Source organism: Epinephelus fuscoguttatus, linkage group LG22 (assembly GCF_011397635.1).
Source record: "Epinephelus fuscoguttatus linkage group LG22, E.fuscoguttatus.final_Chr_v1".
NCBI classification, from domain to species: domain Eukaryota; kingdom Metazoa; phylum Chordata; class Actinopteri; order Perciformes; family Serranidae; genus Epinephelus; species Epinephelus fuscoguttatus.
The window spans coordinates 2,674,834-2,735,781 of record NC_064773.1 but is presented as its reverse complement, the minus strand read 5'-3'; the positions used below and the strand labels follow the sequence as shown (position 1 = coordinate 2,735,781).

Sequence of the window (60,948 nt, the reverse complement as noted above, 5' to 3'; positions counted from 1 at the left end):
ACAACAACAACACGTTTGTGTTTTGTTTTAGGTATTCAAGAATATTTTATTGATCGCCTGGCCTCTGATGACCAGAAAAACGGCAATTACAGGTCTCTGATTGAGGGTCAAAATTACTTGAGCTCTGGATGGGTCGAGCAAATTTCACACCGCCTTTTAGACGACCATCACATCATATATTGAAGGCGATCAATATTGATCGCCTTCAATATATGATTAATAAGAAACTTGCACTGTAGGTGAACAGGCAGTCTAATCTTGTCCACTTTACAGGAGTACCAGGGAAACAGTTTCTTGAGTTTTACATTGCTTTTAATTTTATTTCCTCTTAGTATGTTTACGTAACAAACACCTAGGCAAATCCCTGTATATGAAAACCCTGCTTACTAATACACGCCATTCTGATTCTGATGACACTGTGGGGACCTCTGACATCTGACACCATTGTGGAGACTCATCTGCATTATGGGGACTAAAGAGTCTTTCGTAACACGTTTTGAATGTTTAATTTGGGGTTCAGACCTCAGGGTTAAGGTTAGAATTAGGTTTACATTAAGGTCAGGGTTCCAGGCTGGGGGATAAGCTTTGTCAATGAAAGTCCCCGTAAGGTCAACTGGACCCTCTGGTCCTCACACGGCAAAAATGTAAAATGTCAACACAGATGCAATGAAATTTTTAAACATATCTTATTATTTTTTTATTTCCCATAAAGCAAAGAGTTCAGGATTCAGTTACGTTCAGTTCAGCTCATAGAAAAGATTCACATCGACAGTTTTACACTCAGAAGTAACTTAATCAATATTTCTTTTAATAAGTAACTTTAGATCTTGTTTGTTTTAATATTTTGCTTTTTAACAACCGCTTTTTCTTGAGTCTTAAATAAAAGTATGCTTTTTCTATTTCCCAATTTAGAAGAAAGTCTTCTCTGGGTTTTGTTCTTTGAGACTAGAACTTAAGTACCAGCAACAAAATTTCTCAGATCAAACTTCAGGCTTTATTTTCAGAATTCTTGCTCAGGAATTTGGGATTTACACAGGTGTAATCCATCAGAATGAGATCAGTACTTTCCAAGAAATAAACTTCATGATAATGACTAAAACCAAAACAGAAAACTACTTAATTCTAGTCATTTTTCAAACTTACTCAGTTTAAGTCTAGACATTTTAAAGCATCGCCTGCCTGTGACCCCTTGTGACAAGCAGACAGAAATATTTTCTTTTCATTTTCACAGGCCTAAAAACGTTTCCAGCATTTCATGAGAAAAAAAAGGTCAATATTGAGACATGATATTTAAGACACAATATTTAAGAAAAGCCAGAAAACACAGAAAGCAAACATGTTTTTTTCTTATAACAATGATCATCCCGCCCCTCCCCCCAACACACTTATCTTGCGACACATTTTGAGTCCTGACCCCCGGGTTCAGAATCACTTTCTTACAAAGCAGGTAAGACATAAGAAGAAAAGGCAGTAAACAGAAGAACATAATGGGAGATATAGTATATATATATATAGTGTGTCTTATCTGAGCAACCTTTTTTTCCAATCACACAGAACAATCTATCCACAAAAGTGACTAATGTCACAATAAAAAAACAACAACACAAAAGCAGAATTGGTGAAATTCTGTTTCAGTTTTTCTGATTGTCACCTTTGTGTTAAAAAAAGCAAATATTTAACATATTTGCATTTAATAGTTTAATGTTTTGGTAATTTTATCTTTAATTGTTTGTCTATGTGTGTGTGCAGCGTCTGTAGAAATGGAAGTAGTAGTCAGTGAAGCGCGCCCCCGCATAGTAATAGTCAGTACTGCAGTCTGCTTGACCCTGAGGAGAAAGACATGTAGAAACTTTTATTATATTACTTACATTAATAAAGTAAATACAACACAATAAAGGCTGTTGTGTGCCTGTAGGTATACTCAGTAATGTTACCAAAAGTAAATATAAAAGTAAAAAAGTAGATTTGTTTCCAACTGCAATAAAACTGTGATAGCTCATCCTCACTAACTAATAACATGATGATAAATACAATTTACAGCCTGTTTTATATGTTTTACTGTCAATAAATCCAATTTAAAGACCAGAACCAACAATGTGTTAGTCCATCTCAATAATTTATGATTTCCTGTCCGTTCATTCATTCTGACTGAAGATGTAAATCTTTGAAAACACAAATATATAGTTTTATGTTTCAAAAAACTCAGTAATTTCCTCAAATAACTGGTCACTATAGTTCCTAGCCAGCAAACAGTAGGAACTGGAGGAAGTGTTGGATTAATCCGCATTTGGTGCTCTAGTAAATATTTTCTAGCAGTAAGACAGATAATAATTAGATAATAATTAGAAAATAATAGAAAAAAGGTGAAAAGAAATCAGTTTCTTACAGCCACTGTGGAGCGAAAGTGATATGAGCTGTGATAAAGACGAGCGACATGAAGAGGCCACTCATGTTCTCCCTGCAGAAACATACAGAGACCAAGCCACAAATTCAGCTTTACAGTTATTCACAAAAAAAAACAGTATGTCACGGCATGTTTGTTTGAAGAATATTACATGATTATGATTATTTTGTTTTAAATTATAATTGTTTTGAGTAATCATTTGGTGCTGGAAAAAAAGGTTAAAAAAATGAATGTGACATTTTCTTAAAGTGAAATGGATTGTTCTGTCCAACCAATATTCCACACCTGAAAAATATTCAGTTCACTATCTCATAAAAGAAAAATGAACAAATTCCCACATTTCAGGGGATAGAAATGGGGGAATATTTGGTAAATAAACCACTTAATGCATTATCAGAAAAGTTGCAGATTATTTTTCGGTTGATTGATAATTTATTCATCAACTACTAATTATAGTTCTAGTATATACAGTAGCTTTAACTTTGCAAATACAGTAAATATGATTAAAGTTAAATAGAAAACTAAATTAAAAAATGCCTCAAAATTGTGATTATGTATTTGTTTTGTCTTCTATTCAATCTTTTTCTAGTGGTGGAATGTATCTTAGTACTGTAGTTTTGTACAATTGAGATACTTGTACTTGAGTATTACTAATACTTACTACTTTCAATTGTCACTACATCTCAGAGGTAAATATTGTACTTTTAACTCTACTACATTTATTTAACAACTTTAACTAATAATTACTTTGCAGATTCAGATCACTAATACAAAAATATAAGAAACAATAGATTAGAATATCTAGCAGTATATAAAGAAATTAAATATAATTCCACTTTCACCAGATGCAGCATTAAAGTGATGCTTATGCATAATGTATCATTAATTATAATCAAATAATATACATTATTCTATTTACATAATGAGTACTTTTACTTGTGGTACTTTATACTTTTATAACTTTTACTTTTTGAATACAGCACTTTTATTTCAGAGTATTTTTCCACTGCTGCTTTTACTTTAATTAAAGGATCAGAGTACTTCCTCCTCCTCTGCTATGTTTTGTGCTGTAACAGGTGTGTGACTTTGTGATTAGTGTCCATGTCCTGGATTAGTGTGAGCGCAGCTGTGATTAGCATGTTGTCCTCCTGATGTGAGGGAAACCCTGCCAGACATCCATTATTCATCAGAGTTTCCCCACACGTCCTAAATTATTAACTGTAATGGAAACTGAGTTGGTGGACTGGAACCTCACTGACCCCAAAACTGACACACATACACAGCTGATCCCAGTATGTGCATGTGTGGTTTTCCATCATCCATCATGCACTGATGCCCTGTTAACCTCTTTGAATTCACAGCTCCATAAAAGAAGAAATGGGATATTATATCTTTTTTTAATTATTATTGTTACCAAGAGCAATACACCTTCAGTCATTTATAAAACACACAGAAGTCTGTATTGAAACATTGGTTTGATGGATGTACTTTAATCCATCTGTGAGAATAGATCATATGTTTTGCAAAGTGTTGTTTAAATAAAATATTTTTATCATTCTGAGTCACCATTTTCAGTAAGAGTACCAAAAAAAAACCTTTTAAAATAATTTCAATTTGAATATTAGTGCTTTTTGTTTTGTTTTGTTTTATTTTTACACAGCCCTTATTTGATTCATTTAACTACATCATCTAATGCATCATTGTTTGTCTGAAACTTTCCAAATACAAACTTAAGGTTGAAAAGATTATATACTACATATATCTTGTACAAACTTCCAGAAAACTCAGTTCTTTAAAATCATGGCTCTCTTTGCCCCAGCATTATATTGAATTTGGGCAGTGGTGGAAAAGGATTGTATATCTTTTATTTGAGTTGTAATACCACCGTATAAAAACAGTCTAATTACTAATCAAAAGTAAATGTCCTGCATTCAGGATTTAATTCAAGAGTAAAGCTAATTTTAATGACATAATATACTATTGTGCAGTTTGAAGAAGTATAAAGTAGCAGAACATGGACATTTAAAACTCAAATAAAGTACAGGTACAATAAATGTACTACTTACTAACACTTTGTACTGCACTGTTATTTTATTTTACTGTTTAATCTGACAATTTGTATTTTATTTGAATGTTCCATTTTACTTTGATTTAATCCTTTTAACTTCCCTATATGTATATGGGTCCTTTTATGTATTCTTTTTAATGTTGCCTTGAGTTTATTTCATATCCTCTCTTGTGTAAAGCACTCTGAATTGCCTTGTTGTTGAGAGGCGGTATACAAATTGCCTAAAAACAAACACCTGTACAAAAACTTGCACTGAATTAAACACAGAATAAAACTAACAAACTCATTTGAGTGAGACTAGAGAATTAAATCATTCCTAAGAATATTATATGTTCCTGTTTAACACTTCTTGCTACAAACAAAAATCAGTATAACTACTTAGAAATTCTTCCATGTGTAAATATTTTGCTTTCTACGACCTCATCATGGACAAGAAAGAGCAACTACAAGTAGAACACAGTAACATTTTACATTAAATGGTGTATATTATAAATAAAGCTCAGAATGTAATCAATCAGTTGATCAACAGGTCATGTCAGTCATCATATTTACCTGTGTGTTTGATGGGTATCTGCTTCCAGTGACAGTGTCTATATCCAGCATAGCAGAGCAGGCCGTTGACTCATCAAGGCTGCACAGATGAACCACCAGCACCTCTGTGGAGCTACACAGAAATAAAAAATAAATAAAAAGATACGAAAACATGTTTTATTTACAGTCAACAACTGAGAGGAATCCACTTATCAAACCAAAAGCCTATTCTAAATGCTAACATTTTAAGGTTAGCATAAGCTAGCTAGTGTGCTAATCAGCAATGTAAGCAACCTCACAGGTTATGCAATGGGATATTAGCTGTTACTGCATCCCACTTCTAAAACTTTAAATTATATGGTAATGTTTAAATTATATAAATTATATATTTTTTTGGATTTTAATAAGAAATGTAAAACGTGTGAGTCGATGGATGTTGACCTTAGCCAAGTTATACATTTTGAATTCTACCAACTCAGTCAGCAGGCTAGCTAACACAGTGATGCTAATGGTTACATTTAACATTTAATCATTAGCATCAATGAGCTGTTGTGCTAATTAGCTTTGTTAGCAACCACACAGGTCATGTGAGCAGATATTAGCTAATTAGGCTATTGTAATTCTAACCATAATACGCCAAATATACGCATTTGAAATTTTTAGTTTGAATAATTTGTATTTTACTAGCAAAGAACATTTTAAAAGTGTGAGTTGACTGGATGACGATTCATTAAACAATTCTCTGTATCTTTACTTTATTAGCTTTTTTCCAAAATTTTTCCAAAACCTCCCACTGATCATACTCATTCACTACAGATCCAAAACACAGTTATAATTTGTATGTGCAACATTTAATTGTTGTCGTGTCTAAATGTTTTCATGGAGGTGTTTTGATTTTTACAGTCTGTCAGTACTTACTTCATGACCAGGGTGACTCTCATGTTGTCTGGGACAAACTGGCTGATGGGAACTCTGAAGGTGTATCTACCTGGCCTGAAGGAAACAGTGGGATCAAACAGTCAAATTCACAAACACTACTACTACATACACCCTAACTGTATCTATTGTGATAAATAAATAAAGGAGAGGCTTTAATTGATTATTCCGTGATTATGGCGTATTTTTCCTTTCTGTCTTTCATCACTCACCCACATTCGTCTCTTAGACAGTATTTGCTGTCGATCACCTGCTGGTTCTCTTTGATCATTAAAGACTGTAAAGTCGTGTTCGTCCCTGAGAGAGGGAGAATTATAAAAATATATCACACAGATATTTCACAAAATATTTCATCAAATTCAGCTCAGTCTCTGTCCTCACTCTAACATAACATATCTTCAGTAGTCAGAGATGGGCAAAAATACATCAAAATGTATTTTGATACAAAACAAATGTATCAAAATAAATACAAAATACTGGTGCCAGAAAATGTATCAAAATAAAATACATGTATTTTCTATTTTCAAATACAGAAAATTTTTTTTTTCTTCTTTTTAGCAGCGACCCGCAGCTCTGTAGGTCACTCTGCACTCTTAACCCAAATTAATTGACTTTACTCGCAAATCGCGTGGAAACCCGTTGCCTTATACCACTTTACTTTTTACATTAGCTAAAACTAAATAAGTCAAGTTGTATTAACATAGAACTTTTAGTTTTTACACAAGCTAAAACTAAAGACGCCATGTTGTGTTAACATATAACCTTAATTTTCTGCAGTAGGCTTGATGAGTACATATTAGTAGTGTCTACTCAAAATCATTAGAAAAAACTATCTAATATGACTAGTTATTGCAATTTATCATTCATTACAAATAATTTCTTCTAATTAAATTAGCTTTTGATTTTTAAGATTGAATAAAAAATTGTTTCAATTAAACTGTATGGAAATGAAGAAATTAAACAATACATTTAAATGTTCCAATGCATTTTATTGAAAAAAAAAAAAAAAGCGTAACATCAGCTTCAACTTGAGTCAGTCTATCCACAAAGCTTTTCATGAATAACTCAAAAAGTCCTTGACCAAAATTGCTCAAAATTTACATGCTGCAATTAAAGACCACAACTAACTATGCCAGAAAGAACAACCATGATTCATCCATTAATGGCGTGATAGTAGCAAATTTGGTCGCAGCTTTTGCAAATTTGCGCTTGTTTTCTCACAATTGGTGTAGGCTACCCTAAAATATTATTTATTGATTCAGATTTAGATTCAGACAACTTTATTGATCCCACGAGAGGCAGTTCATTTGTAGCATACTCATCCCAAGCATCAACCACAGCAACATACAATTTCCATTGTTATGCACAGTCCAGTAAAACAGACCACTAGGTCATTGAAGGGCACACTGAATGGCCCAGGTTTAAAAAACATATAGATAAAAATATTGGAAAAAAAAAAAAAAAGTAAAAAATATTGTTACGTCCAATATTATAAGAATGTGTAGCCTATTATTTTTGTTTTTTCGTCATTCGTGGAAAAAGTATTTTGAGTATTTTAAATACAAAATTACTCCACTCAAAAGTATTTTGTTACAAATTACATTTGCTTTTTATTGGCCTCAAATACAAATTACAAAATACTCAAATGTAATTGGAATACGTATTTTAAATACAAGTAATAGAAATACTGCCCATCCCTGACTGTAGTACAGTATTCTATCAGGCTAGCTTTTTGTTATGTATTAAAGTTTTGGATGCGTCCTCATACAGAATTAAGTAAAATCCAACCTTACTCTCATAAGTCTCCTAACATCCATTCAACTGAACCACCTGTAAAAGAGTCACTGTGCGTCTGTTTATGTGTTTATGAGGCTGTTTGGGTTAAAGATGTAAAAAGTGAACACTCACAGTCTTGGGCATTTTTCAGCTTCTGGTAAAGTTTTTCTCTTCTTTCCTCTGCAGATCAAAAACACACCAACCATTACAGCAGAAGTCAGTGTTAGTGCTGCAGGTAATGTCATTCATCACGTACTTCAAACATGAATACACTGTATTTGGTGTGTGGTCTACATACACCTGTTTATCTATTGCTTTCTTTCATTATTTTGAGTTCCTGTTCGGATTTATATTGTGTGTAGACAGTGAGCTGTTATTACCTGCAATATCAGAATTTTCCTCTGCAGGTGATTCAGTGGAGGTGATATTAGAGTCAGTGCTGCCCCCTGCTGGTGGAGTGCAGCAGTACACCTGTTCACAGTACAGCAGGTCGCAGAAGTCCATGTCTGGTGGCCAAGGGCCGGGAGGAGTGGACGGTTGGACTGGTAGAGAAAAGTGAGGGTTACCATGTTAACCTTTTATTTATTGATTATTTTCAGTCAACACTGCTGCTGATACACCAAAGGATCATGTGGAAAAATAAAATACTACAGATCAGTATTTGCAGGGTGAAAACAAGCTAGCAGGAGTCAGTGATTATGTTTACATGCTCACTCGATATTTAATATTACTTTAGACTCTGGATTATACATGTTAACAGGACACTGAATAATAATTATTCAGAGGTGAACGTAAACACAGTCAGTGTATGTTACCTGTGCTGCTCCAGGCTGTCGTCTGCGGAGGAACCACGCTGCCGTTACTAACAGACAAGAACAACATTCAGCACAAACATGACCACGCCATAAAGGTTGCAGGCAGAGTTTGAGACAATAACTACGAAGCTAACAAATATTTTGACAACAGGATACAACATTAAAATATCAGAATGCAGAAATGGTTTATCATTGTTTTCCAATGTGGTTGCTTTGAAACTACAAGGGTGTTACAGGTGGTTGCAGTGCAACTGTCAGGGTTTACTTGAACTTTACTAGGTGGTTGTTAGAAGACTGAACGTCACTGTTCAGAGGTTACTGTAGGAATACTAATGGTAGGATCTTACTTCAAGGGGACTTTAAGGCCATGTTTAGACGACAACGGTTTCTCCAAAAACGGAAAAGTCTGTCCTTTGCGTTTTAGAAAACTTCTGCGTTTATATGACGACGTTATTGAAACGATCTCCGTTCACACAGAGCCGCAAAATCGAGTAAGGTAAAGCTGCAGTACCGGAGGCTGCAGGTTTTTTTTTTGCTATACCCAAATACTACTTTCTTATTAAATAGTTATAATCAGTGTTGGGCAGTAACGAGTAATTGCATATTGCAAGTTTACATGACGGAGACGGTGCTGTTTCCAAAAAATTGCACTCTGGAACCCATTTTCAAAACGTTGCGTTTTCAGGCACCCAAAACGCTGCGGTCGTGTAAACGATCGGCCAAAACGTAACTATAGTTTACTGTTTTCAGTTGAAATCGTTGTCGTATAAATGGGACCTAAGCGACTGTTAAGGTGTTATTTGGGGGTAGTTAGGCCATTCTAAAGACTGGGTGTTACTAGGTCGGTACTGGGTGGTTACTAGGCTGTCACTAGGTCATTGTTAGGTAGTCATCAGGTGATTGTTAAGGGAGTGCATGGTAAGTTGAGTGTTTCTCTGAGGCTACAAAGGGAATTCCAATAGTCCAATGTCACTGCTTGCAAAAGCATTACTAATGGTAGGGTGATACTAGGTGGTTGCTAGATGACCATTACAAAAGAAATACCAATGGTCTGGTGATAATAGGTGATGGCCACGTGACTATCGATGGCTACCAGGATGTTACCAGGTAGTTGGTATTACTGGGTACCTTTATGACATTGTGCATGTTTGCTAACAAGTTACCCGGAGGTCACAAAAGGAATATTAATGGAGGGTTCCTGGGTTGGTCCAGAGGTAGTAGTTCCAAAGTGTTGTTGCTATTACACTTTTTATGGTTGTAAGTGTATCACATTGTTTCCCTACATGCTATTGGGTGATTGAGGCTTTAATAAGTAATAAAAATGGTGTTTCTTAATACAATAAAAAGACCTGGTTGTTTACCTGATGCCGGGAAAGATGTTATAGTCGTCCTCCCTCAAATTCAGCAGGTAGAGAGCAGTGATAGAGATGACGCTGCACATACAAACACACAAGTTAATATTTATCTTTCTCAATTTAACGTATTATGTCTCGGTAGTAAAATCAGAAAGCGACAGCATGCCTCACCAGAAAGCCATGGTGGCCAGCAGGGTGAAGACGCTGGCCTGGAAGACTTTATGCTGCAGACAGCTGCTGTACTTCTGACTCCAGCCTTCCTTCTGAACCTTCCCAGTCTTACATGTGTCAGGACCCGGTGTCATTGACACACTGCTGGCTTTCCTGGGTATCCTGTTGGAGATTACACAAGAAGTCCAGTTTTAACTTGAAATCAGTGGATATTTTTTGTTTACCATCTGTTACAAATACGATGCATCACTATCACAGTTTAAAAACATTCTTACACGTCAACACAGCTCGTCACATAAGCTTGCAAAAGTCAAACAGTCCAGTTTTATAAGGAGCTTCAACCAATAATTAAACCAATCACTGTCTGTGGCCTTGAGCGCAGATCAGCTGTGTTTTGTAAAGGCATGAACCTGCTGTCCTTGAACCTGCCTCAATTAGTCATTGACTCCATTTCCCACAATACCTTTCAACATGAAACAAAGGGCAAAACTACAGCACAGCAGTTTGTGACACTTCACTTCATAATTTCTTTTTGCTGCAGTGAGTCATTTGACGTCTTTTAACTTTGCAGCTCTTCATTCATTCACACACAAACACTCAGCAGTCCTCAGAGACTCAGTTGTCCTTGAACTGTGATTTGCATTGATGTGCTGATAACATGCTAATGCCGCTCTTATGTAACACACACACACACACACTTCATTAGTACTTTTCCACGGTGTTGTATAGTGCCTAAGTGTCCTAAGTTTGCAGTCGCAAGTTTGCAAGCTTGATTGATTTGTTCTGTATATGAGGGCTTAAATTATAAAGCTAACGAATCGCTTTCAGCAGCAGAACAGTTGTGCAGAACAGTTTTTTCCATTTATTGTATTTTTCGTAATTTTTTAAAGCAAGAAAATTGTGTCTCAAGATTTATTGAGAATTACAAAGAATTACACTGGAGGAAAGAAATGTTGAACTGTAGATGGTCGATGTTGTAATTAGAGGAGCATTTGGTGAGCGCACACCTTCAACAAGGCCAAATGCCCTCTCTCTAAATGTTAAGGAACGTAATAAATATCTGGATCTGCTTCAAGATGTAATGGGTTCCTCTTGGCCCATGCTACACTCTTCCACCGAGTTTTATGAAAACTGGGCAGGCAGTTTTTCTGATTGGATGAATGGATGAATGTACCCAGTGGAGCGCAGGCTGCCGGTCAGACTCTTCAGCTTGGCCAGTCGGCGGCTCCAGACCTCCAGCTCTTTGATTCGAGTGTCCAGGTTGTCGGTGAGCTTCGACAGCTGCTGCACCGCCCCAACGTTCTCCATGAAGATCTGCTCCTGGAGGAGGAGGAGGAGGAGGAGGAGGGACAACAACATCAGATCTCAAATGTTTGGTCGTGTGCTTCTGGCTAGGACTCATGGGAGCTGTAGGTATTCAATCCTAACAAATAAACCTTTGTCTTCATTCAAATGATTAATCAATGAAATGATTTTGGTTGATCGTCAGACAATCAATGGGCAACATTTCTGATAATCAGTTGAACTGTTTCAGTCATTTATGGAGCAAAAACTGCCAAACATCTGCTGCTTCCAGCTTTGAAAGATTTTCTGATTTTTTTAAGTTCTGGACTGTTGGTGCAACAAAGAAAGATATTTGAAGACAAAAAAGATAAAAAGAACAAACAAAAATGAAAACCAGGGGTGTAGATTGTTCTTTTTGTGAAAGGACACATGAAGCAGGAGGTTTGGGGGATCATCCCACAAGAAATTTTGTGCATCAAACACTTAATTTCTTGAATTGTGGTCAATTCTTCTGCATCAATTTATGGTGGAAATGTCACAGTACTTCCCGTCTCAACCATGCATAGTTGCTTCATCTTCTTTCCATTTTATGGCAGATGCAACTGTTGCTTTTGAGGTTGCATATTGCCACCAACTACTTTACCAAAGGTGTTGTTGCATCTATGAGTTGTGCTCTCGCAGTTAGTCAAAAATAAAAGTCCTCTGCTAATTTCATGTTTTAACTGAGGGGGACAGATAAATGTGCTTTAGTTTTGAACAGATTTGAAGGCATCCTATCTGACAAAAAACCTGCTGGTTAAAGTTAAATCTTCAACATAACAACAACATTAACCGATAAAGATAAACATAACAACGTCTGGAGTCAGAGGAGAGAGAAGAGGAGATTACTTTGTCCACCATGAGGAAGTTTTCAATCGTCTCTCCGTCAGAACAGGAAACGTCTCCGACCTCCTTCACGGCTGATGGCAGCAGCTCCTTCACCTCCTGAGCTATTACACCTGAAACACCATGTGATCATGTGATTATGATGCATTCACTGACCTGCAGATAAATTACAGTTAGTCGGTTTTATAATACCGTCATACCTGTCTGGTGGGTGTGGTCTATTCCCATGACGGAGGCAAACTCTGGTTTATAATCAAACTCAACTAATCTCATCTGAGTGATTCTCTTCAGCTGCTGCTCAGAGTCAACCTGACAAACAAACATTTAAATACACAGTCAGAAAACTACATTTGGAATATTTTTGTACTACCACTAGGGGGCAGCAAAGTGTTCGATGTTTGTGACTAACAAATAACCAAACTGGTTGTCATTTAGCGACCTGTTGCTGTTTTTCCTGCCAGGATAGCACCACGAAAAGTTGCTGTTCTTTACCAAGACTTAGCTGTGTTCAGTTAGTTACAAGTTATCAAACAATCCGTAGAAGAAAAGCATCACATTTACTTTATGTTCAGGAAATTAGTCAGTGGAGGTGTTGAGTGCTGCAAAGCGAAGATTGGATGTCATCAATTGGCAGTAACAGTTCTTGCTTAATTAGTCCAATGTCATATTTCATAAAAATGTAGTTATCCACTTTCATGTTTATTTCATTTAAGTATTTAAGTAATATGTTGTCGTCGTACCTCCTGGATGTTCTCTTTGGCACGGCGGTCTGATGGCTGCATGACGGCGCCCATCACCTTGGCGTTACCACAGACCACTAACGCCTCATCAGGGGAGTCGGTGTTGATGCCTACTCGTCCCTGACAGACCACGGCGTCCTGCATCGCCCCACGCTGCCACAGGGCATCGCCGTCCGTCTCAAACTGACCAGGGTTAGAGGCCTGCGGAGGGAGATGATGCTGCATGTGAGACTGATGACTGATTTACAAACAGGGCAGAGATATTTGTTACTGCGGTTCACTGCGGTTCACACGTTAATGATGAAAGTCGGTTGTTACCCTGACGATGATTCTCTCCGACACCAGAGCTGTGAGGAGGAACGTCTCGTCTCCTCCCACCGCAGCATACAGACCAACCACCATCTGAAAATATCTACAGACAAACACACCGTTAGCATGTAGCCCTGACTGTCCATTCATTCATTCATTCATTCATTCATTCATTCATTCATTCATTCATTCATTCATTCATTCATAACCTCACTCACACACCTCTGGTCAGGGTTGGGTTTGCCTTTCTTCCTCATGTTGTTGGATGTCGTCTCGCTGAAGTGCAGTCGTCCGAGCGTTACCTTGGTGATTTTGCCGCTGGGCAGACTGATCCTGAAGGATCAGAGGTTATTGTTTGTAAAATATTTAATTACATTTTTGTGCTATTACATTTTTTTTAATGTATAACGTAGAAAATACTGAAAAGAAAAGTTACAGGTGAACCACATTAAATTCCTGTGATGACTGTGATGGTGTCAGAAAGCAACACAGAAAGCAGCGAGAATACGCTCATCACTGCCCCCTGTGGCCACTGAGGTAAAAACACACAGCAACCCCTGACAGCTATTGTTGCTATTATCCAATCATAAGTGGGCACAGCAGGTCTGCGGTGAAATAGTGAGTGGCAGCCATGATAAGAACTCTAAGTGCTAAGGAAAGGAGCCTCAATGCTTCATGTCTTATCTTCTTTAGCCAAGGATACCCGGGACCATTCTTTACCAAGGGAAGGAAGATAATACCATGGCACAATTTCTTGCAGCAGCAACATTTACAGTGACACACGTCAATAACATCATCATCATTATGTGACCTTGTGTAAGCAAAGCTGGACTTTCTTAGCACGGTGGTTGTCTTTTCCTAAGTCCTTATGAATTCTTCATCACATCTTTCCTTGACCTCTTGATGTTTTCCATTGAGGTCAAGGGAAAATGGTTACGAAAAGACATACAATGTTTTTTCTCTTCTACTACAGCCCAGTCAAGTTTTGAATTTCTCCATATGCATTTTCATTATTTCTGTGTTTTCTACATGGATATCTAACTGGTGAAGATGAAGCCTTACCTTTGACATGTGGCTATAGCCTCAGTTTTCAGCTAACTCATGGAGGTACCATTAGGTTAATCACCTACAGCTGAAACTAAAAAGTTTTCATTTCGGCCCTAAAAAATTAAGGGTCTTAGACGAGAAATGTGATGTTGCTTATGTTTCACTTTGTTTGAAATTAAGGACCCCTTCTTTGAAAAATTAGTTTTGATTGTAAAATGCAACTCCGAACCTGTGTCCCACAGAGTTTATGGGCCAGTCCCAAATAGTATCAAACACGTGTATATTTGAGCTAGCAGCTGGTGCAACTGGCCATGATGGGCGAAGGGATGCTTTGTATGTTATCTACCTGACAGGGTGGAAGGGCTTCTTGCTGCGGTCGGGCTGAGACTGCTCAATGGTCACCTGGTGGCTCGGAGACTCCAGCTGTGAAGAGAAAGGTACCACACAGAGGAATTACTGAATGACCCCTATTGGTTGGGTTTTCCACAACTTTCATTGGCATTTCAGATTCTCTGGCAACCAAAGTGGCTCAACATACATGAGAACAAACTGCAAAGAGAAAATCAATTTTATCAAGATACTGTGTCCTGTATTGTTCAAGCTACCAGCGTCCCAGAGTCTGGTGTGCTTTGTTGACACTAGAGTTCACTCTGACACCCCCAGTGAGTTCAGGACTTTTGAGAATCTTGTTGCTCAGCAAGTAGCTGTTGTGCTAACTGCTGCTAGGTTAGCAACTCCAGTGTTTATGCTAAGAAAGACTAAACATGTCCTGGACCAAACTCTGTTCTGACCCTGTTCTGACCTTCAATGATTCTGCATTTTGGGAATTGTACCATTTTTCAATCGAAGTTTGTGATGCCCATTTATGTCTTCCATCTTAGCTTGAAGGCTAACTTGATTATGAGTTTAGCATAGTTTACCTTTATCCAGCAATGTCAATTATAATTGTTTGGTCACACAGTGTGGACAGAAGTTATGGAAGTCTTGTACGAACCTTGATCCCAAACACTTTTATCAGGAAGTGGTCGACCTGCTGCGGCCCACTTAACGTTCTGACGTATTGTGGCTCTGCAGCCACGCCGATATGAACGGTGACCTGGAAGTGGTTCTTCTTCTGGCAGACGAAGGCCTCGTCAGCTGCAGAGTAGTTGAAGCCTTTATCTGTGTCGACGTGGTAGGCAGGAGGAGACCTGGAAATGTAGGGTCAGGTGTAAGGATGGTGCTGTCAGTTAGTCCATCTAATTCTTTGGTCTGGAGCAAAGTATCTCAACAAGTACTCGTCAGATTTAAAATTAAAACGTTGATCCAGCTGGTTTCATACTCACATTGTCTGGTAGCTGCTGTCGTACAAAGTGCTCCAATGTTCTGGTCTGTACTGTTCCCAAGTCAGCAGCTGGTAGGATCCCAAACCACCTACACCGTTTCCTACACTGCCGCCTTGAGTTGCGTCACATTCATTGCAGGAAGCCTTGATTCCTGTTGATGGCTCCTCAGACTCAGACTCACATCTCCTCCTCTTTTTACTCTCTGAGGAGCTGAAGCAGGAGGAGACAGACAGATTTCGGACTGATAACTGGCCATAATCTGTTGACCTCAGAAGTTAATTCTGATTTCACAACACTGACAGGGCTGAAGCTCTACTTACCAGATGTGTAGCGTGGAGGCGGAGCCCATCTGACAGGTTGAAGGGGGCGTGGATACATGTGGGACCACACCTGGAACAGTGCAGGGTGTGGCGTAGCTGTTTGAGGGGGGCACTGGTGGGGAAGGAGGTGTGGGCGGGGTGTAAGCTTGCAAGCAGCTCTCTGGACTCAGGTAGTGTGTGTGTTCAGGTAGATGGTGTGTGTGCTGGTGCAAGGGGGCAGGTGGAGGGGGTGGGGCAGGTGAGGTCCCAGACGTGATGTAAGTGTTTGTGAGGCCCAAACTGTGGAGCTGTTCGTGGGTCAGCAGCTCATTGTGGGCGGGGACGGGGCCTCGATTCTTAAAGCGACAGGACGATGAGGGGGCAGACCGCTGTGTTGGCTGGAACACTTCCTGGGTGTTCTGCTGGTTGGACCAATAGGGCGCCTCGTAGTGCAAGTCTGCCAATCAGAGAATAACAATATATTACCAAACAGTTTCACCGGATTAGCTCATTTTCAGTAAACTTTAATATGTGAATCTGAGCTGCTGAAAAATTGTAAACCAGTTTGAGCTACTTTGACTGGCTAGCCATGCTACTGGTTAGCTCGCTAGCCACACCAGCTTGCCTCTTGAGTACTTTGCTTGCAGTACTTCCTACTGGTGTGCTACATTTGAACTGGGAAATTTCAACTGGATGACCCCCTGAGGTCAGATTTCCAACTCAGAAAGTCAGAAGAACCTCACCAACCTCAACCTAAAAATCCAAGATGGCTGCTACGTGCAGCAACAGTAGTAAAAGCTATAGTAATATACAGTTTATTGGCACTTTTGTCTCATATGCATCTCATTAAATCACACTACTGTCCAACTTCTATCAATGGACGTATTGATGCGGTGTTTGAATGCACAAAATACAACTGAATGTGTTGTTATCAACTGGCTTTGCTAACATGGCTAACATAGCTAAAATGGGTATTGTCTCATTTTCTGACTTGTTTTAATGGAGAGCTGATCACAGATCTGATTTTTCGAGGTAAATACAAAGCAGCATTTATCACAGGGACATGCAAATTAATTTTGATCTTAAATAATCTCACCTGGTGACTTTGGGGTTTTAGACAAATTACAAGAGTTTCTTGAGAAAAACAACAGAACCATGTAAGCTACAAGTGTACTTTAAATACTGTAAATGAAATAATACAATAAACACAACCATTTTTCTGGTTGCTGAGTATTTTATGGTCCTTTTTTTAAATTAGCGCCATCTACAGTCCATTAGGTATTACTGCCGCAGGATTAGAGTAAGTCTTAATGACTGAAGTTTTTCAACTTCCAAAAAAAGAAAATCCTGTTTAATTAGAACTCTTGTTGCAGTCAGTGTAGTTGTCATGTCAACGTTTGTACTTGAATAATGTTCCTCTACTGCCACCTAGTGGTTAGACCAGGTTACTTCCTGTTATGGAGACGTAAATAAAGGAACCTCACTGTGTTGAGAAACGGCCGCACGAGTTGGATACTTTCTAAAGAGAGCTACAGCTCATAGTTATAGCGCAACAGTAGTCGTTGAACACTACCTGGTATCTGTGGAGGTGAACAGGCCTCCGAGCTTGAGTCAGGAGGAGACTCAGGGAGCATGCTGGGAAAACAAACAAACAAACAAAAAAACATATCACATATTTTGGGTTTTTAATCAAATGTGTTCTATATTGTTTTAATGTGATCTCTTCTTTCTGCAGACAGCTTTCTGTATTTACAATCTTCACTCAACTGATAACCAACTAGGTCAATGCTGTTTGTGTGTGTGTTGTATAACAGTGTGTTTTCAGGAATGACAGAGTGGGTTTGCCCTGAGACCATCATCACTTCTTCTACAAGTATTTTTTTCTTAATTCACATTTTACATTTTGTTACATACTATTTTCCATTTTCAATATTGTTAACAACTTAAAAGTTCAATACTTATTTTACTAAGGGGGAAAACAGTGTAAGTGTAGAAAGTCAGATGTTAAAATCAGGAATCGTGTGTGAATCTTACAAGCTGTTGGGGTCCATGTCATTGCTGAAGTACTGCTCCAGGATGCTCGTGTCCACTGCGACAGAACTGTCCAACACACCGCTCACATCCTGACCTGCACACACACACACACACACACACACACACACACACACACACGATTATCAGCTGTTCTTAACTTAACCAGAGGAAGATAAGCTAATAGATAGCATACTGTACGTGGCCTGTTAACCTGCTTTGTATTTTAAGAGTCAGAAGAGTTTGTACGACTTTGGATGTTTTAAATGTATTAACTATAATAAAGTAGACAATAATAATATTTTGGATCAATTGTAGTATAAGAGTGTTTTTTAATTCATTTTTTTCCAGGTGCAATCTTTTTTTTTTTTTCAAAGAAATGCTACTCAAGAGTTTCTGGAGACTTCCAAGGACCCCTGGATCCTTATTAAGAACCAATAAAACCTCCCCCAAAACCTCTTGAACCTTTCCCTCAATGAACATGAATGTTCTCAAAGACCACCAGAAACACACACAACTTAAACATTCTTGTAAACCCAAAGAATCCCCTTAAGATAAACTTTATCTTCTGCAAGGATTCCTGGAACCTGGTACCTCAACACAAGGATCACTATTGCTGACTCCATGACACCTTGAGGACAACTTGAATCTCCTTAAGAACCCCTCAACCCTTCTTAAGGACCGGTAGAAACTTCACTAAAATTACTTGAATCTTTGTAAGGGCCACTTGAACCTCTTCAAGGAACAGTGGAACCTCCTTTTCCCATGATCAGGAGAACGACCTTAAGGACCTATTGAACATCCTGAAAAGTTCCTGGACTGTCGTTTTTAAGGATGACTAGAGTCACTCAAAACTCCTTAAGGAGGACCACTTAAACTTTCTCCATGACCCTTGGAACCTCCTCCTCAACAACCAATACAACCACTTACAGAACCACTGGATCCTTCTCTCAGACCCATCGTGCTTCCTCAGTAATCTTTATAAACAGATATCTGCATCTATGTGCTGAGTCTGTAGGCAGCGGTACAAGATTTTAGTATCAGAAGTGTTCCGGTTTCTGTTTGTAGTCCGAGTAGTATTGACCAATCACATTTGAGCAGCAGGCAAATAGTCTGTGTAGAGAGGACGAACGCATTGGCCGAAATGCAATCTCAGAACACATCGACTATCATCTTACAACAATTTTTTTTTTTTGGATGTATCCGCACTCTTACCCAGATATCTGTTTATAGAAATTAGCCAAAATGACCGGTTCACAGCAAATGCTGGCTACACTGGAACCCCTGGATTATTGGCCGATGCCCCCTGAGGCTAATTGTTGTAAAACTGATGGATGATGGGCTTCGGGTCTGCTTCCTCAGTGACCTCAACAATTGCTTTAAGGATAACTTGAACCTTCTTAACTACCCCTGGACCCTTGAAGAACTTAAAAAAACATTGAATCTCCTCAAGAGCAGCTAGAACGTAAATCAAGGAGCCCTGGAACCTTATTAAAGACCACTTTAACCTTAGAGAGGAATACTAGGAACAACTCAGAGATGACAAGAATATCCCAAAGATAACTTGAATGTCCTCAAGGACTTTTAGAATTTACTCATGGACCCCTAGACTGTCCTGTTCAAGGAGCAATAGAAACTTCCAAAGGGATCCCCACTAAGTTTCACAAGAACGGCTCAAAATTTGGTGCAGGAACCAGAACAGAACCCGTTCCATGTTGGTGGTAAAGGGGTATTCGAGGACCAGTGAAAAAAACCCTTTGACTCATTGATCCCTGAACTGCCCTCTTCAAGGACCAGCAGAACTTTCTCTAGCAGCTCCTAAGGTCCATAAGAGCCACCTGTGCCTGAAGGACCACTTAAATATTCTCAAAGGCCCTTGGAAAAATACCAAGAACCATCTGAACCACCTAAAGGCAACATGAATCCCCCTGTGACTCTTGGACCCTCCTCAGGAACCAAAGAACTTCACATCAGAGCATATAATGGTGGACACAATGAGACCGATGGGAGGTGACAACTCACCACTGAAGAACTGCTGCAGCGCCTCGTTCTCTCCCAGCACCTGGAGCGGCAGCCGTCCTGCGCTGGGATCCATGCTGACCAGCAGGGGGCGCTGCAGCCGGGGAGTGAGGAGGTATCAGGAGGTCCCCTGCTGGAGCTGCTGCTGCTGCTGCTGGAGGGCTGAGGACAGACACTGAACAAATTAATATATGTTCATAACATTAAAGAGCATTTTGAAATATCTAAACATAGAACGATTAATTCTGAACATCAAAACAGAAGAGTCGACGGTGTCCTACAGCCAGTGGTGCAAAGTAACTAAATATTTTTACTCAAATATTGTACTTAAGTGCCAATTTGAGGTTTTTAAAGCTTCAGTTACTTTTCAAACTAAGATTTTACATTTAAAAAGTCAAGCTATGATCCACTCATGATCCACTCATTAAATACAATTTGTTAAAGATTAAATTAGTTTGTCCTTCCTGTAACATCTCAGCACAACTTTGTTCCTCTCCCACTGATCATCTCACGACCCCTCAGATTTATGTTGTGACCCTTTGGAGGGGTCCGAAACCACTGGACTAAACTACCAAACCTCACTGTGTAAGGTGATTAAAAGCAGCTCCTCTGACGTCGACCTTTGCATTCACTCAGCAGAATTAATAATAAAAAATATAATGATAAATTCACGAAAAATTTGGAGGTTATGTACTTTTACTTGTAATGGATTACTTAAACATCACGGTACTGGTTCTTTTACTTCAGTAAAGGATCTGAGTGCTTCCTCACTTATTGTTTTTAAATTGTTTTAAAAACAATAAACAATTATTTTAGTATTTCTTTCCTGTTAATTATTTTATGTCCCTGTGTTGCTTTGTCTATTTATGTACAGCACTTTGTTTCAGCCGTGGCTGTTTTAAAGGGCTATATAAATAAAGTTGAGTTGAGTTGAGTTGAGATGAGATTGCCGGGGTCATGAAGGACGAGTTTATGATGATGAAATAATAATCACGTCTGATACTGATGAAGAGTTCAAGGTTAAAACATGTGACACAAAGAAACCTCTCAGACACACACAGACATATAATTCATTCTTAATTTCCTAATAGCTTCCAAACAGATCTGTGATGTGTCAATAACTGCAGGGAAACTGAGAGTTTAATTTGTGCATAAATAAATTTAAACAAAAAATAAGAACTAAGTTAGAAGTTAAAATTAATTTCCTGTTTTCTAAAATAAAGTTTAGCTGTTTTTAAGAAAATTCCTTTAAAAAGCAGCTGCCACCTAAAGACTCAACTATGTGACCATATTATTATTTTTATATATGTATATATTCTCTGTGATGAGCACCAAAGTCATTTCCAGCAAACTGTGTTTTAATGAAATAGCAGGATCCCAGCACAGTATTTAATATGAGTAACATAAAATTAGTGTTAAATCTTAGTCTGGAGGTCAAAGGTCAAACCAACAGAGCCTTATTTTACTTTATTATCTGGAGGGAATCTCAGAGTTTGCATTAATACAACAGCATGAAACAAGTGAAAGTGATGTTTGTGTGAAATCAAGAAGCTGCAGGTTTTACAACAAATTAATAACATGATGAAAAGCATGAACATAAGTGTTACACAAGCGTCCATTGATGCTTTGTCAGGAGGCAACAGGAGCTCCATCAAATATGCCATAGCCTTTTTTCTTTTAACATTATCTCCAAACTCAGTTTCATCTGGATCATCACATTTATATTTTCACATCTGGATCTCTATCGTCTGGTTTCAAACAAACTGATAATCTGATAATGTGTTCAGAACATTTACAGATCTCAGCTGAACATGCCTCGACAGTTTTTCTGTACATTAATTTTATTTCTTACATTTAATTTCCAATTTAGTTTTCTATCCTGGTTTTTGGTTTTATTTATATTTATTGTTTGTTTGGGGTTTAAAGCACTCTACAGTTGTGTGAAGAAAAGCGCAAAACTAAAAACGTTTCTTATTGCTGTTATAGGAATTTTAAGGTTTTGTTATTAACATTAAGTCATGTCGTTAATGGTGCACATAAAACCATCAGTATTCTTCAGTATTCATTTGGAGATTAGTACCTCGGGAGAGTTTAAAACATCTTGCACAAATAAAAACAAAATATTGAGGATGTTTTTGTTTTGTAAGTTTATTCCAACATGATTTGATTTTACCTGATTAAATTTGACGCCTTTTAGGCTCTATAAAATTACATTAATTATGAATGGGGCGTTAGATTAAGGAAAGTATTGCGTATAAAAATGATGATAATGACAGATACATGTTGTCACTCTACCTTTATTTTGTCACCACCTGGTTAAATCTCCATATGGATACATCACAGATCATTCATCTTCTCACCAGTCTACAACAGTATATATTTTATATTCTATATTATTTTATTCTGAAGGCTTCATTTGCATTATTTTCCTAAATCATGTTTTTGTGTGTCCAGGCCAGGGGATATCAGTCAAACTGGTGCTGGTTGTATTAATAAGATATTTTTAATTATTATTTTTTTCATTGTACAGTCAAAAGAATATCAGTCAAGCAGCTGGTTTATTCATTGTAAGAATAGCTCTCACCTGTTTTTGCAAATGAGCTCTGTTTTATTTCTGTATATGACAAATAAAGATCTTTGGAAACTTGTTTTTAAGCATCTTCTTAAATTTTACAAAATATATGTAATTTATTAAATTAGTAGAACATTTTCTGATTTAAATTAAATAATATTTGATCAAAGAAGAAATGCTTAAAAAGATTTCATGCTCCAGTCTTGAATCCCGGCCTGGTGTGTTTCTGCAGTTGTTGCCTCATTGTCCTTTAAAATGTTTATTGTCTCGTAAAATCTAAAGCTCAAGGAGGAGCATCATGTCCCAGAGAAGGTGCACTCACTGAAATCACTGCAGTTCTGGATTATATATTATTTTTGTTTTGCCAAGTCTTATTTTAAAGCCGCATATAAAAGTCGACAAAGTTGGGTTTTTTTATCTAAATGTAGCCGTTCTGATCCAGATGTTCTGGCGTCTGTCTTTCTAACTGACCTGAAAACAACTGAGCCACAACATGGAGGATGAAATTAACTCTTTGTTTCTGTGTCTAATGATCTGATTTCTGGTGTTAAACAGACGCAGCAGCTCAGATCTGCTCGACACAAACAGCACCAGACATATTTGTTCAAACACACCTGTCGGCCTCTCCAAGATGGCCTCCAGTCCGTCGATGATCTCAGAGTTTATCCAAGCTGCTCGTCCTCAGGTACAATCCATCTGTGGTCAGAGTCAGATATTAGAACACAGAGGTCCTCCACACGTGTCAGCTCTTCTTCTGTGGTTTGATTTAAGAGAAATATTTCCTTTTAGACATGAATTCTTCTTGTTGTTTGTGGCGTCTGCGGATCGTCTCTGTCCGCCTGAACTTTGAGCTTTGAACAGGAAGGAGGTAAAAGACATTCACACACCTGACGTAGGCGTACAGCACACCAGTGTGTGTGTGTGTGTGTGTGTGTGTGTGTGTAAGATATGAAGTCATAAACCATCTTACAGGAAGCACACACACAGACCTGTTTGTATCACTACACTTGTGAGGACCCTGAGGACTGGCATTCATTCATTTCCGAGCCTCTGACCTTCAAACCTGAACAAAAAAAAAGTTCAACAATTAAAATATGCCGAGTCAGATGTTCACATTGATTCCACTCGCAGGTCTGTACAATAATAAGAAGCCAGAGCTAGCAGCGTGTTAGCTTAGCTTAGCATAACGACTGACATAGTCGTGTCTCCAGCAGTGTGTGACAGGTTTAAGGGCTGATTTACGAGCGCACACTCACTGATCATCATCTGAAAAGCTCAACATCTCTCTATTTATGCTCTCAACAAATAACTAACGTGAGCCAACTAGGGTTTGTCCCCAGGTTCACTGTAAACTCTGACTTATCCATCTCTCTCACTGTGAAGTGTGGCGGTCGGTGGCTGCTTGCTCTGCTGCCATTCAGCGGCTAACAAGCGGAGCTAGCTGCTAACAGCCACCGCTGACACTAACAAACTCCACAAGTCCATTCATCAGCTCCACCATCCACAGTCAGACACACACGGCGGATTATTTACTGCTGAATTACAGCTCACAGCTCGCACCAACATGTTACCGGCCAACCCTTCGCCTTAGGACAGTGGAGGACGAGAGAGTACGGATGTGAATGCACGGTGAGAGTGGTGCTGTTCATGCTGCGGCAGGTTACAGTCTGTTTTTGCAGCGTGGTTTCTGTGGGAAGGCCCTGCGTTTTTGTTGTGTTGTGTTTCCTGCCATGGAAAAGAAATAAACGTGCTTCTGCGCGTACGCCAGTACTGCTTCCTCATTTCTTCGGGTGGAGTTTGTCCGAACTCCTGGAGCTAGTTGCCAGCAACAAGCCAAGTGGTAAATATTATCTACAGGAAACCAGTGTCTCCCTCTGACGGTTCGGAGCGACAGACTGGAGAAGGCAACAAACTGAAACATCCTGGTGCAGACTATTTACTGGAGTTTACCAGCCTGTTGCTCATGCTGCATTTGAAGTTAATTACGAGCACGGCTGTTCTTTCAGTGTCACATAGTCCACTGCTGACATTTTCATCACGTCACATCTCCTCAACGAAAATGAAAAGTTTAGTTTTATTTTTTGTCATCAAGACATATTTTTATTTCTTCATCATCTCGTTTTTGTCGTTGGCGACAATTTTTCTTCATAGTTTTCGCCAATGAAATTAACACTATATTCCAGAGAAGGTCTATCTCTGGTAGAATTCAGTGTGGCTCAGCCCACGTCAGCATGGTTTGACTCGGCGCCGCCAAAAGAAGAATGGAAAAAGGGTAATGTTGATAACCACTGACGAGGACCTGTTCCATATGTAGATATAAATAACTCATTTTAAGGTGACGAAAACACAATGGTTTTTATTTTCAGGTGTTTCTACACTAAAGGACACATATTTATTATATTATTTTGCATTCCTGTTAATAGAGGCCCTTAAATCCTACACACTGTACCTTAAAGAGAACTGGGGTCTGATTGTTGTGAAGAAACATCTTCACCAACTTGAGAACACATGAAGCATTTAGAAAACAATAATTTGACGACACAGTGGTTTGGGAAAATCTTGCTTATTTTAACAGTGTGATGACATCATTCAGATGTTATAGCTAAAATGATCAAAAGGCTGACTGATATCTGCAATAATATCTCAATCATATCATAACAATCTGACTGTCCAACACCAACAGTGACAGATCGCCAACTTCTACAACTTCATAATTCACAAACTTTGGGTCCGTCCCAAGTCTCTTATTTTTATAGTGCTACTGCTAGCTCCTCGCTTGAACCGGAAGTCGTTGGAGGTCCGCCATCTTCTAGGCCGTCCCAAGTCTCTTATTTGTGCAGCGAGGAGCTAGCGCTAGGAGCTAGCAGCAAGCTTTAAGCAGCTACGAGCTAGGATGGTCGAGAGCTTCCTATCCGGAAGAGTTTTTCAGCTGAACGCCATGACGTATAAATACCCGCCCTCTACGTCTGGCACATTTGAACGAGATGGCGGAAACAGTACAAGAGTAAGTACCCATTACATGCATTCTTTTTAATGAAACGCTGTAATTCCCGTACCTACTTCAAAGAGTAATGATATTTCATGCAAGATTGTTATGTTGCAATTAGGTTTATTTCAGTCACAATCCGTTGCATTGTTCATCGGACTGTCGGTGCGGCTGCTACATGGAAAAGTGTGTGACCAGAGTCATGACGGCGGGGGGGGGGGGGCTACTGTTTTGGTCAGCGAATATAATGAGACTTGGGATGTGCCCATAATAACGCCAGACGCTGGCTGCTTTACGGAGCAGATTCAGCGGTGCCACCGTCATCAGGAATGGACGTCGCTTCACATGACGCTTCAGTGGAAAGGACGTCTCATGTCTCTTAAACCGACAATGCTCGCTCATCGCTCCTGCGCTAGCTCCTCGCATTTCCTAGGTGGGAGGGGCTAAAACAGCTAGCAAAGTCGGCTAGGTAAGATAACTAGCAGTAATTTAAGAGACTTGGGACGGTGCCCATGGCAACAACAAGCGTGTCCCAACCATGTGCATCACTTTTTAGTGTCCCCTGGAAACAGTCTCAGCTGTGTTGGGAGCTTATTGCAGAGTGTTTAATAAATGCTGTACACTAGGGTGACCATATTTTGATTTCCAAAAAAGAGGACACTCACCCGGCCACGACATAGCCTACTTAAATGATACTCGCAGTTTACTCAAAGATGCCTTATAATTTTAATATATTTGAAATTTATATGTATGGATAGAAAATTCAGTTATTTTACAAAATAATATCTCTCAAAGACAGAAATTCAGATCGGCCCCAATAGGGGACACATACACACACTAGAATGTGGCGATCCGAGCCCGACGGTACCCGACAGGTCGGGCCGGGTTTGGTCAAAAATGTAGCTATAAATTGTATTTGGGCTCGGGTCAGATTCAGTCAGCTTTCAGTGAAAATGTAGTGTAAAAATAAATAAAATCCTATTGTCTGTCCTGTTTATTGCTTGGGCACTGTTATTTACGTGACAACACCTGAACGTAACACACACACACACACACACACACACACACACACACACACACACACACAGTGGCTGTTTGTTTCTACCTCTCTCCTCTCTGGAAGCCTCGGACCTCCAGCCGCCCGCCTTCACCTTGATTAAACGCTGAAAATAAAATAAAAGAGGGAGACAGGTTTTTCCTATTTTATCTTATTTTGTTATATTTCTCCTTCTCCTCTCGCTGGAAGTGTCGGACCTCCCGCCTCCCGCTCCCGTCTCAAACATGGAGGTCTCCCTCTTCGCTGAGCATGTCCGGCCTGTTAAATAGCCTGTAACCACTGTGTGACACAAACTCAGTGCTTTGGTCATTAAATAATGTCGGGCTCGGTTCAGGTTCAGACGGAAATATGCAGCCCGTGCCGCACTCTAACACACACACACACAAACACACGGAAAACCGGACACTATCATCAGTTTCTAAAAACCCCGGACGCCCCGGACAGGACGTGAAAAGTGGACATGTCCGGGTAAAAGAGGACGTTTGGTCAGCCTACACGTGTGTCGTCACATTAGAGACGAGATGACCCTGAATTTGTTTGTGTGATGTAGCTTGTACAGTGCATTGAGCCCTCAGGGCCACCGTAGGTAACACCAGTCTACAGCTGTATTAAAGACATTAATGTAGAGTGGATCATTTTCTATCCTTCTTTGAAAACACTGCTCCAGATCTGTCACATATTGTATTAAAAGGGAGGGCTGATTGCAGAGTTATAATGTGGGATTACTTTTGTTTCTTAAAATTATAAATGTTTATGTTTTATAATCTATTCACATCACATCTTTTCGCAGCCTATTTGTGTGCAGTTAACTCTTCATGGTGTAATAATGATGGAGCTTGAATCGAGGTTCAATTTTGTAATTCTTTTTGTTAGACCTCATAAAGATAGAAGTACTAAGCACACACACCTGCAGGATCCTTATCTGTTGTACGTCACGAGTAAACACTCACTGTCTCAGAGGTCGACAGGAGAGGCTGTAGAGGAGAGACGAGGTCCATCATTCATCCTTCAGAAGGTGCTGAAGACACTGAAAACTAAATGAGAGTCAGTGTGAGATTCACACAAACATCCATCTGTCAGTTTAAAAGTGTTTTTCCTTTATTTTACTTTAAAATGTGCCTTTAATTTCTGTTCATCTTCATCTGAATGAAGTGCAGTACCATGATTCAGCCTGCAGGTGGCAGTGCAGACCGTCTAAAGAGTTCTGTAAATTTGAGTTAATTAACAGTGAAAATAAATAAATAAAAACAGCCTGTTTAAGTCAAACCACAATGAAATAAAGTCATCTAAAAAATATTGTACATTAAACATTTAAATTCAACATTAACTGAGCAGCAACAGGCCAATCAGATGAATAATTCCAGTTGTGTCTCTGTGTGAGTCCAGCAGGTGGTGCAACAGGACTACTGTTGTAATACTACTACTTTAATGTCTTCTGTCCAGTCCAACATGTCCTCAGCTGCCCCACACAGTGAGGGACGAGCTGACAAACAGACAAGAAAAAGAAAAGAAAAGAAAAGAAAAGAAAAGAAAGAGAAATAGAAAAATAAAACCACAACATAAATTGTTTTGTCTTGTTAAGGACATGTGTCACACAAGGCACCATTTTGAAATGAATAGTATTCTTTTTAATCATTTATCTTTGAACACAGGTATATTTCCAAGGTGCCAATCGAAATCACGTGCAAGAGCCCCCTCTCTCTATGGGCCCCTCCACCCCAGGGCAATCGCACTGCCTGTACGGTCTATGATTATTGGAAATATGGAAATATGATTGATTGGATTATAACTTCAGGAAGTAGGGCAGAAGAAGAGGGCATTTTAGGTTAGAGACCGGAACATTAATTATGTCACACAGTGTGACGAAAACTCTTAATATTCCAATAAAGTTAACATTAAAACTTTAAAATGTTTTTCAACTCTCGTCAGTAAACGTTTAAAGGGAAATTTCGGTTTATTTCAACCTGTCTCCTATCGTCCTAAATTTGTTTCAAGTGACTAGTGACATAAAAATAATAGTTAGCATGTTAGCCGTTAGCCTAGATACAGCCGGGGTGCATAGTAGCGTCAGACCTGTTAAAACGTAAGTGAACAGGCAACCTTCAAGTGCAAAGTTAGTCCACTAAACAAGCTTTTTCTCCACAAAGACCGCCTCATATCGTTAGGATAAATGTCAGAGAACATATAGAAAATGACATGTAAACGTGTTGTCTTACCTTACCGGTGTGCTGCCATGTTTGTTTACCATCTAGCTCTGCTTTCCAGAGCTTGAAATATCGCGAGAACAAGCAGCAACAGCTGGAAGGCAGAACCGGACAGTAGCCTGAAAAGTTCATTTATTTATTTTATGAAAGATTTATAGAATAATGGCTGACTTTTTGCCAGACTTCGACTTTGTGGAGGAGGAATCTGATTTTGCAGAGTTTGATGGCCGCCCTTATTTATTTGAGCCAGAATACACTGACGAAGAGCTTCGTGAAATTGAAGAACGGAGGAGGAGAGAGAGGCGCAACAGGTAGAGGACGAGAGAGGAGGAATGGCTGCTGCAAGGCTGTGTAGCTCTGGAGATTGGTGGTGTACCTGTGAATGCTGTGCCCCAGTGCCCACAGAAGAGGAATGCCTCTGTTGCAAGGAATGGGACCGGTTGCAGCCTTATTTTCAAGGTCTGGATGTGACCGAGGACGAGACACCTCCACCTGGAGTAGTATCCAGCTGGGCTTTATCTAGAACTCATGAGATATATTTCGGCCGTGCTTTGGAAAGCAGAGCTAGATGGTAAACAAACATGGCAGCACACCGGTAAGGTAAGACAACACGTTTACATGTGGTTTTCTATATGTTCTCTGACATTTATCCTAACGATATGAGGCAGTCTGTGTGGAAAAAAAGCTTGTTTAGTGGACTAACTTTGCACTTGAAGGTTGCCTGTTCACTTACGTTTTAACAGGTCTGACGCTACTATGCGCCCCGGCTGTATCTAGGCTAACGGCTAACATGCTAACTATTATTTTTATGTCACTAGTCACTTGAAACAAATTTAGGACGACAGGAGACAGGTTGAAATAAACCAAAATTTCCCTTTAATAATGGCAGATGTGAAGTTTCTGTTTTTACTCTAAGTACTAAGAACTAAAAAATATTCTTAACGTCACAATTCATAATTTGTTTGGACAGTAACCTAAAGTTTTGGAGGTACACATATACTTTTAATGACTAAGTTCAGCGCACTCTGACTGTAAATAAGGTGACAGAGTGAATAAAAAGAGCTTGTTTATCAAGATAATTATCACCACCAGAGACACCGCTCACACACACACACACACACACACACACACACACACACACACACACAGAGCTCTGGTTAAGGTTTGATCAGATTTCAGTGTGTTCAGGTCACAGTAAGATCCTTGTTAAAATAGAAATAAACCGACTGTTGTTCAGAGAGACGGATCAAAGTCAGCGGCCGTGTTGAACCACTCACCCGCCCTGACATCCTCTCTACTACAACAGAACAATAAACAGATAAAGATTCAGACCACAGGAATTTAATTTAATTCCTGGCAGCGTGAATAAGGCTTTAAAACAGCTTGTTTAGATCTATTTATTTATTTTTTACGTTGGGAAATGAAATGTTAATGCTTCGTTTTACGAGCCCATAAATTGCTAACGATTTTCTAGGAAGTTTCTTGGAGGGAACTTTAGTGATCTGGCGTTAATTACACAGAAAACAGAGACAACAGTTTATAAAATGCAGACGATGAATTTAATCAAAGAAAGCCTCAGTTTCACTAAAAGGTACCGGAAATTAACTCAACAGCAAACTACAGGAATAGAAAACATTTGAGAGACCAGAGACTCTCAATCAAAGTTATGAATCAGCTGTTTTTCTCCTTTCCTTCAATATTAAGTGAGATAAACACAGTGACACATATAAACCTGTTCATCCTATTTAAAATCATTTTCAGACAGCATCATATTTCTGTGACCTCTCTGCTGCTTCTGTGAATGAAACATGAAAATAATTTCCACTTCACAATAACTCCTCTGTCTGCTCTTATCTTATCGTCATCACACACTCACACACTCCATTGTCTTCCTTATCAGTGTTGTGTTCCTTATCGCTGACCTGGATCCCAGATTACAGCAACAACATCAGCTCCTCTCCCCTCGCCGTCGAGCTCGCAATGTTTTTCATAAAAGTTATGACAGAGATGGAGGTCTGTGAGCGAGAGTGTCACACGTTTAACAAACGACTGAGTGAGTGAGCGAGGATTTAATATCAAGTGTTGCTTCTTTAAAAGTACAAATGTCTAATTAGCCTTGAAAAGAATTGAACCTAATTTCTAGAATAAATGTTTTCTAAATAAATGTTGGTGGCACTGTGCGTTTCTGCAGATCATGGGTATGCTACGATTTGTATAATGAACCTTTTTGTTTCTTTATGTTTCAACAACACTGTGGTTTACATGTGGTTATGTTTAGGTTACGTTAAAACCACTTAGTTATGGTTCAAATAAAAATGTTTTGGCTTAAAATACCCACCTTTCATGACACTATTGCTGCACTATCTCCGCTGGACATACAGTGATGTCTAGGTTTAAAAAAAAGACTTTTCATGGCACTATACCGCAGTAAATGCAGTAATGTCTTAGTATCGACGTTCTGTAGCGCTATCCTGGCAGCTAACGCAGCAATGTCTCAGTTGAAACACAACACTTTGGCAGCACTATCCTGGCCGAAAAAAAACAGCTGCGTTGTGTTTAAAAACGACTGCTTTTCATGGCACTATCCCAGCAGGAAACGCAGTGATGTCGCGGTAGAAAACAAGACTTTTTGCTGCACTATCCTGGCTGGAAAAACAGTTATGTTTAGGTTAAAAACAACCACTTTTCATAGCACTACTCCCGCTGGAAACACAGCAATGTATCAGTCAAAAACAGCTACTTTTCATGGCACCATGCCGTCTGGAAATGCAGTGATGTCTTGGTAAAACACAATCATTTTTTGTTGTGCTATCCCAGCAGGAAATGTGGCAATGTTAAAGTTAAGAACAACTAGTTGTCATGGCACTGCTCTGTCTAGAAATGCAGTGATGTCTCGGTAAAAAACAACCACTTTTGTGGAAAAATCCCCGCTGGAAACGCAGCAATGTCTTGGTAAAAACGGCGCTTTTTTGGTGCATACACTTGGCTGGAAATACAGCTGTGTTTAGGCTGAAAACAACCACTGAAACATGATGTTCCAGTTTAAAAAACTGCTGGAAACCCAGCGATAACTAAATAAATCACAAACAGGTTTGTTGTTTATTGGTATTTAACTGCGGTCTGCAGCTTGGCAGGCGTCTCGTCTAGGTTACAACATTTCCTCTGGTCATGTGATCATGGGAGGAAGCTTCAGTTTCTGCAGCCACAGAAGAAGAAGAACAGACAGAGTGAGACCCTTTAAAACAACTTTGACATTAAACTCAACATTTAAATAAAATAAAATCAGTTGAGAAACAGCAAACTGTGACTCAGTGCTCCGATTCCTTCGTCGTGTGTTCTGGGTAATTGCGCGATTGCTTCAGTATAAATTCAGTGTGACTCACCTCGGCTCCGTTTGGAGAAAGTCCCCACTGATGAACTTCTTCCCTGATGCTGAACAGCTAACCTGATCACAGCCTGTCAACACACCGACCTCTGACCAATCACATCACTGAGGAAAAAAGTATCCATGGACAAAAGTCCAAAGAGTCCCATGTAAAAAAAAGAGTCGTCTATAAGCTGTTATCTGTCAGAAGAGTCATTTCATTGTTTCTAACACAGAGTAAAAAGTCCAGGATTCACCTCAGAGGTGGAGGAAGAGGAGGAGAGAGTTACAGTACTTGAGTAAAAGTACTCTGTTACTTTCCACACTGATAATAAATGAAAGTGTTTTAAACGTTTTAACGGCAGCAGATATTTATTTGTATTATTCTGCTTCACAAACCCTCGTCTGATAAAAATAACCCGTGTGACTGAGTCACGGAGCGCCGGATGCTCATTAACGATCCGTCCTTAAATCTTTGACACGTTTGGGTCTCTGCTGATGTGGAACGATGATGTCAGCAGCAGAGAGCTCGTCGTGCTGCGGTGGGTCATTGTGCAATTGTTTCAGTTCAAACCTCTTTTTGTTTTTACTCTAAATGAGTCACAGCAGCACTTCCTTCAACCCGATGATGATGATAGTGGTGATGATGATGGTGATATGAATGAATCATAAAACAGTTCACTCACAGCCACGTCGTTGCTTTATATACGTCACAAACTACATCTTCACTTTTACAAACTAAAACATTCAAATATTTTACAGAAGTTTACAACAGGAGATGAAAACAGATCAGAGACGTTCGAGTCACACAAAACTTTTCAGCTTCTTTTTTTTTTTTTCCTTTTAGACATTTTTAAGTGCTGATCATAGAAAGTGCAGCAGATGAACCGTCACACACAGCGGACATTCAAACACTTTGTTTTGTTCTGTTTCTATGGTTACAGCTGTGGGCGGAGCCAGAAAAAGACACATTTCACTAGTCAACACAACAGCTTTGATACAACTTTACATCAGATTAAAAATGCATAAACACTATTTCACAAGTTTTTGTTTTGTCCACTTTTTTGCGAAGTGTTCAGCAAAGACTTTCATCTTCCAAAATACGACCACGTGTGGCATTTTTACAGGCAGAAATTATGCACAGCCTGGAAGGAATTCACATCTAATTAACCTATGGCTAAGCCCCGCCCTCAACGTGATGAGCCAATCACAGTGCGTATAGCCATTCCCATACACTGGGACATTCTCTGCCTGGACGTCCATTGAAATGCATTACATAAAGTCAGTTTTGTATTTTGTATTTTTACACTTTAAACCACATCTCAAGCGAGAAAAGTGTCTCCTTTGGATAAAGTTGTGTGGTAACGTTAGACCACAACATCAACTCAACGTGAATAAGATTAACAATGATGTCTACATCTGTTCTAAGGTAAGTCAACATTGTGTTTGAGGCAACATATTGTCACTTTGCTGGAAAGAAATATAAAGTTATCTTTAACATCTCTAGCTAACGTTAGCTAAAGTTAGCCTAACGTTAGCTCCTAGCTGCGTTGTTCATCATGTCACCTTGTTTGCTGGGAGTTCATTAGCCTATTTTGTTCTAGTTTTGTACTTTGGTGATGGTACATCATTGTTAGCTGTTGTCCAAAGGGCTCTAGTTAAGCTAACGTGAACTTCTGGAGCTTAGCTTCATTAACTTATCTGTAATGGCAGAGATAACAAAGGTTGGCAAACGTTATGCTGAATGATTCAGTGTAAATACTGTAGCACCAAACTAACGGAGAGACACTCTTGGTAAAGATGGTAAAAAGGCCGTTATCCTTTTCTCATATTCTGAGCCAAAAACCTTAACTTCAGTGGCACTTTAACTTGTTGTCTTTGATGGTGACGGCAACCAGATGCGGTTCACAAGCGTACACTGTGACCTGTAAATGTTGGCTTGTAATTTAAGCTTTTCATCGACCTTCTCAACAATAAAATGATGAATATATCCCTCCAATGCGTAGTTTAGGCCCTTTTGGTTACTTCTCAATGACATCTGATCGTTATGTCTCCAAAAATCATCAACTGCCTCCTGTGAAATGCCGTGTACTGTGACACCTGCCATAGCGCCGGGCACTGAATGTTGATAGTTTGTCTGAGTGAGTGGAGGGGGCGTGGCTTAGCCATAGGTCAATTGCGTCTGTACATTAACTTTCCATGTAATTCACTCACATTATATTTGGCGCCCCCTCTGGACCGGAGTAACGTGAAAACTAAGACAGATTTCTTATCCAGTTCAAAGAGACACTTTGTGTGACCAGTGTAAATAAACGTAGAAGATCGTGTCTGGATTTAATCTGAATTTGAGACATTTGAAATGACAAAAGTGTAAATATACAAACATTATAAACATTTTCTCACAGTCTAATAAAAGGAAAACAGGATTGTCACAGTAGCTCCTATTTACAACAGTATGTACACACATTTATTGTGCACACACACACACACACACACACACAAAGGGTCTTTTTTGTCATGTGAATTAATTGCTGGTTTCGGTATTGTCATGTGAATCTTTTCCATTAACACAGCTTCATCAACATTACAGGCGGCAATATTTTAAAGGAGCAGTTCTGTGTTTTTTCTCTGGACGTCTTTCAGCAGCTGAACATGAACTTGTTTGTCTCCAGATTCCTGTTTTCAGTTTTTAGGGCGATCGACTGTGTGACGAAACTCACACAGACGCTACAGTTTTCACACACACTCGCAAAAACACATTAGCTGGACACACACACACACACACACACACACACACAAACAGACAGACATAAAGCTCAGCAGCATTTGGTGAAACATTTGGTAAATGTTTGGTAACACAAAGCTGTAAATCGTGTCGTATTTCAAAATAAAAGCTGCTGAATTAACTCATAATGTGTGTGTGTGTGTGTGTTTGTGTAGGTGTGTGTGTTTGTGTGCTCTGGCAAGAAGCTCGGCTTGACCAAAGAGAGTGGAAGATGTTTAAATCCAACACAGTTCTCAAGTGTCTTCTTCTTTCCTCGTTTGCTTTGATCTGTCCTTTAACTTTTTCTCGGCTTCACTTTCTCTGCTACATTTGCTACCACACAGTCCCGTCAGTCTGCAGTGTATCTGTATCTGTGTGTGTGTGTGTATCTGTATCTGTGTGTGTGTGTGTTCAAAACGAAGTCTTTGACTCACCTGCCAAAAGTCCTGGTATAGCGCCCCCTGTGGCGTTCATTTCGACACCAGTGGCTATCTGGGACAAAACACACAACAGAATCGGGGTTTGCTAGTGGGGTCAGGGCTGAGCAGAAACCTCCGAGGCTTAAAACCAAAGCCAATACTGAAGAGCCAAAAACTGCAGTTCCTCTAATGTCCACTAGGGGCTGGCTCCAAGAGCGAGTCAGTCCCCACAGACCTCCATGTTAAAACTTCACAGCAGAAATAAACTTGTTTACAGCCTGGTTAAAAAACTGCTTTGGTCTCTGTAGCTGATTTCAACAATCGTCACAACTGTACCGCAGATTAATTTTTATATAACTCACCTCTTTACATTTTATTAAGGATTAAAGTTACGTATAATAAAGGGCGTGGCCACTTTAAGTGACAGCTGGGTGCCGTCTGTTGACGAGATACTACCACGGTGTAGCTGTAGCTGTTGCTTTTTCAGTGTTTTCAGTTCATTTGCATATTTTTGCCACCTAAAAAAAATCTTACTCAACGTTTGGTTGTACCTGAGGCTCTAAGGAGTCTAACGTTTGCAGTAAGCACATTTTATCTTAATGGTTTTAAGCTTGTTTTTCACTGGTGAAAATTAGCATGAGCATTATGTGAGAGCCTGTTTACACTTGGTATTAACATGCGAGACACATCGAACAGATGTTCAGATTTTGTTACCGCCCTTTGCACAGTTATTATGTTCACACGTTTCTTAGGTGTTCCGCAGAATGCTAGCTGCTCACGTTAGCAGTTGTATCAGTACACGCGACACTTGGTCCAACTCAACGTAAAATGGGCAAAGCTGTAGGGCATTAGCATGCTATCACCAAATCAACCATCATGTCCTGCACCAATGACATAGTCCTTGTTGGGGACGCATCGGGACAGTGTTAGTGTTTATACTACAAAATATACGTGGTCAAATGCGTCCAAGACCACCTCAGCGAGTGGTTTGAGTGATCAGATCACATCACGTCTTTGTGGTTGTTTAGACTTGTATTTAGCGCTGTCCACTCGTGAACAGATCATCCAAGACGCACGTTAATATCAGGTCTAAACAGGCTGTGAATGCACTGTGCTAAGTAAGCTAGCAGCTAGCATTTGAGAGTTAGCTCCACCCTCTTGTCCAAATATGGTCACTTCTGGCTCCAAAAATCTAAAATGGCGACCACCGAAATACCGAACTCGAGGCTTCAAAATTGGAGTCCACAAATGAATTGGTGCCGTCAGGATTTTGGATGCTCACTGTGGTTGGATATCTTTGTTGCATGTCATTTCCTCTTTGTCTTTTCTCACTTCCTGTCATCTTTCCACAGTGTCCTTCACAATAAAAGCAAAATTAATTCCCCCAAAATACTAAAAAACAGACTGAGTCTAACTGATGAGCTCAGCTGAGTCTCTGATTCGTTGTTTAGAACTTTGGCAGGTGAGAACTTTAGACCTCGTGTGTGTGTGTGTGTGTGTGTTTCAGTCTATTGATGAGGAACAACAAACACCACTGAATGTTGTGTCTCGCTCCTTCCTCTTCCTCGCTCCTCCTCCTCTTCCTCCTTCATGCCTCCAACTGCCACCAGCGCCTGCGTCGAGTCACACGACTGTTTCTCTGCGTCCTCATCATATGTTGAATCCGTCATGTTCGGCCTCGACCTTCCTCCAGCTCCTCCTCTTCCTCCTCCTCCTCTGCAGAGTCTAGGAACCGCCACGGTCCCACAGGTGCGTTTGGCCAGTGCCGCCAGCTCCTGTCGGGCGAGCGGGTTGAACAGGATGTAGAGCAGCGGGTTGACGCAGGCCGGCAGTGGAGCCACAAGCAGGAGCACGCCCTTCGCTGCTTCCGGCCCGGCGGTGGAGAGGCGCAGCAGGGAGGAGAAGGAGAGGAAGGCGACGGGGAGGTAGAGGAGGCAGTCGGAGAAGAGCAGCCAGGCTACGTGTCGAGTCAACGCCACCTCCTCCTCAGCAGCGGGCGGAGCTTTGTTGGCCCGACAGTAAAGGTGAGTGTAGGAGAGCGTCATGAGGAGGAAACACAACGAGTCGAGGAGCACCAGGGAGACGGAGAAAGCCAGGGTGGACGAGGAGGAGGAGGACGGCAGCGGCAAACAGAGGGAGGTGCTGCTGTGTCCGGCCACCAGGGGGGGCAGCGTGATGGCCAGGCCCAACAGGAAGCACAGACAGATGGCCAGACGGACAGAGAGCGGTGAAGAGTAGCGATCTGCAGAGAGACAAGACATCAGACTGAGTTCTCTCAATGTGTGTGTGTGTGTGTGTGTGTGCGCGCGCTTAGTTTCTCACCGTTGTGTCCGTCAGGTTTGTGGCGGCGTGCGGCGGCGGCCAGGCATCGTTCCAGAGCTGCGACGGTGAGCAGGAAGAGACCAGTCTGTGACGCAAACACACACAGGAAGCCGCTGAGGCGACACAGGAAGCTGCTCTCCCACCTCGCTCCGTACCTGCAACACACACACAAAATCCATGAGCTTTTATTTTGAAAGTTTTTTCTTTGTGGCGTTGTTTTTGTGGATTTCATTACATCTCAACAAAGAGGGTAAATTATATAAATTATACAGACTATAAAAATATTTTTAAAAATGTGCTCATCACAGATCAAAGTGGTAAAAGGATTCATTTTAGGATCAAACTTTAACATCAGTTCAGTCTCATTACAGCGACATTTAACAGCTACTAAATGGACCTGGTGGTGACATCATAGGTTCAGTCGCTGCTTTCAACAAGCTGTCTTTAAAATGTTCAGAGAAAAAATGACATAATTTTTATTGTTTCCAAACTGTCTGAACTGTTTTTAACGATGTTGTATATTAAAGAAAACCACATTTTACTCTGTATCTTCTAATATTGTCTAATTATTGAAAAATATGTTAAATGTCTGAGTCTATTTCCACAAGAATAGATTTTTTCACATTGTCTCATTCTGTCCCCGAGCACTCCCAAACTTCCCACAGTTCCCACCGTCAGATTACATTTCACTAAAATCGTATTCATTTGATTTCATGTGACGGATAAACTTTGTCAAATTGTTCCCAGAAATGCCAGAATTTAGAGTCCTTTGAAATCTGCAGACTCCCACAGAGCTCCACAACAGTTTCCAGTGTCCGAGGGCATCATCAGTAGAGGTGAGCCAATCTCCAGTTTTGCCAGTCTGGTGTACGAACTTAAACCAATTTGATTTAACGCAAACCAGCTCAGCTGACATTTGTCATTATGACACGTTCTGTCAAGTTAAAAAGTAGCCCAGCAACCTGTGCAGATGGCCAGGGGTGGAGCAAATCATCAATGGAATCGATGATGGAAATTTGTCAATTTTCAAACATGCATTGGCTCATCGCAATAAATTAAGCTGCTGACAAAAGCGTGGACTCCACCAGAGAACAAGGTGCAGCTGAAAGCCTCGTCTACAAAGTGAAAATGAGTTCCTACAGGAGAACAACACCTGAAGTGAAAACATCCTGTAGCATGATTATGTTCTACTTGGGAGCGTCTTCTGAGCCAAGTACAGAAAATTCAGTATACCAGTCCAGACCAGTCTAGCTTTTAATATTAAACTGGTTTTAAAAAGTTTTACACCAGCCCAACCCCAACTGTCAGAGTCCCCACTAACAACAGCCTCCCGAGTCCTCAGCGTCCCTCTGATCTGATTTTGTACCTCCAGAAGCTTCCAAACGTCCAGGCGTCCACCGCCGCCAACCACCCACTCCACACTCCCATCAGGCCGTTCACCAGGGCCAGCAGACCAATCAGCAGCTTGGGTGGCGTCACTGCGGCGGTGGGGGAAAAGAAGACTGACAGGACGACCAGGCTGTTGCTGACCAATGAGAGCGCGGCAATGAGCCACACCCCTCCACGGATCAACCAGCTGCCGAGCAGATGGAGGCAGGGGCGGAACGGACCTGGAGGACGATTAAACCAAATATCAGTTTACTTCACAGTAAACAAATAATCAATGGATTCATGCTGTGTTTAAAATGTGATTAATCTCGACTGTCACAGAGACACATTAACAAATTACTCCAGTCTGAGATCTCTGAGCTGAACTCTCAAAGTCTGAGTCAAGTAAAATCAGTGATGTCTGTCGAAACACATTAAACAAGTCAGAAAATACTTGTTGGAAACATGTGAGGACACTGAGAACTCCACAAAAAATGCATTTTAAGTCCTGTGTGTGATTTATCCTGGCTTCATATGAGCAGAGGAAATCTCTGCTAGCTGCGAGGCTAATTTATACAATGTAAAATGCCATAGGCTTGTGCTAATAACGTTAGCATGTTGTATTTGTTTGGAAAACGTGTTTAGTATAAGACAGTTGTTTTGTCAGTGAACCTTGTGAGCTGTAATGGAGCTGAATTTGTAACGTTACCTTTGTTAAATGTTGCTGTTGTCCCTGGATTTATATGAGAAGAGGAAATCTCTGCTAGCTGCTAGGCTAATTTATACAATGTAAAATGCCATAGGCTTGTGCTAATAACGTTAGCATGTTGTATTTGTGGGGAAAATGTGTCCAGATAAAGACAAGTGTTTGTCTGTGAATGCTGCGAGTTATAGTGAAGCTGATTTGTGTTTGAAACTGTCTCTATTAAGCCATGTTTAATGTGTGTTTAATGTGTGTTTAATGTGTTTAAAGTGTGTTTAATATGTGTTTAATGTATGTTTACTGTGTTTAATATGTGTTTAATGTGTGTTTACTGTGTTTAATATGTGTTTAATGTATGTTTACTGTTTAAAGTGTGTTTAAAGTGTCTTAAATGTGTGTATACTGTTTAATGTGTTTACTGTATTTAAAGTGTGTTCAATGTGTGTTTAAAGTGTGTTTAATGTGTATTTACTGTGTTTAAAGTGTGTTCAATGTGTGTTTAAAGTGTGTTTAATGTGTGTTTACTGTATTTAAAGTGTGTTTAATGTGTGTTTAAAGTGTGTTTAATGTGTGTTTAATGTGTATTTACTGTGTTTAAAGTGTGTTCAATGTGTGTTTAAAGTGTGTTTAATGTGTGTTTACTGTGTTTAAAGTGTGTTCAATGTGTGTTTAAAGTGTGTTTAATGTGTGTTTACTGTGTTTAAAGTGTGCTTAATGTATGTTTACTGTTTAAAGTGTTTAAAGTGTGCTTAATGTATGTTTACTGTTTAAAGTGTTTAAAGTGTCTTAAATGTGTGTTTACTGTTTAATGTGTTTACTGTATTTAAAGTGTGTTTAATGTGTGTTTAGTTTGTGTTTAAAGTGTTTGAAGTAAACTTAAATAATGTTTAAGTATAACAGCAAAATCTCATCAGAAATAATTCTTAAAGTGTTCAAGACGTACATGTAATGTATATGTTGAAGTGTACTGACAGGTGTGTGTGTGTGTGTGTGTGTGTGTGTGTGTGTGTGTGTGTGTGTGTGTGTGTGTGTTACCTGGCGCAGGGCTGCAGTGGACCGAGTGTTGAAGTTTGGGTTCATCTTCAAACTCCAGCAGGAAATCCTCCCAGTCCTGATCTACTGCAGACACATAGCCAGGAGAGCCTCAGTTTTACTAAGACTTTTATTTTGAAATACCATCTTTATATTATATGAGAAACGGTTATGTTGCAGTTTTAGTTTTGGTGTCACCTTGGCTGGAGAGGACGGAGGTTTCTCTGCCAGCAGAGTCTGCTGCCTCCTCTTTCTCCCAGGATGAACCTCCACCTCCTCCTCCTCTTCTCTCACAGGAGACGAAGGCACAGCACTGGAAGGCGTAGGGCAGCTCCATCACCCTGAACACATACAAACAAACAAACAAACAAACAAACCCTTTCACTTATTTACAGTGGTGGAGGAAGAACTGTAACTTGGGTAAAAGTTAAATCCGGCTGAATCACAGCGGCCATGTTTGGATAGCTGCTGTGATTCAGGACAACAGGAGGTGGAGGGTGTATTCTGGCCTGTGATTGGGTGGAGGAAGGTATTTGGTTGGCCGCTGTAAACTAATCAGAGTGTCAGTGATGTCATCCACCCTTGCGGCAGCCATGTTGGAGGTCTGGCGTCACCAGCAGGCAGTGTTTTGTTTTCATGTCTCAGTGGTGGTCAGTGATTCGTAGGTTAACTGGAGTGTGTCCTAATAAACTAATGCTTTCATCTGTTTATGTGTGTGTGTGTGTGTGTGTGTGTGTGTCCACCTGACTCGGGGCAGCTCCTCTCGTGGTATTAGCTCCATCAGCTGTGTGTTTCCAGCCAATCGCAGGTGAGTTAAACTCTGCAGACCAGTCAGAGGCAGAGACGACAGCTGATTGGACGACAGGTCGCTGCAGAGAGACACAGACAGGAAGACATATATGACATTAAGTACATGTTTTCTACCTGATGTCTAACTCCAGGATGTTTCCATGTTTCCACCAGGCTCCAAGTAAGTGCGCCGGGCTTTGAAGACAATTTTTGTAGCGGCCAAACTGCAGTACTGCAACTTCTGGGGTCTGTCAATTGACTTACACTGACAAAGAGCCAGCAGTGCTGTATCCAGTGCTCCTAATACATCCATGTTTCCACAGTATTGAACAGTGATGGAAAGTAACTAAGTACTCAAGTACAGTTTTGATGTACTTCACTTGAGAATGTCCATTTCATGCTACTCTATACATGTCTTCCACGACATCTCAGAGGCAAATATTGTCCTTCCTACCTCACTATATTTATTTGACACCTCTAGTTACTACTATGAACTACTTAAAGGGATAGTGCACCCAAAAATGTAAATTCAGCCATTATCTACTCACCCATATGCCGAGGGAGGCTCAGGTGAAGAGTCCTCACATCACTTGCAGAGATCCAAGGGGAGAGGAGGTAGCAACACAACTCCACCTAATGGAGGCTGACGGCGCCCCAGATTCAAACGTCCAAAAACACATCATTGAAACCACAAAATATCTCCATACTGCTCGTCCGTAGTGATCCAAGTGTCCTGAAGCCCCGACATAAAAAGTTAACAGTCAGAGCTACAGGCTACAATGAGGCTAAAAACAGAGTTCAAATGAGGTTTTTCCAAACAACTTTTTATGTCGGGGCTTCAGGACACTTGGATCACTACGGACGAGCAGTATGGAGATATTTTGTGGTTTCAATGATGTGTTTTTGGATGTTTGAATCTGGGGCGCCGTCAGCCTCCATTAGGTGGAGTTGTGTTGCTACCTCCTCTCCCCTTGGATCTCTGCAAGTGATGTGAGGACTCTAAAACTTCACCTGAGCCTCCCTCGGCATATGGGTGAGTAGATAATGGCTGAATTTTTGGGTGCACTATCCCTTTAAGCCAGGCAGGGGAAAGCCAGATTCTCCGAAAATGAGCAGTCGTCATTATTTTGGTCTTAACCGCTCTATTTCATCATAAACAACCAGAAATGGGGCTCAAAGTGCAAAATACCGGACTTCAGTGAAGATAACGTTGTCACAAAAAGGCTCAGAAGTCAATAACACGCTCACTGACAGATTCAGCGTCTTTGTGTTTTTCAATGAGCTTCACCAGAGAATATTCAGTTGGCGCTCATTGTTCTCTATGAAATTTACTGCATGTGATGTAATGTAGCCCTGGTGTGTTTTATATGGTGTGAGCCTTATGCCTGACCCTATTTAAAAAGTAGATCTGGTGTGTAGGATTTATGATGGTGAGGCTGTAGATTGAAACCAACTGAAATTTGTCCTTTGTGCGAAGTGTTTAGGAGGACTACAGTGACTGACGGAGAAAACATGAATGGCTCTATCTAAAGCAGGTGTTTGGTTTGTCCATCCTGGGCTACAACATGGTGGAGACCATGGAAGAGGACCCGCTCCATATGTAGGTATAAACAGGTAACGAAAACACTAAAATTCTTAGTATCAGGTGATTCACGTGACGCCCCTGCCTCTGTCTCGGAGGATGTTGTGGTCAACCTCATCAGGCAGCTGGCTGACATGGGAGGGCGTCGCCTTGATGAAGCTCACCTGGGCCTTCCAGCCTGAAAAAGCTGCCTCATGTTTTCACGACAGCAGACGTCCACCCTGTACTGCTGCACTCATGCACGGCTTTCATGACTGACCGTGCTGAGCGACACACTCCGTTGGTTACTTAAGTCATTCTTAGTTTGATAAATCCTGGTTGTTCTTCCCCAGTCGTTTGTGTGACCTCCTACTTGTCACATTCACTGACCCAGCTTGACACATTAAACAATATTATATCACATATCTGCCAATAAATCCCTTAAACCCGACACACTGAACCTTTAAACGCAACATTACTCGTCAGCAGTCGAGGCAGTCTGACCTTGTGTGCTTTTATTAATTTGGCGTGCAGTTAACACACCAGTCCTAATTTGATTTTAATGAAATCTCAGCTGGCTCCTGGTGTCGTTCACCACTGTTCTGGAAGAAGGAAATAAGTGCAGCGACAGGCGAACCTGCTTTATAAGTGCAGTGTTTTCTTTTTAAATAAGTGTGCGGTGGATCTAACTGATGCCGACGTGATGAGCGGTTCATGTGGAGTCTGAGTGAGTGACTGATAAATATCTGGAGAAGTTGGCAAACTGGTGAATATTTAAAGGAACATTAAATTGTTAAATTTGCAAATGGAGTTTGGTGAAACACTTAAATCCCTGATTTTTTTTCCCTGCTCTGTGATTCAATCAACGAACCGATGGAAACCCAAACCAGATTTTTTTTACGTGTAATAATACATTTTATTTGTTTGTTTGTTTCTCCAAACCAATTCAGCAGATCTGAGGTCAAAACCACAGCAGCTCGTTTCACGTGTTAGTGCTCAGCGCTTGTTTCGTAACATAGTAAAGACACTTTGGTGATGAGGTGGTTGTCACGGTTACGTAGTTTGGTTACTCACAGTTTGATGAGAACAGGCAGAGCAGAGAAAGAGTTCGGCTTCACTGAAGTCAGCCGGTTCCACGATAAGTCGCTACAGAGAGAAGAAGAAGAAGAAGAAGAAGAAGAAGAAGAAGAAGAAGAAGAGAGGATGTTAAACCAGAAACCTTTCAGTCACAAATCAACTGCCGCCCAGTTTGAGTGTATTTAATCTCCCAGTAACCTCTGGGTGCTGACCTGATACTGTGCAGGCATGTCAGCACAGATTAACCACGGGGTTCACTTTAACAGCCACTCTTTGTTTGTGATCCCAGTTTAAAAGAATGTGTGTGTTTAATACTCTTATTTCTATAATCTGATAATAACACAAGTCATAATGTTCAGAAAGGCGTGACACAGAGCGGTGGAAGGACAACACTGCTGAAATGTACTTGCTTAAAAATAAAAAGTACACCGGTGGTGGTGAAATGTTGCTGTGTACATTTAACCAAGTGCTTTACTGAAGAACAACTCTGAGGTAGCTGTACTTGAGTATTTCCATTTTACTGTATCCTTCTACTTCACTACACTTTGTCAGTCAGTATTGTACCTTTTACTATACAATGTTTATTTGACAATTTTCTACATTACATGCTCCTCGCAGATTCAGATTACTGAAGGGATACCTCGCTGATTTTCAACCAGCTTTGTCTCATAACAACGTGGCTGGTGTGTGTAAATAAACCGTGGTAAAGTTCCCTCCATGTTGACAGCATCCAGGGGCCGTATCTTACAAAGCTTCCTGGTACAAATAGTTGCTCCTAGTGATGAAACTCAAACAAAAAAAAAAACAAAAAAAAAAAAAGAATTTTCCCTTAAAGTTCAGACTAGGTCCTTGTTAAGATAAAAGTTCTTCTAACAGTGTGTTTACACCGGGCGCGAGTAAAATATTCGCCTCACTCTACTCGCGCGAGTTTGACCGCTGGAATATTTGTTTTTACTCGCGACATTCACGCAAGTCATTCGCGCAAGTAATAGACAAGTATGCCGGCCGGAAAGCAAGCTACATCGGTTGTGCTAACTGGGGCTAATGCTAGCGCTAACTTTGTTGATAGAAACGTACAGCTGATAGTTGGAATCAATTTTCAAAACTTACCAGGCAGACCGACCTCCTCACTCACTTTCCTCCACGCCAGGTCTTTCTTGATCCGAAACTTATAATTTGGGGACGTAACGTCATAACGCTCAGGGTGGCCACAAACAGCTATTATTAGCTTGTCCTCCATTTTCGGAACAATGCGGGGCAGGGGTGGGCGGGACAGCAGCACGTCAGTGACGTCGGTGACGACAGGAAAATCTCAACGCTGATAGGCTGCCCCGACACAGCATCAAGCAAATATTTCGCTCAAGTTCAATATTTTGAACTTGAGCGAAGAGGCGAATGACACAAATTTCGCACGTTCCCTCCATTCGCGCCGTCGGCACAAATCCACGTCTATTCGCGTCTTTTCCATTTACTTCGTATGTAATCTTATCGCGCGAAAAATTCGCCTTGCGCCCGGTGTGAACACACTGTAATGTTGATAAAAGACTCAACTTGACTTTGACTTCATGACTTGAGACTTGACTTGGGCTTGAGACAGATGACTCGAAAGGACTTGGCTTTAATTCAGTATTAAAGGCACGCTAAGCACCGTTGGGCGTCACTTCTGTTTACGTTCAACAATGTTTTCAAACACAACAGAGCTAGCTGGGCTGCCTACAGAGACCGGACTTTTTCACAGCATATTCAGAGGACACGTAGCTAGCGGATCGTGAGGAGATGTTCGCTGTATGTGACATATGACTTGCTTGACCTGAGCAATGACTCGACTTGACTTGCTTGACCTGAGAAATAACTCGACTTGACTTGCTTGACCTGAGCAATGACTCGACTTGACTTGCTTGAGTCTCACCCAAACTAACTTGTGACTTGCACATGTGTGACTTTCCCCAATATCTGAGTAACGGTGTCGACCACAGCTCCTCACTAAGGTAAAAGTTTCTGTCCCTTCCTCGCTCTGAGTTGCTCTGAGAACTTTCCTAAATCACTCCTGAGCTAAGACTCCTTACTAAAAGTTTTAACTTAGCAGCTCTCTGAGAGGATTCTCAGAATGTCTGTCAATGCGGCCCCTGATCTCCAAGCTCATTTCCGAGCTCAAATCCACTGGATGAAGTAAATTTTTTTGCAGGCTCTTGGACTGTTGCTCCACTGTATCACCCGCCACCACGGATACAAAGAGTCCAGAAGCAGATCAAGAATAAGAAACGCCCCCCCTTTCTCTCTCAAACTCAGATCAAACAGACTGAATGGTGAAACTCAGCAGTGTTGATCAAATATAAACAAGGATTATGTTATTGTGTAACCTGTTTCAGGTCTCAAATATTTTTGTTTTGAGCACCCACTGGCAGAAATACAAATCGTCGCCTATGGCTGAAACTCTCGTAAGTTTCCTCTAATGCTAGCCGTCTTGATGAGCACTGTTCTCTCACCAGTCCACCTAGCACTAGTCTCCCACAGCTGGAGCTACCTCCACACTTCAGTTTAGTGCTTTGTCAGCGCTGGAGAAACCGAGCAGGGAGCGAGGCCAGATCCAGAATTACTCAGTGAGGGACAAAGAGCAGATCTGCTCCCAGCCTCTGTTCAGGAGGCTGTTTTTACATTTTATGCTGAAAACCATGTTAAATAAAACATGAATGATAGCAGAGTATTTTAAAGACTCTAAAATGTGTATGAGGGGAAATGAAGGTAACAGATCTGAGTACTTGTTGCTCCAGTGTTTCAGCACCAGTCGTAGTATTTCTGTGCAGATTCCTGACTCTGAGCCAAACTATGGCATCATACCTGTCGACCACCTGGACCTGTGTGTGTCTCCATGTGGAAGTGTTTAAGGAGGGCATCTTCGGATCGCTGCTCAGGATCTCCAGCCTAATTAAACTCTGTGTGTATGTGTGTGTGTGTGTGTGTGTGTGCTCTTACAGCGAGCGTAGTGACATCAGACCGTGGAAGGTGTTCTCCTCCAGTTCCTCGATCTCGTTATGGTGCAGATCACTGCAACAAACACACGCACACACACACACACACACACACACACACATTAGCTCTGATATTTCCATTACATCACGTTTATCAATCTGTTTTACGGCGCACAGAGTTTTTTTTTCAGAGCAATCTGATTGGTCAAACATGGACTACAACGGTGCTAATTATTCCCACAATGCACAGCTGGCTGTACTTTGTTGGTTGCTATGGTAACTGTTAAGAACACTACAGTGAGTTTAGAGCAGATAAGTTAGGTGTGTGTGTGTGTGTATAAGACGTTACAGGTCTGAAAATCAGGCACCTGAACCTGTCGGTGAGATCGTATCTGTGGTGACGAAAGAGTTAAACAAAAATAAAAATTAAAAATTAAACTCACATCTTCTGGACGCTTTCACAGCCAGAGAAGCTGGGAAGAGTCTGGATCTGATTATAGGAGAGGTCACTGCAGAGAGAGAAAGTTTCAGTTGTCATCAGTCCAAGTGACAGTGAAGGCATCACGGTGCAGCATGTCAACAGGAGCTCACATCACATCAGGAGTAATGTCAAACATATATCAAGCGTCTGATGTGTTTCTGCTGAGCAGCATGTGTCCGTCTGTCAGTCCAGTAATTTGATCCTGAAATATCTCAACAACTTCTGGATGCAGTGACATGAACATCTGGTGAAAACGTTCATGATCCCCAGAGGATGGATCCTATTGACTTTGGTCATCCTCTGACTTTTTCTGCAGCTCCACCAGCAGGTTAAAGTTTTTACTTGTCTAACTTTTTTACACCCTGTCATGGTCCGCAGAAAACTGACTTTTCCTCTGACACCAGATGAGGCCGATATTTGTGGTCTGACTGAAAAAATTCAACAACATTTGAAAGGATTGTGATGGAATGAGGTTCAGATGTTCGTGATCCACAGAGGATGAATCCTACTGACTTTGGTGATCCTCTGGATTTTCATCTGGCTCCACCAACAGGTTTTCAAATATCCAATAAAATATCTCATTATCTATATGATGTATCCACACAAAAGAATTAAACGACATTCATGTTCCCCAGAGGATGAATCCTATTGATCTAGCTGATTCCCTGACTGTCCCTGTAACGTCGACATGAGGGTGGTATTTGTGGTTCTGAATGAAATATCTCAACAATTATCAGATGGATTGCCATGAAATGTTACACACATTCATGTTCCTCAGAGGATGAATCCTATTATTGATCCTCTGACTTTTAATCTGGTGTCATTATCAGGTTAAAGTTTTTACTTCTCATGTTTCCTGCTATCATTTTCTCGAGCACCAAATGAGGTTATTTGTAGTTTTGACTGAAATATCTCAACAACTACTGGATGGATTGTCATTTTGTTTTGTATAGACATTCATGTTCCCCAGAGGATGTGTTCTACTAAAGTTGTGTTCACACCAGGCATGAATAAATAATTTGCGCAGCTTGATGGACGTGATGTGAATGACATGAAATGCACAAATTAAGCTGTGCGAATGAAGCAAGTAGCACAATTCTGCTTTAAATGCTTATTCGCGAGAGTGGAAAAATCTGAACTTCAGCAACCAATTCGAGCCACAATGGCCTTTCAGCACTGAGATCCTCCGGGGATGTATGACGCTGAGGACGTACCGACGGAAGGTCATTCATCGACTCAGCAAATTCACGCACAAATGCATAAAATATTCTTGTGTTCAAACTCGCACGGGTAATGCAACGCAAAAATCTGCATCGCATTTGGTGTGAACACCACGTAACATCTGGTATCTGACTTTTCATCTGGCGCCATCATCAGGTCAACATTTTAATGTGTCCAATACTTTGGTTTCTGACCAAACACCTGCAGAACTAATGACATTTATGTCAGACTCAGCTAGACTGTTTGTCCTGAGGTGACCATGAACACTGACCAGGTGTCTCACCTGGCCAATGACAGCTCAGGAAACGTCAGAACAAATGGTTCATTTCTCACCTGGAAACATCTCAAAACTTTATTTGGTGACTTGATAACAGCAACAAAAATGATAAGAGCTGTGGTTTTGGCTGTTGTCCGTCACTGCTGCTGGTTGTATTTATGTGTGTTGCAGAGAAAACAACTGGACCGCTGTTTGGAGAGTTTCCTTATCTTTACTGTTCAGTGAGTCGACAGATGTGATGCTGTTTATATCTGAACTCACAGCAGCTGAAGGTTTGGAAGCTGTTCACACACCGAGCTGGGCAGAGAGGTGATCCGAGCTCCCGTGATGGTCCTGCACACACACACGCACAAAATACACATATTAGACATGTGAATCTATGTCAGAGGTCGTGATCAGGACAGAGGCGAGGGGCACTGAAACCTTGATCCTGCTGCACTATAAACGTCCAGCACGGAACATTATGGTGTGTTCAGGTGCATCAAAAGGTGTAAGAGGTTGTGCTATGGTGCGTTCAGCAATACTGATGATGTATCCTGGTATGTTCAGATAAACTGTGATGTGTTCAGGTACATCATGTAAGTACTATGATGCATTCGAGAACATTTAAAAGGCATTGTGATGTGTTCAGAAACAATACATGTGTATTAGGTCATACTGTGGTGCATTCAGGAATTTTTAAAAAGCACTGTGGTGTGTTCAGGAACATCAAACATGTATTTGGTTACACTATGGTGCATTCAGGAACATTCCAAAGACATTATAATGCTTTCAACAACTTTTGTGATGTGATTATGATGTGTTCAGGTGCATCAGAGGTGTATCACATAGCACTCCGATGCATTCAGGAACATTTCAGAGACATTACGGTGTGTTCGGGTGCATCACAATTGTACAATGTTGTACTTCAGGTACATTGGAGGTGTATATGATGGTACCATGGTGTGTTCAGGTACATTTACAGTGCATTATTGTGCACATTCAAGTGTCCCAAACGTGTGTCAGTTGTACTCTGGTGTGTTCAGGAGTACTGGGAATGTATACAGATGTGATCAGGTATTTTTGCTTTGTTCAGGAGCATTTAAGAAGCAATGCGGTGTGTTCAGGAACATCAAGTTGTATTATGATGTGTTTAGTTGATTAATAGTGTAGATTGTATCACGTCGTGTTCAGTAACCCTAAAAATGTACGATGACGTGTTCAGGTGACTTCTGGTGTGTTGAGGTAAATCTACAAAGTATCATGGTGCATTCAAGTGCATCAAAATTGAATTACATTGTACTACAGTGTGTTCAGGAGCATTTAAAGAGCATCAAATGTAGTATGGTGTGTTAAGGTGATTTTAAGGAGCATTGTGATGCCTTCAGGTGCATCTAAGGTACATAAAAGTGGACTGTAGGTCACACCTACAGTAACTGGATTATATTACATTAAACAATGACTAAATATAAAATACAGTAAGAGACAAAACCTTGTGCATGTTTTTTTATCCAGGTCTAAAAATATCTTTAATTCCAAAAGGTATACGGGGCAGTTATGCTACAGTTCAGACAAATTTGACTCCATGCTCCATGAAACAGCGTGGTGAGGCGTTCAGTAACACCAGGAGGGATCATTTAAAAGCCGAGAGCTGGAGAATGTGTTACGGTTTGTTTAGTCTGAGTTTTTATTTCCACCTTCTGGTTTAGTGTGAGGTTACTGTTAAATACATGCTGCTTTCAGAAACCAACAGGGACGGAGTTTAAATGTAAAAACAGGGGAAAATAAACACTGTGATGTGTTTATTATGACGAGGAAATCTGGGTCACAACAAGGAGAAGGTTACAGTCCGTCACATGGAATAATAACTGCAGAGTATTAATAACTGATCCGAGGTTCAGCTTTCAAAACACACACTGATGTCGGCTACAACAGCAAACACACTCAGATATGAAACATTCCTCTGTGTGTGTGGGTGTGTGTGTTTGTTTGTGTCTTACAGGCTCTCCAGGCTCTTGGTTCCCGTCAGATCTGGAAACTCGGTGAGATCGGCTGCTCCGTTCAGAGAGCTGAGAGATACAGAAATTCATTCAGTCAATGTGTGTAGTTGTTTTTGTGTGTCTGAGTTACGGAGGCAGCAGCTGATCACTGAATCAGCACGTTGACTGAACTCTGGTTTCACTTCGGTATCTATGTAATAAATTTAAGTGTTTTTTTATGCCTCACAGTGTTCGCAGCTCCGGGAGGTTCTGAAACGCAGATCGTCCAACAGACTGGATCGGGTTGTCGTAGAAGAATCTAGAAAACACAGACAGACAAACAGCTTCATCGTCTCACTCTGCGTACAACAACACAAGTGGAGACAATGACAACTGACTCACGAGGTGTTGTTTCTGATCTGATTTTGTGTCCAAACGTCAGGTTTAATTCATAAATCCACTCCTAATTTACTAAATATGATTCTCTCCCTCAGCCCAACACTAAATATGAAGGCAAGTTTACTTTGGCACCTTTTACCAACAACGCAGCTCACATTGTTTTAGACATAAACTAGAATCATTGCCCCGTGGTTCAGTCCAGTGTCTCTGACAGTCTCCATCCATGTCAGTGAAAACATGGATGCTTCACACACAGAAGATCTATACAATCAGCACAGTTTCAAGATTAGAGTCACCAATTCAGTATCTGACCAAATGTCTCCCCTTCTGTTCCTGAGATATGACGTTAAAACATGATGATGTCACAGTCAAGCTGACCTTTGACCTTTTGACCTTCATAATTTTATCCTGTTAGACATTTGTGTCAAGTTTGGTCAGAATCGGCGCATGAATTCTTGAGATATGGCCAAAAAAGAATTGTGAGGTCACAGTAATCTTGAGCTTTGACCACCAAATTCTAATTTCTTCTTTATTCTTCAGTCCACGTGGACGTTTGTGCCAAATTTGAAGAAATTTCTTCAAGGTGTTCTTGAGATATCACATTCACAAAAGATGAAGTGATGTTGACCACCAAAATCTAATCAGTTCATTGTTGAATCCAAGAAGATGTTTGTGCCAGATTTGAAGACATTCCCTCACGCTGTTCTTGAGATATTATGTTGATGAGAATGAGATGGATGCAAGATCACGCTGGCCTTGACCTTAAACCCTTGACCACAAAAAAACTGATCAGGTCATCGTTGAGTCAAAGTGGATATTTGTGCCAAATTTTAAGAAATTCTTATCGCGTTCACAAGCATGGGACAGACGTACATAAGGACAGGCAACCTGAAAACATAATGTCTCCACCACGGCTGTCACCCAGTGTTTTTCAAACACATCAGACTCTATTCAAACATAATTTAGGCTAGCTGGCACACGTGAAGGGAGAGATGGAACACAGCGAGAAAATGAAGAAGAATGAAATGAAGAACTTGTTGGTAAATATCGTGCAATGATGCATATCAGAACTACGTTAGGTCGACAGCTTCAGAAAATACATTTGCCGTCACATGGAAGGTTATCTACCGAAGACACTACGGCAAGAGTTTAATTACACACAACAAAATTTCATGACTTCTCCAAAACTTTCAATGATTTTTACTAATTCCATGACTTCTCCAGGCCTGGAAAATGTGATTCTGAAATTCCATGACTTTCCAGGTTTTCCACAACACAGCTGAAAGCTCCTTAAAAATCTAGCAAGGTGGCCTTGAGTTGGGATTGAGATGAGTCGGTGGTACCTACATGGTGATCAGTGAGGGGTTCCCGGTGAAGGCGTGCTCCGGGATGGACTGGATGTTGTTGCTATGGAAACCACTACACAAGAAACAGAAAAAAATGAGTTTCCTTCCTTCCTTCCTTCCTTCCTACCTTACCGTTAAAGTAATCTAAGAATATAATACGTACCGTAACAGTAAAACACTCACACATTCATTGTTCTATGTTCAGTACTTTTACTTTTGATACTTTAAGTACTTTTTTCTTACAGACTTTTACTGAAATAATATTGTGTATGTGTTAATCTGTGGTGTGTTCAGGTACATCAAGGTGTAATCAGTAGTTCTATGGTGCATTCAGGAACACATAAGAGACAACAAGTGAAAGAAGCGCTGATGTTTGCTGAAGTTCTCGGTTCACACATACAAATAGTTCAGACTCACAGCTCCTTGAGGTGACTGAGCGAACGGATGGCCGTCGGAAACTCGACCAGACTGTTGTAGTTCAAATCTCTGAGAGGAGGGAGAAAAGAGAGGTTATAAATGACAGGGAGGTAACTTGGGAATAAAAGTTGGGAATGTGACATTGAAGACACAACATCAGCAGTCAGTGAGAGCTCTCCGTATGTCACACATACACACAGACTGGGAATACCTGATCTGGACTGGGATTAGCGCTGCTACATCGGATATGTTACATCTAAATTGGGAATGTCAACCTTAAAATGGAATATTAGGCTGAACTTGTTAACTAGCTGCAAATCACAGGTGTCACGTTGAACTCTGGAAATACAGGCAATACTGGGAATGGTGAATTCTAGACTGGAAATATGAACTCTTACTGGGATTGTCTTTGCTCTAGACTGGCAATACCAACTCTGGACACTCTTTTATGATGAGAATACTACATCTAGACTGGTTATGCTGGTGAATACTGGGTTTATCAATTCCAAACTGGGGAACTCTCAATTTACAGCTCTAGACTAAGAATACTAGGTCAAATTTGGAACGTAAACTTTAATTTGGAATATCAAATGTACGTTATTTTGAGAATAAAAGCTCTGTCAGCTCTATACTGGATTTTGTTTGTTGTAGAATAGGGAATACCAGCTCTAAGCAGGATTATGTATGACCTAGAGGGGGCATAGAATGGGAATACCAGCACTGTACAGGGATTTTGTCTGTCGAACAGGAATACCAGCTCTATGTAGGGATTTTGTCCATGTTAGAAAGGGAATACAAGCTCTATGTAGGGATTCTGTCGGTGCTTGAATGGGAATACCAGCTCTATGCTGGATTTTGTCTGTTACAGAATGGGAATATCAGCTCTACATGTGGATTTCGTCTGTCCTTTATTGGAAATACCAGCTTTATAAAGGAATTTTGTCTGTGGAAATAAAAGCTTTATGCAGGATTTTGCCTGTCTCTGAATGGGAATACCAACTCTATCCTGGATTTTGTCTTTCCTAAAAAGGGAATATCACCTCTACATATGGATTTTGTCTTTCCTAAAAAGGGAATACCAGCTCTATCCTGGATTGTGTCTGTCCTATAATGAGAATACCAGCTAGACAGGGATTTTGTAAATCCTAAAATGGGAATATCAGCTCTACACTGGCAATAAAAATGCAGACAATGTTCCAGATTCATGCTGGAAACATTCAGCTCTGAACTGAAACTGTCAGCTTTTGAATGGAAACATCAATCTACATGTACTGGGAATGTCAGTTCTAGGCTGAAATGTCGGTTCCAGATTGGGAAAATTGTCTTAACTGGTAAGGCTTTAGTTCTAGGCTGCGAATATTAGCTGATATTGGAAACTGTCACCTCTAGGCTTGGAATACCAGCTGTATGATGTAGGGAATGGTCAGCTCTAGACCAGGTAATGTCAGAGCTTTACTGGGAATACCATCTGTAGACCTATAATACAGCTATATATACTGGGAATGTCAGAGCTCTAGATTGTAAAAACAAGTCTAAACTGGTAATGTTTTCACTCTAGGCTGCTAATACTACCTCCATAGTGGAAATGATCACATTAAGATTGAGAATATAGGGAATGGTCCATTCTAGACCAGGGATACCGTCTCTAGGTCTATAATACAGCTATATATTGGGAATGTCAGCAGTATACTGGGAATGATAGCTCAGTATTAGCTCTATAATGGACAGACCAGCTATACAACGCTGTGGGAAAGTCAGCCTCAGACTGGGAAGTTGTTTAATGTAAATGTTTGTGTGTTTTAAACGTTATGTTTAGCTTTTCCTTCTTTTAAGTTTATTAAAGAAACATTTAACTTTGCCTCGCTCTTTGCTTTCATCACCAGCAGAGACTAGAGCATTCTCAGAGTCGGCACATGGCTTCAATTAGGTCCTCTCATCCATCTCTGGGATGCAGGTGGCTATTATACACACACACACACACACACACACACACACACACACACACTGTGTGGAATGAAGCTGCCACATTGTGAAAATACCATTAAATTGAAATTGCTTCAGTCTGGTCCCGAGTGTGTGAGTACATGTGTGTGTCCAGAGGATGATTTGTAACAACAATAGCTGGTGCCAGACTATTATTGATGGAATTTGGAGGGCTGTGATTGGATGAGAGCTGGATAATAGGTTTCTGATTTAGCCCGTTTAAGGGCTCATGGGAGATCCAGAGGTTTTTGGGAAATCTTAATTATTGTAATGTCGTGCTGTAAATTGTGCGTGCTGATTAGGTTCAATAGGTTATGTTAGTGGGTGGAGGAACATCAGGAGTCCTCCAGTCCTGAGAATCTCTCCCGCAGACAACCTCAGGTGATACATCTAGACTGGGACGCCAACCCTAAACTGGAAACGTTACAGCTTGAAACTGCTAATACCAACTCTATACTGGGAATTGTGAACTCAAGTCTGGGAAAAACAACCATCAACCAGGAATGTTTAGCATGACAGTGCTCATACTTAATCTATGTTGGGAATCTTCAAGCCTAGATTGGGAAAAACCAACGATTAACTAGACACATTTGGCTAGAAACGGCTCATACTTACTTTATACTGGTAACTGTCACCTCTAGACTGAAAAAACAAGCTAAACTGGGAGCCCATAGCTCAAAACATCTGTTACTAACTCTATACTGGGAAATGTCAGCTATAGCCTTGGAAAACCAACCCTTGACTGGAATTATTTAGCTTGAAACTGCTCATACGTACTTTATACTTGGAATTCTCAGTTTTAGACTGGGAAAACTAACTCTGAACTGGGGACATTTGGCTAGACACCAGTAATGCTAATGCTATACTGGGAAATGTCAGCTACAGCCTCAGAAAACCCACCCTAGACTGGGAACGTTTTGCTAGAAACTGCTTATACCTACTCTACACCAGGAATTGTCAGCTGTAGACTGGAAAAAACCAACCATAGACTGGGAATGTTTTTGCTTGAAACTTCTAATACCAACTCTATACTGGGAATTCTCCACTCTAGACTGGGAAAACCAACCACAGACTGGGAATTTTTTTGCTTGAAACTTCTAATACCAACTCTATACTGGGAATTCTCCACTCTAGACTGGGAGACCCAACCCTAGACTGGGAATGGCAGCTCTAGATTGGGAAAAACAAGTCTGAACTGGGAATGATTTAGCTCTCGGCTGCTAACGCTAACACTACACTGGAAATTGTCCAGACTGGGAATACTAGCAAAGAGCTGTGTACTGGGTACAATTCCAAATGTTGAACCTGATTATGTTTTTGATCATTTTCCCTCAGGTGTGGGTGTGTCATCAGCTCAAGTTAGGTCGTAGTCAGTCGGCCAATGCGTGGAATTATTCCTTTATTGCTGTTTGAGGAACGTCTTGACTGACAGGTGTCTCAGGCTTTCCCACTCAGCTCCGGTGGTTTCTGGAGGCTCACGCTGGCCACAGACAGTTACAAGGTATTTTTATGGTTTCAACCTCAGAGGTCTCTGATGTTTTGAAAGCTGGATTTTGGGTTTTCTGCTCACCACCATTTTCGTCACTTACTGGAACCAGAGAATCCGACTCTGGGCAACAAGAGGACGAGGTTTAGGTGAAGCTGAGGTGGATGTGAGCTGGGAAACCACCACAGCTGACCTGGACTCTGACGTTCCTCTATAAGCGGCGTGTGTTTTCCTTTAAGACAGAACCCAGCTTGTTGAATGAATTTATTTTTTTCTGTTTTCATTTCCGTTTTCTTCTCATCTCTGTGTTTGTATTTGTAGTTTCAGATGAACGTGAGCCTCTGGTGTGGTTTATTATTGCTGATCCTACAGGTACACACACAAACACACGCTGCCCGTCTGTGTGTGTGTGTGTGTGTGTGTGTGTGAATAGTAATTATGATTAGCATAGAGCCAAGGCCACACACACAGCGCCACACACACACACACACACACACACACACACACACACACAGAAGTATTTCCAAATGAAGGCAGTGTGTGTTTGTGTGTTTAAACCTGCTTCTCTGGTTGACTGAGAAAACAGAAACATTTCTATATACACACACACATTCCTCAGATTATACACACACACACACACACACACACACACCAACATAAACACACACAGGTTAATCTGCCCTGACTGCAGCTAATATCCAGAAATACTGACTTTAACAAAACACATCACATGCTAACAGCAGTGAGTATGTTAGATTTTGAACAGTGTAAATGTCCCTGCGATCTTACACAGAGATATTGAGCCATTATTTTACATTCATGCAGTTTTGTAATCACCTAAAAGCGGACTGAAAAAATAAAACAACACTGAGCACAAACATCGAGTGGAAAGATCACTACTGAACAAGAGAAACAAAAGCAAAAGGATCGACGTTAGCGATCTGCTAATGCCAAGAAAGTAAAGTCTTTCAAGTCAAAGAACTAGACTGCATAGAACCACTGGTACTGAACAAGTTGACCTTACTCAGTCTGATTTACATTCACTGGGTCTCATTCATGAAACGTGAGCAGAACTAATTTGTGTGTAAACTGTTTGCAGAAGGAAATTTATGTGTATTTCAGCATTCATCAATATGTTCCGATCGTTCTGTAGGCCCCAACAAAATCTACGCCTGCTTCTGATTTGCTTGTCGTTATTACAAATATCTAAAATCAATTTGAATTCGTATCATGCACTTTGGAGTTAAACATGACAAAATATTAAACATATGACACGTTTGGCTAACTCAGCTGGCATTCAGTAGATTTAAGCTTCAGATTAGGTTTCTTAAAAACGTGAATGGGTTGTTTAAATCGACCTCGTACATGTGGTTTCTACATTTCTGGCATCTCGTTCCCACTGGATTTAATCAGGAGAGAGAACTCCTCTCTCAGCAGAAATGATAAGAGGCTTTTAATTTGAAACAGATACAGGAAGTGTTGAGTCTGATTAAACTTAACAGGACAAACGGGAGTGAATTAAAACTAAAATTAGAATAATAAATGACGGCCTGTTTCTAATGTCGTGTGTTTGAGATGCAGCTGGTAGCCTCTGCAGCTGTGCTGAGTAAAGGCCCAGACACTATCTGTGAGTTTGATTCCTTTATATCCTCCATTATGAAGAAAGAACATTCTTTGCTAGCTTGATGCTAACGGCAGCGGGTTTTCACTCTGTGTGCTAACGTCCCTACAGGAAATATCTGAAAGACTGGGCTGTTGTTGTCCTACAGTTTCCACGGCAGCAGATCGCTCTGTGTTCCTATTGGTCAAAGTGACGGCTGTGACGGGAGAAGTCGTGTGAGACAAAAAGAAAATCAAACATGCTAGACTTCCTGTTGGGACGTCATGAGGCATCACACACATGACACACTACATGACACTTGTTAACTTCGTACGTACATATGATCGGACTGATATTGTATAGTCTAATGTGACAAAGAGATTGTGGTGTGAAATCTAGTCTTTTTAAGCAGTAGTGTCAGGTGCTCTGTCGCCAAGTTTAACAGTCCCGCGTTATCTGAGGAAAACCTTCAGTGCATAAATACATCAATAAGTCTTTTAGTTTTTATTAGTTTGCTGAATTTTTTTCTTATAACATCCTATTTGACTGTTTAAACAACCCTAAACAAATCCCGGACGTGTCTCTGAGCTGCAGATGAAACTGATTTTGAGCCTTCACGAGAATAAAAACAAGATTTCCCCAAATTCTGGAGCGTTGTTTGAATAAATCCTGTCAAGAGTCCTCTCTAAATGTATAAATTAAATCTCTCTGTCATCTCCTAACCCTTCGTCCTGACCCCAACTCAACCCTGACTTCTCCGACCCCTCCCCATCACACACACACACACACACACACACACACACACACACACACACACACACAAACAGAGGAACTCACAGCGTCTCCAAACTGTGGAGTCCGTGGAAGCAGTTCGTTCCCATGGAAACGATCCTATTGTTGTTGAGATGCCTATGGAGAGAGAGAGACTGATGGACTAATGAAGCAGACAAAGAGTGTGTGTGTGTGTGTGTGTGTGTGTGTGTGTGTGTGTGTGTGTCTTTTAAAAAGGGGCCCCGGGGCCTCTCAAGAAGGTTTTTTTTCTTTTGGTAATTTCATGCAAATTAGCTTCAAGCCGATTGGACAAAAGAAATGACAGCAGACTTCAATGCTGCCGCGCTGAATGCCATCACACACACATGCGCACACGCGCGCACACACACACACACACACACACACACACACACACACACACACACACTGAGAGTCTTGCATGTTATTAAGGAGCTATTACAGACAGTCAGGGACAGTCACTGCCACGGTTAAACTTAATGCAGCGACAGCTCCTAGCAACAAACTACACACACACACACACACACACACACACACACAGAGGCAAAAACAAAAATATTACCATAATGGTAAAACTGTAGGTTCACACAAGTTCAGTGAATTCAGATGTTCTGGATTTGCCGATTTGAGTTCTCATCTGAGTCCAGCTGATTGATGCACATTTGATTTAATTCAACAGGCGTTTTCACAGTCGTCGTTCTGACTTGTCATAGTAGGAAACTCACAGGTGAAACTGATGACATTAATGTTGGCTCTGTTCCTTTCAGTGTCCAGTGAGCCAGAACTCACAATCTCAGCACCTCCCCTGATGCAGCCGCCATTAATGTCATCAAACACAGCTGTGTGTCCTACTACAACATGTCAAAATGTCTGAAAAGGTCTAATACGACATTCAGAACGTTAATTTGTCAGCAAACCGTTTGCTAAGTAAAGATACATGGAGTAATGGCATCCTGAGCAACAAATGAAGTCAAGCTTCTTCTGTGTTTGCTGCAATTTGAGCTTCTCTGTTCTTTGTTGTGACAGACGGTCCGGCCACGCGCACGTTAGTGCCAGGCCCCCAGGAACAACGCCAGACTTTGAAGCCAATTTTTGTGGCCAAACAGTGAAATTACAACTCCTGAGTCCGTCACGCGATGTCATTGGGGCCAAGAAGACTTTTCTCGTAGACTTACATAAATCAGTGGATATATGTTTTTGAGCGTCACAACCCCAACGAAATGACTTGTCTCACTATCAAGTTTGAATCAATTTCGTCCGATTATATTTGGGAAGTCTAGAGGAGATTCAATCATTTTATCTATATTCAAGTAAGGATGTAGCCCGAAGTGTGCTTGCTCTATGCCCCAACGTTGCGGTTACTACTAACCAGTTGACTAACCTACTAACTAACTGTCTACGACCCTGATCACACAGAAAGCATTTTAGCAGCTGGAGGTGGCTCTTTGTAATAAGGCCCGTTTCCACCACAGGAACTTCGGGTAATTTTACGGGGCCGGGGCCGTCGGTGCGTGTCTCCACTGCAGGAACCACCCCCGAAGGACAGAGTTTTGGAACTTTTACAGGGGCTAAACAAGTCCCTGCCTCGGAGTAGGCACTCAGAACGGCCCCGAAAAACTCCTGGCTGGGGCCTGGGGATTACTTGGTGCTGATTGGATATACTCAAGGCGGGATGTGACGTTTTGTAATTACTATGGCTATCGTAGATTAGCTGGGCTAACTGTTAACTGTGAGCCGTTAGCGGTGTCTGTAATAACTCAATATATGGCCCGTGAAAAAAATATTTTTTCCAGCAGATATCTTAGTTAC

General features: G+C 40.7%; 2 protein-coding genes across 7 annotated transcripts in view; both read right to left on the bottom strand.

Moving 5' to 3' along the window:
• Window positions 1-573: 573 nt before the first annotated feature.
• Window positions 574-28,856, bottom strand: LOC125882759 (myelin regulatory factor-like protein). Its single transcript, XM_049566612.1, has 26 exons — window positions 28,827-28,856; window positions 27,561-27,644; window positions 23,182-23,263; window positions 19,999-20,157; window positions 17,980-18,073; window positions 17,519-17,580; window positions 15,967-16,402; window positions 15,647-15,856; window positions 15,316-15,511; window positions 14,668-14,744; window positions 13,497-13,607; window positions 13,284-13,377; window positions 12,966-13,166; window positions 12,426-12,534; window positions 12,229-12,338; window positions 11,231-11,376; window positions 10,057-10,218; window positions 9,892-9,963; window positions 8,531-8,577; window positions 8,096-8,257; window positions 7,848-7,895; window positions 6,152-6,236; window positions 5,922-5,996; window positions 5,025-5,136; window positions 2,387-2,458; window positions 574-1,826 (listed from the first exon to the last, which is right to left on the bottom strand). Exons 4-26 carry the CDS (start codon window positions 20,069-20,071, stop codon window positions 1,734-1,736), a joined length of 2,847 nt encoding a protein of 948 aa, XP_049422569.1. The 5' UTR covers window positions 20,072-20,157; window positions 23,182-23,263; window positions 27,561-27,644; window positions 28,827-28,856; the 3' UTR covers window positions 574-1,733.
• A 3,736-nt stretch (window positions 28,857-32,592) lies between these two features.
• Window positions 32,593-60,948, bottom strand: part of LOC125882625 (leucine-rich repeat-containing G-protein coupled receptor 5-like) — an 80,390-nt gene continuing 52,034 nt past the window's right edge. For 4 of the 6 annotated variants that reach the window (XM_049566422.1, XM_049566421.1, XM_049566423.1 and 1 more), the window contains 15 exons: window positions 59,188-59,259; window positions 53,282-53,350; window positions 52,866-52,937; window positions 51,367-51,438; window positions 51,141-51,209; window positions 49,423-49,494; window positions 47,626-47,691; window positions 47,187-47,258; window positions 44,211-44,282; window positions 41,530-41,655; window positions 40,985-41,127; window positions 40,790-40,873; window positions 39,050-39,293; window positions 37,684-37,838; window positions 32,593-37,603 (listed from right to left, as the gene is read on the bottom strand). In XM_049566422.1, the coding sequence (XP_049422379.1) occupies window positions 36,870-37,603; window positions 37,684-37,838; window positions 39,050-39,293; window positions 40,790-40,873; window positions 40,985-41,127; window positions 41,530-41,655; window positions 44,211-44,282; window positions 47,187-47,258; window positions 47,626-47,691; window positions 49,423-49,494; window positions 51,141-51,209; window positions 51,367-51,438; window positions 52,866-52,937; window positions 53,282-53,350; window positions 59,188-59,259 (2,122 nt within the window). In that variant the 3' untranslated portion in view covers window positions 32,593-36,869. The remainder of the gene's footprint in view (window positions 37,604-37,683; window positions 37,839-39,049; window positions 39,294-40,789; window positions 40,874-40,984; window positions 41,128-41,529; window positions 41,656-44,210; window positions 44,283-47,186; window positions 47,259-47,625; window positions 47,692-49,422; window positions 49,495-51,140; window positions 51,210-51,366; window positions 51,439-52,865; window positions 52,938-53,281; window positions 53,351-59,187; window positions 59,260-60,948) is intronic. The other 2 variants (XM_049566419.1, XM_049566420.1) reach the window with 2 other exon arrangements.

What these genes read in the sequence shown, in the direction of transcription:
- LOC125882759 (XM_049566612.1), bottom strand. Translation starts at nt 20,071, where the DNA reads ATGGATCCCAGCGCAGGACGGCTGCCGCTCCAGGTGCTGGGAGAGAAC. An exon ending in GCCTCCACGCTACACATCTG is followed by an intron (nt 15,857 to 15,966) that starts GTAAGTAGAGCT and finishes CTCCTGCTTCAG; the next exon opens with CTCCTCAGAGAGTAAAAAGA. An exon ending in CTGGCCACCATGGCTTTCTG is followed by an intron (nt 9,964 to 10,056) that starts GTGAGGCATGCT and finishes TTGTATGTGCAG; the next exon opens with CGTCATCTCTATCACTGCTC.